Genomic DNA, 72,089 nt, shown 5'->3' with positions numbered 1-72,089 from the left:
CGATATGTGTGTGTGTACATATTATAAGAAAAATATATTTACAGGTCATACACTGCTCTGTTATTAATTTTTAGGAGGAAGACCTTTGCAAGCGGAGGATGAATTGGTGGACTTTTTTTTAAGATGTTGTTTTTGCTGAAGGGCATCCAGGACTGTCCTCTGGTTCCTATTTCCCATTTCATTTTATGTCTCATGTTATTTGTTTTATCTAAACTGTCCAATGATGTATTTATTATAAGGATATTTCAATCTCTTCAACTATATCATTCTATATTTATGAACTTCAATAGAAGATTTTAATTGCACTTTTGTAACTCTCATTCAGCCTATTGTGAACATTCCCACAAATACTCAGGCTGAGTTGATTTCCCCGTGCCTGGCCTAGAAAAAGCCAATTGCAATTTACCCCTCTCCCTGTGCATGAGCTCACACTGTTCTGAGGACCCTCTGAGATGGAAGTGGCTGCTGGAGACTCTGACTGAAACAAAAATGACTTCCAAGTTGTAATGACCTAAACAGGTTCCCCAGCTGAACAGAGGATATTGGCTTTTAAGGTTCTTCCTGCACTGCAATACCAAATACACTGTTGGACTGTGCCCTCTTCCTCCCTGCACCTCCAGGGCTTTGTTGTGCAGCTATTTCATACTCTACTCTTTGGAGCATACCCATTCTAGAGTCCTGCTTAACTATTTCTCTGGTTAATAAATGCCCAGCCAAATGGATGGAAGATTGAATTATTCCAGATATGAGCTGGTAACATGTGCTAATACGGTCTTTTTTGTTTGTTTGAAGCTTGACCATGATGGATTTTATATTCTTGCAGATGTAAACCAAGGGCCCTTTCCTTTTTGTAAAAAAAAAAAAAAAAAATTACATATGATGAGAAAGAGTTCAATCATCTTCAAATAAAATATGACAAAAACCAGACAATAACTCTAAGTTCAAATTTATATCAAAATGATGAGTATCTGTTCTTAATGAATAAGAACCAGGATTCTAGAAAAATGGAACACCCAGGATATCAAACATTAATTTCCAGAAATGTGATGTTGAAATAGCTGAAGAATAATATCACTATTGACTGAGCTATATTATGTCCTTAGTGAAAAGCCTGTCAGGGCTAATACAGTCAAATGCAAAATTGATACAAGGAATCATGACCCTACATCTCAAACGCCACGCTGGGCCTCTCCCAACCAGAGGAGTGTAATTAATTTCAGCTGGAGAATGTCTGCCAGTCTGTAATTAACAACACACGTATCCACCATGCTCTGATCCTCCACTGTGGTGAGGATGGACAGGTGATTAGTGAAGGCCAAGTGCAGATGCCTCTTGGTTGTTCTCGCACCTCACGCTCTGACCCTCTCAACCCATCCCACATTCTTTATCAAGTTTTAAATGGGTTTCTTAAATCAATGAAAGCATATCATACTTATGTTTGTGAAAAGGTATTTCTATTGTAGGTTCATGTCTGGAAGTTGTAAACCTCAGAATAAACTCCAATTGTGTTTATGGATACAAGGAGTATTTAAAATGCTCTTAAAATGCAAATTTCCATGCACTGTCAACTTTGTTTATTTAACTTGTGAGATATTTGAGAATTGGTATTTATAAATATAGAATGAAGATGCAGCATGTTTGTTTTTTCGTGATTGTGGCCTCTTGTCACTACTAGGAAGTCAACTCAATAAAATAATCAAGGAACGGGAAAAAAAATCAGAAAAGTGTGGCATACATAAAATAGCATAAAGTTGGTGTCTTTGGTTTTGCTACCTCTTAGTGTGCATTTGGGCACATACTTCTCTATACTGTTCTTACCCCCAGAAAAGGAGGCAATATGCTTAAATATGACTATAGAATAAATATGATTAATAGACATTTAACCAAAGAGATTTTACACCTAACAATTAAGCACACAAAATATATTCAATATCATGAGTCATCAGAAAAATGCAAATTGAAATCACGAGATACCACTAGTACATATCTTAGAACAATTGAAATAAATAAACAGTGATGATATCAGTTTCTACAGAGGATGCAGAGAAACTGAAATTCTCACTTATTGTTGATGGAAGTTTAAAATGGTACCCTCACTCTAAAATGTAGTTTGGCATTTATTTAAAGTCAAGATCTAAACATGCACTTACTATATGACCTTGTTACAGTTTAGATATGAGGTGTCCCCCAAAAGCTCATGTGTGAAACAATGCAAGAATTTTTAGAGCTGAAATGATTCTGAGAGAAGTAACCTAATCAGTAGATTAATCCACTAATATGGATTAATTGGGTGGTAACAATAGGCAGGTAGGGTGTGGTTGGTGAAAGAAGGTCATTGGGAGCACGATGTGGAGGTTCATACTTTGTCCCTGTTGAGAAGAGCTTTATCTCTGCTGATGCTGGTTCCCATGTCCTGAGCTGCTTTCCTAGGTCTTGCCCTTCCAGCAAGAAGTTCTTTTTCAACTCAGACCCAGAACTCTGCAGTTGACCAACCATGGACTAAATCTCTCAAACCATAAGCCAACATAAGTTTCCTCAACTACATTTTTTTTTTAAATCTGGTCTTTTGGTTTCAGTGATGAAAGAGCTGATTAAAACAAAGTAGTGTCAAGAAGTAGGATCGTTGATGTGACTAACCTGGCGATGTGGTTCAGAAGCCTCTGCAGCTGCTTTGTGGGGAGGGGATTTTTGAACAATTTAAAAACACAAGCTGGAGAAAATTCAGAATGTTATAAGTAGAGCTTAATGGGTGATTTTAGTGGAAACAAAGAAGTCCAGAAGGCCACAAGACCTTGGACAGTAAAGACTTGGCTCATGAAGATTCAGAGGACAACTAATGCAAATTAGAATAGAAGACACTCATATTATGCTTGGCAAAGAAATTACCTGCAATTTGCACATGTCTTGAGAAGTTTTTATGAGACTCAATTTAAGGTGCTGTAGCAAATAACCTGGTGAAGTTTATTTAAAGGCAGCACAGCATTCAGAGAGTGGTATGGATATTGCTGTTAGCTTTCAGCCAAGTTTACTCTGATAATGAGGAGCAGAAAGCAGAGTGGAAAGATTTGATAATCTTACCATTAGACCAGAGAAGTAGAAGTAACACTGAGGCTAAGAAAGGTGTAGCTGTTGAAGGTATTACAGCCACTAAAGAAATGCTAAGTACTTTACACAGGAACAATATAAAAGATGGCTCAGGTCACCTCAGGGATTGGCAAAATCATACTCATCTCAGGCCCAAGGATGTAAAAGTCAAAATGTCTTCTAGAAGAGACATTCAAAATGAAATGATTAGATTATGAGAGTTGTAATCTAATTGGTAGATTAATTCACTGATATGGATTAACTGCACAGTAAATATAGGTGGGCAAGTTGTGGCTACATGGAGCAGTGGTGGGGGCTGGTGGGAGGAGGGTAGGAAGTTGATTCACTATGCTCAGCCATGCAGGCACTCAAAGGTTCCTGCTGGCAGGATTCCAAGAGGCCTGACTACTGCTAAAACTGGCAGCAGACATTGGCATCAACCATGTTGTGCTGGATCTTCAGCATTGCAGGATGCTGAAGATAGTGGAATGGATCTTCCACTGAGATTTCAATGGGTGGCCAGACAAATTCAACAGGGTCAGAGTCCCTGTAGGCTATTCATGAGGAGTGATGCATGAAGAAGCTGAATTCACAATGGCAACCTCCAAGATAATAAATGCCAGTACATTGGGAAGTCTGCCAAGGAAAGCTGTGGGAATCATGCACAGACAAGCCAACAGAGAGGCCATGTGTGCTGCAACTATCATGGCCATAGGGGTGAAGCCCTTTGGAGACAACATGAGGACCTCATATACCTCAGATGCTGCATGTGGAACTACAGGACTTGTTTGCTCAGTCTTACTTTGGTCCCATCCATTCTTTCTATGTCCCTTTTCTCTGGGCTATTACATATTGAAAATATGTAGCTTCCTATTGATCTGTATAGGTGTTCACATTGAGAGTTTGCCTTGAATTACAGAGAAGACATGGGATTGCTGGGTAATGCTGGAACTGTTAAAATTATGGGGACTCTTGAGAAGGGACTAAATATATTTTACATTGCTATGGACACCAAGCACAGAGTATTATGGTTTAGAAATGAGATGTCCCCTCAACGCTCATGTGTCAGACAATGTAAGAATGTTCAGAGGTGAAACAATTACATTATGAGAGTTGTGACCTAAATAGTGGATTAATCCACTGATATGGACAAGTAAGGTGTGGTTGCAAGAAGTGGGTCACTGGGGGTATCCGTTTGGTGTTTATATTTTGTCCCTGGCGAGTAGAGGTTTCTTCTTCTTGGCTGTCATGTCCTGAGTAACTTTCCCTGCCCCTCCCTTCCACCATGATTGGTCTGCTTCACCTGGGACCCATAGGTATGGAGTCAAGCATGCACTGAACCTCTGAAGTGGGTTCAAAATAAACTTTTCTTTTTCTAATTGTTCTTGTCGAGGTTTTTTGGTCACAGTGATTAAAAAAAAAACTGACTAAAACAGACCTAATAATTTCAGTTCTGGTATTTATGAAGAGAAATAAAAATCTGTCAACACAAAAACGTACATGCCTCATTTTTTTGGTAATCATAAAAAACCAGAAACAACCCACATCTCTTTAAATGGGTGAATGGTTAACCTGTGGTATATCTGTACCATTTAATATTACTTAGGGATAAAAAGGAATAAGCCATCAATACATACAGCAACATGGATTCTCTCTGAAGACTGAAGATGGCCAATATCATAAAGATATATTTTATGTGAGTTTATATAATATTCTTGAAACTACAGTATTATCAATACAGAAAACAGACTAGGAGTTTTGTTTCAAACCATGAAGGAGCTTTGTGTTTGTTGATGGAATGGTATCTTGACTGTGGTCAGAGTTACATACATCTACATGTATAAGGGTATAGAAACTCATATGTACAAATAGCTGATACACAAGTGAATGCATATACAACTGCTGAAACTAGAATATACTTTGAACTGTAGCAATGTCAAATTCCTGATTTTGATATTACAAGATTATAAAACATGGCCATTTAGGAAAGTTGTGTTCCAAGTACATGGGACTTGCCTGTACTATTTGCAACTGCCTATATATATGCATATTTTTGAAAAGCTAAAAAAATAGATATTTAAGGCACATAGTCCAGAGCAGGAAAGTAACTCAATTATTATTATTTTTATAACTAAAAGACACAAGGTCAAGTTGTGAATCTATAACCCACTGATGTTGTTACACACACAAAATAATATACTTTCTTTTTTTAATGTGTGTAATGATGATAGCAATATTGTCCCTGACTAAGCTATTTTAATGATGAAATTAAATATGTTTTCAAATATATTTCTCTCTTAAACTGACATATATAGTCAACTGTAAAAATATTAGTGACTATTTGACCTGCCTCAATAAAATATACCAGTGGCTACTATCTCACTTTTTGAACCATTTTCTTGATGATCTATTCTCTCTCTCTCTCTCTCTCTCGCTTGCTCGCTCTCTCTCTCTCTCTCTCTCTCTCTCACACACACACACACACAACACACACAGGGGTGGGGTTGGGTTGGTGTATTTTCTGCAATAAAACTTTTTAAAATAAAATTGTGGATTAAATTTGTTTATTTTATCATTTTTAGAAAGCCTAATTTGTTATCCCAATTCTGGGATTAACAAATGACAATAAAAAATGCCTGAATATGAAATAATAAGTAAAGAACAAAGTAAATTTTATTCTTTCTATCACCCCACCCTGACCCCAACCCAGAGCTTGCTCCCATGATCATCAGAAGACTCATACATTTATACGCACAACACCCTATATACAATGAGATGTCAAATGTATTGTGAAGTGCTTCAATAGCCTACTATGTTTTCATTCATTCATTAAGATCTCATTTATATTTCACAAAATTTTCTTTCCTGTTGTCCTGTGAGTGTGACACAACCTTTGGTCACTTTGTTGATTCATTAATTGACACATTTAGTCACTTCAAAATAAGTTCCAATTATCAACTACATTGAAATAATATGAGTAAATGGTAAACACTACAGTTTTTATCAGTATAGAATATGCAGCTGTTTTACTACCACCACAGTCAAGAATTTGCAGCTTTTTTACTGCTTAGTGGAGAAGAACAAATGATAAATAGGCACCAAGAGAGAATGTGGGAAGAGCATCTGGCTGTTACCTCATTTCTGGGGCAGTTTCCTAGAAGAAGTAGCATATAGGTTGAAACCTAAATAGCTAGTACCAGACAGTAAGGAGCGGCAGAGAAAAAGAATCCAGAACTATCAGTCATTACAATGGCTGTTATTAATGAAATCTGAGTGCCTAATCCAAGCTATGTGTTGTTAAAAAAGAACAAAGGAATTTTTCAACAAGGTTCTTGCTTTACCAGCTGAACCTTTTCTATGACAAGTCAAGGAAGACCTTCAGGGACTGAAATATTAACACAGACAAAGAAATCCTAGAAAGAGGTGAAAGTAAGGCGAGAATCATGCAAATCGTCCTGATTTGATCAGTACACATTGTACACATAAATTGAATTATGACACCATATCTCATAAATACATGTTATTTAAAAATATAAATCATGGGGGGCAGAAGAAAGCATTTTTAGTGAATCCTAGACAGGGGCCTACAAAGATTGCAGCAAGGTCATTTACTGCTTCCTGTGCTTATTACCATATGTAGAACTTTGTTTGTTTTTTCTTGTTTTATTCTTTTATAGTGCTAAGGAGCAAAACCAGGACCTTACCCTTGCTGGGCAAGCACTCTACCTCTGGCTCCACCCTTAGTCCCCTATCCAGCTTATTTTAAAGGGTCTGGATTATAGGAAGAAATGTTTAATGTTTGTGTGCTTAAGTGCTTATTTTTCTTTTACTCCTCCCCTTTGTCCCTCCCCCCCCTCAAAATGGAGTAGTATGGGCACTATTATTTAGGAGTACCCACATTTCAAAAGAAAAAGATCATTTAGATGTTTATTGTGATAATATTCCTAATACCAGTTTTATTAAAGCCAGGAGAGCACTGAATCCTTCTGAAAGCAACAGTACCAACTCAACGTTTCTAGGGTGGCCCAGATACTTGTTGACATAGTTTTCATTTTGGAGAAACATTAAGGGAACGGCTGTATAAAGAAAAATGCTTAGTTTGAAAATGAGCGTGATTATCCATAAAATGGATAAAATACTGTGTTAAATTATTAGCTTGGGATCATTTTTTCAGTTGCAGATGTGCAGAAGAAAAGTTGGAGTTGTCAGCAAAAGACTACGTATGGCAAAAAAAAAAAGTAAGCAGCATTATTTTCTCATATTGAAGTATGAAATTTTAGGTAGTAGGAACTCATTTTATTGTTCTCCATTATTCTAACTATAATATTAATGCAGAGAGCAAATAACTTGGCAAAAACATATTTCTATAAAAATAATCACTCATACATTATCAACTGAAGTAGCTCTCTTAGGAATACCTTGCTTCAAAATCTTCATTATTTACTTTTAAAAAAATATTTGAAATACTTGTATTTTGAATTGAGATTTTTTTGTAAGTTGTCCATACCGATCAAAGACTTAGTTCTGCCTAAATCCATACATCTTTATATTTTGTACTCTCTGCTATAACATAAACCAATAAAAAGTACATAAATTCAGGATCTTTATTTTCTTCTTTTTTTTTCTTTTCTTTTTCTACAAGTGGAGACTGAAGATAGCCCACTGTCTTTCTATAGCAAGAAATTCTAAGCGATTTTTGACATACTTCATTACTAGTATGTTGAAATGCTGGATAAAGTATTTGAAAAGCATTTAAGATAAATAGGTAAATTTACAAAACGGTGGGATTCCTCAAGTTGGTAGATACCAAGACATAACCAAATACTAGTACTGAAGCATTTGACTCCATCTGTAACTATGGTTATGTGGGTGTGTGTATGTTTTACTGTGAGGAGAGAAGAAAACTAGGTATGGTTGGTCTTGGGATTCCAGTGGCTTGAGGTTTAAATTCAAATTAGCTTTAAAACATGGCTTGAGGCATGAGAAAAAGAGGAAAGCATTATCAAAGAAACCAGACAAATTATCCCAAGAATAATCTAGAACTTCAACAAATGAATATCTCTATTCCTATAATATAGATGTAATTGATTAAAATATCATCAACATTTGGTATAGTTGAAAAAAAATACTGGGAAGACCTTCTTTGACAGTGATAGAGAATATCTAAAAGAAGATCACAGATACTGAAGACTAGGTATAAAATTTTAGCACACATATAAAAGAATTCTAGAAGAACAGAGAAAGAAGGGGGAGTGGTAATATTGAAAGCAATTGCAGCAGAGTTAAAAATGGCTTCAAATTTTTCTTAACACTTTGCCCATCATGGGGTAGAGTCCATCTCTCCTTCTACTGAACTGAGATCAGCCTGTATTTATTTGACCAACAGAATATAATGAAACCAGTTTTAGACATAGTGTTTGATATGACTGGTGTCTACTCCTTTTTTGGCTTCAAGTCATGAACTACCATGTAAGAAGTGCTAGTACTGTGCTGAAGAGACCACATCTTACAGGGACTCCGGGAGAAGGAGGAGCCTGGCAAGGTCTAGTCTTATCATCTCTGCCAAGGCACTCAAAATCAATTATTCAAGAATCATGTCAAAATGAAAATATAAAGTGAGGTCATAAGGAGAGCAGAGAGAAAGGGTAAATTATGCACAAACAATTGTAAGATCAAAAGCAAATTCCTTAAACATGAGCAAATCAGTTATTAATAAATAATTAATATGTTTAACTGGATTCTACAACTTGTTCTATCATCATTCAGGGTTAAGTGAAAAATCAAGACAACGTTTGCTCTAAAACACTAGGAAAAATTTACCACTAACAGCATCTCTGAATACATTTCTAGAAGATGTATTTCAGTGTGAAGGAAAACGAACTCAGAAGGAAATAGGGATTCATGAAACAGTGAGAGAAAGAAAATAGATAAATCTAGCAATGAGAGAAATCTAAGCACAGAAAGTGACATAAATAAAAGTAAATATCTTTTTAAGTTCCAACCATTAACAGAGGTCACCATTAGCAGGTCAGTGTTTTTATGTATTATTTCTTTAGATTCTCAGCTAACAGAAATCAGACCTCATCTCATTTAAACATCTCAGCTACTGACCATGTATTGATGTCCCCATTTAACACTGAAGAAAATGGAGATTAAATACTTTATCAGAACTTGAACAGCTTGTGAGTCAAAGTGATGGAGTTTGAATTGCCAGTGATTGCAAAGATCACGGCCAGATTTTCTAAGATACAAAGTCCACTGTGTATTCTTTCAGACTCTTTTACTTTTGACTTTTTTTTTTATTAAAAAACTCACACACATCATCTCTTCATCTCTTCCCATTTCTTTTTCCCCCATCCTAATACCATTCTTCTTTTTAACAAACACCTTGACACCATACTAAACGCTGTTCATTATGAAGACAAAATTACCAGTCACTAAAACAAGTTTCCTATGATCAACAGTGATTGTAAAAATGCTAAATTATATAGCACCTTGAAGAAGAATGCTGTGTATAGAGCATAATCATCTCTATCTGAAGGAGACACATTAGCTCTTATATATTCAGCACAAGAGGTATTGTCACTCTCATTTTAAAACAGAAGAACATTAAGCTCAGACAAGCTATGTAACTAGTCCAAGATTACTGAACTATTTTTTTTACACAAGAAATCTGAAATAATGCCCTGTATTCCTGAAAGATAATATATATTATACCACTTGTGTTGACATTCATAGTTTTGGAGAATCTATTATATGTCTGACATTGGAATTTGGAACTGTAAATGATTTGTGATCAATCTTCTTGGAAATATTTGGCGTACTCAAGTGCAAGCAATTCTAAATGCCACTAGTCAGCGTTTGTGCATTGATCACCTACAATTTTCTGCTCCTTGAATTGTAACTTTGCACAGATGCTATAGCTGGACATATCTGGAACACAGAAAAGATGTGACTTGTGTAGAAATGAAAATCAAGAGGCGAGGGAGGTAAAGTGTTTAGAGCATTCAAGCTATATACATCCCTCAGCTCATTTGTTAAAAAATGTAACAATTGAACATTAGACTAACCAATAAAATTATCAGTGATATTTTTGAGGGGGAGAACATGGAGGAGAAGAAACCCTGAAGCTGGGGCTCAGAGAAAGGGGTTTAAATCTAACTAGACATCTGTATGCTACTTGATTCGATAGTCTGACTTAGCTTTAGCATCTTGGCCAATACTGTATAAAATGACACCTACATCTGATATTCGGGTGAATACTGGGAAGTGGAGGAAAATGAGACCACGAAGAAAATAGCATAGGATTTAGCACAAAGTTCTTTAAAATAGCACGTGATTGTTTATGAACTAAAATCTATCATCTTACTTGACAAAAGAAGCTAGTAAAAAAAAATAAACGTCGTCATTAAGACACTCTATTTTAAGAACTGGGCATTTACTACCATAACAGGAGAGAAAAATGTACTTATTAAATTTTGTCATAGTGTTTCCTCTATTAATTTTAATTAGGTCCTATTAAATATTCAAAGATTCCTTTTAATGGTAAGCCAGACTTACTACTGAGATGTAGTTTTAATTGTAGATGGAACTTCTACTTGTTATATTTTTTTGAGGAGTTTTGTTTCATTTAAGCGTTGTCCTAATGTGGAATACCAGGACACCACTCTGTGGCATCAACTGTATACAGAGCACAGGTATTCTCTAGGGGTATGGGGGCGCCTTGCCCTGGATATTCAAACTCTAGTAAGAGCAAAGGGTCCTCACGCATCTGGCACCAGGATTCGGTTGTCATCCCAAGTTAGAAATTGAACTTTGGCCATCAGAATAACTCCTCTGTCCAGAGAACTAAGGAATAGTTTTCTCCAGTGATAGTCTGTAAAGTGCTTTTGTACAAATTCTTCCAAATAATCTTTCAAAATAGGAAAATATCTCTTAAAAGTGAAGTGTGAAAATTTATGTGTGAAAACGATTCATGGAGACTGAGAGCCAAACTCTCGACCCATAGATAGAGACAGTGACAATAGCTGTACTTTAACACTGTGGCAAATAGTTGAGTTAAAAGCTGGTATGCTTATTTGGTTTCTTATTCACTTGTTTTTCTTTCATTTGTGCATTTTCACACTGGATTATGTTATCAGAAAAGGATTCCTGAAGGAAGGGACAAAGTAGGCTTTTGTGGGAAGAAAAAAGACGGGATTGGAGAGGATATGACTAATTCCTGAAAAGGAAGCAGTTGGAAAGAGCCCATCAGCTTAAAATTTCAGAAACTGTTAAGAGAAATTTAGAACTGGAGGAAAGAAGTTCCCATTGAGAAAATGCAAGCAAGGTCAGAGGCTGTGGTGACATATCACAGAGGGATCTCTGTGCTAAATTAAGAGGCTCGAGATTTATTTTTAAAATTAACAAGAGCCATTGAGGGAAGATTTATTAGTTTCCTACTGCTGTTGCAACAAATGACCACAAATTCAGTGGTGTAACATAACACAAATGTACTATATGTTATAGTTCCAGAGGTTTGCAGTCCAGCATTAGTCTCCTGGTCTAAGGTCCAATGTCAGTTTGGCTGGTTTCTTCAGGAGCCTCTGAGAGGAGAATCATCATCTTGACTTTTCAGCTTCTCACGACTGCCTATGTCCCTTAGCTCCTGGCCCCTTCCTAGTCTCACCCCTACATCTCATTTCTGTCATAACATCTACTATAAAACTCTGGCCCTCCTCTCTCTTGTAAGGTTCCTTGTGATTACACAGAGCAAGGATGGATAATTGAGGATAATCTCCCCCAGTTCCAGATCCTTAGCTTCACCACAACTGCAAAGCACCTTTCACCACGTAAGATAACATATTAAGTTTGGGGAATCAGTACATGGACATCTCTGAGAACCATTATTCAGTTTACCATTAGTTATAAGTAGAGCTAAAACAAGAAAGTGATAAATTTTTGAAGGAGCTCTCTCTCTGATGCTACAGATGTTAGTTTGCAGCAGCAGCAGCCTGCAGGAATCCAGGAGTGAAAAAGAGGGAGTTCCTGAGTTCCTGAAGAGGAATGTCTTCTTCCATGTTGTTAACGTATAACGTTAAACCCAAAGACCACGGATTCCCACTTCCTTCATAGGAACAAACACCCTTATGAAGAACAGCAAAAAAAAAAAAAAAAAATCCGAACATTGTTTTTGACAGAATCTAGAAATTGAGTAGACAGGAAGAGTAGGGATCAGTAAGGAAACGACTTCCATTTCCAAAATGCAATCACTTTACTAGAGATGGGGGATTTAGGAAAAGAAAGGAAGAGGGAAGGATTACAGAGTTCAATCCCCCCTTCTACAACTTTAGAGCACTACTGTACTAATTATCAATGACAGCCCCTGTCTGGGTACATGGGCTTGGTCAGCAATCTGCTGCTACACATAGAGGAAAATACCCGCGATTTCTCAAATGATACAGCTCCAAGACAGGGCACAGTAGGAGCTGCCAGCAACCACAGCCAGAGCAGAGGTCCTGAGCTCAGGTTTCTTCTGTGATAGATAGGAGGCACCACTAAAAACCCAGGTGGAATTATCGAAAGGGCATGTCTCAAAAGAAAAGAGTAGGGAGGCCAGATTTAGAAATACCATCAGTATTTGAAAGTCTAGAATGGCAGAGATTATACAGAAAGAGAGTTATGTGACTTCTAGAGGCAATCAAGTTTAAAGAAGAATGTCCTAAATCTCAGTATCATTACTAGCATGGGACTCTCTAGTTGCAGAAACCATCTAGGTATACATTTAGTGCATTTCTTGGTGCTTAGGACAAGGCTACTGGTTTACCATTTGGTGATTTGCATTTTTTGTAAGTATTTTCACATACAAAACATTAGATGTAAATTATTTTTGTAGCAATAATAAAAAATAAAGTAAATCTATACTATTTGCTGTTAGCACAAGGAAAGATTAGGATAAGTACATAACTATGGGTAAAAACAGCTAGAAAAATCCCTTGAGGCACACTTAAATCACAGTCTGTTAGAAATATCTGGGAAACTTACAATGAAGAAAGGAAGGTAATAGACAATTTAATTAAAATATTGTCCTTGACTTTTTAAAATTCAATTTATTTTTACATTGAATGAATTCCATAAAGTGATGCTTGAACCTAATTATTTGTACCTAGGTGAAATGTTTTGACAGACGAGAATGCATTTCCTTAAGTTCCATTTGTGGAATTTAGTTATCTATTCAATATATGTATTTCATTTAACTTCAGCTGATTTGAGACACCCAACTCTCCACTGGGAGGCACTTGGCTTTTCTCATAAATGTGTAATTTTCAGCTCGAAGAAACACTTGCACCTCAGGGAGTAATATATTCTCTTTTCCCAATAGTTCCTTATTTTATTTACCCTGTCAAGTAGCCAACAAGAACATTTTTTCAGACTCTATCACACATAAGTATAGTTCAAGCATTTGGTTTGCCCAACTTTTCCAGAAGAAAATTGGAAAATACTCTCTAAAGAAGTAACTAATAGTAGTTCTTATTGAGCCATAAGCCACCTGTTTGGAATTATCAATTAAATTAACTCCCAGAAAAAAAGTCCAATTATTTTTTAATATAATGCATTTTCAAAGTGTTTTCATTTTGTATTTGGCATCTCTGCAAAATGTTAGAAGAAATGAATCTGAATCTTGCATCATACATTTGTTAATTGTTCCATTTGGGAGTAACCTAACCATGAAAAAGTAGAAGTGCTTTCTCTCTTATTGGTCATTTAGTGAGCTGCATAAAATCAAATGTGGCAAGTTCTGATTATTTGGATTGTTATTTGTTGAAAATGGGCAGAAATGAAGCTATCGGAAACGTTCCTTTTAAATGAATATTGAATAGAAGCTAGTGGCATCTTTCCAATAAAGTAATTTCTTCCTTAGTTAGAATGGCCTTAGTTAGAGGGGAAATCCTATTTCAGTGCCATTCTTTCCTCCCCTGGTTTATGCCCAAAGCATATTGTATGTAGAGATATCACGTCACAGACCCAGTAATAGTTCTGCTGTAGACAATTTCCAACTGACTGCATTTCTATTACTGTGGATAACCTTCAACTCAGAAATGGCATTCACAATTTATAGAGAATATAGAAAAGAGAGGTCTTCCATATAAATCCAAAATTCTAGCTGTGTGAAGTATGGGTGCATTGCATAACTTTGAAAGTGAATGTGAAATCCTTTGCAGGTGATCCTCACAGGGGATTACTAGATAGTTGTTCACTGTGAAGGTTTTCCTGGAAGTGCAATTATTTTTTTTGTAAGTGTCATGTCTGGAAGACATTCCACTGGTATTTCCCCAAGGCACATAAAATCAGACTTATTGTGATTAGAAGAGGCTGACAATTAGAAAATACAGTATAGCACAAAGGACTGGTAAAACCTAAAGGTTAATTAGTTTGGGGTCAGGATCACCAGAATTTGGTTAGGAGAATGTGACTAAATCAGAAAGCATTAAATAGAAAAACCACACTTAAGTAGACAGCATCAAGTGTCCAGGAGCTAACCACAGTCAATCTGTCTTTTGTTGGCAGTGGTAATAATGTACTATGCAAACTTTTAAGTGTCAATTAATACAACTCTGCCTCCTATCTTCATCTTCGAGAAAGTGATTTGAATTGCCCAGTATACTAGATGCCTCTCAACCTCAATATGAAAGAGGACCACAATTAAGGAGCACATGGGTAGAAGGAAAGTATTTAAATACTGTGCACAAATACAGGTTCTCTGACCTCTTTCTTGATCTCCCATGCATGGGTAAGGCAGAACTTATTCAGATTTGTTTTTAGACAGAAGATAAAAAAAGAATATTCCTGTTAGGTCCTTTTAAATCCACATTTTTAAAAAAGTGAAGGTCTATATTAAATGTTAGGAATTACAATGTGTCCTATAACTACATCTGGCTCTAGGCTTCATTCATCCATCCATCCACACACTCATCTATCTATACTCCATTAATATATTCATCCAACCAACAAGTACCAGGCTCCATGTAAACACTCAAAATACAGGACTCAACAAGACAGGCCTGTCTCTGCCTCATGGACATGAGTATAAATCGGGGGGGGGGAAGGTATTAAATGAACACAGTTTAATTATCCTCAGGAAAATTGCTATTTAAGAAAATACAGGGAGTAGTAATAATGTATCACAGGCTGCTCTTTTCTTCATATAAGGAGGACAACTTGATTATCCCAAACTAACCTCTTCATTCAAAAGAAGCTGGAGATGCAAGATGATTTACAAGTCCAGAATGAAATTCATTTTTTCAGTATATTAACACATCAATGCGACCAGCTTCTGAGTAACAGATCATTACATTTGCAAAACTCCCCATGCCTTCTATGACTTCCAGGGAGGTCTTGAGAAGGATTTTGCCCTTGTGAAGACAAACAGAACTACAGTAACCTTTAATATCAAATCGGTATTCCGAGTACACTCAGTTGTTATTGTTCTCCTTTATTGCCTAAGTCCTGAAGGAACTAACAGATTCAGCCTTTATTTGGCAGAGAATGGCAAGCAATTATAAAGCTATCAAGACTCTAAACCCATAAATTTAATTAAGAATAAAGATGGGTGAGTATTGAAATACTAATGAGAAAACTTTGTTTTCCTTCTAATGAGGTTATGCAGTTATGACCCAAACATCCTCTTCTGGAACAAACTGACCAATCTTCCGCCTTGTTGTGTCTGGGATGGACGGCATTCCCCGATGCAGGACATTTAGTGCTAAAACCAGGAGTCATGGGCAAACTGGGGTGAGTTTGTTCCCTACACAGCTTCTATAGAGCTAAATAATATAAGACTTCCATTCCAAACCACTTTAATTTGCTTTAAACACTTTGCAAGCCACCCTTTTTTTTTTTTTTGGGGGGGGGGGTGTATGGTCCTAACTTTAAACCTAGTTTCTCATGCATGTCAGTCAATAGTCAAGTGCACTAACCATTTAGCTACACCGACAGCCCTTATCTTCATTTTATATTGAGACAGGATCTCACTAAGTTGCCCAGGCTGGCATTGAACTTCTGATTCTCCTGCCTCAGTCTCCTAAGTAGGTAGGATTACAGGTGTGTGCCACTGTGCACAGTATCTGTCGTCTATGAAAAAGAGCCATTTATAATCCACTAATAATCTATAAAGTCATGTTTTAAGCAAGGACGATTTTGCCCAAAGCAATGCTAAGAAGCAAACATGCATAAGCCCTACCCAGTCATTACAGCTATGCATTTCCATCTCCATGGCACCTGCTGTCTACCAGCATCTCTAGTGAGTGGTGACAGGCCCCAGCTGGCTACTCCATTTTATGCTTACACTGGCACCGCCATCAGGTACTGTTGGATTCCAGCTCCACTTCCTAGACTACTCTGTTCAAAGTTATTCAGCTCGAAAATATCAACACTAGTTAATCTCTTAGCCTCAGTTTCCTCATCTCTAGAGAGTACTTCCATAATATCTCCTGGGTTTGTGTTTGGTAGATAAAGATAACAGTGTAGCTAGCCACAGTGGTGCATACCTGTAATCCCATCAACTTGGAAGGCAGATGCAGGAGGCTTCCAAGTTCAAGGCCAGTCTCACCAACTTATTGTGAGGCCCTGTCTTAACACAGAAAAATAAAGAGGGATGGGGATATAAATCGGTGGTAAAACATCCCTGGGTCATTCCTCAGTACCATAAAAATAAATAAATAAATAAAGATTACAGTGCAACACAAAATTGTCAGCTATTTTCTTACATGTATTAGATAATTAAATGAAATGATGCTTGTAACTTTCACAAAGCCCTCTGAGGTATGAATTTATGTATATACATGTATATATGTGTGTGTATACACATACACATCATCTGCATATTACTTCACATATCATCCCATATACTTTAAATATTCCAAAGATTATTTAAAGTATTATCTAATAAAATTTAAATGCTCTATAAATGGTTGTTATACCATTTCAGGAAATAATGTCAAGAACAAAAACTATGCACATGCTTAGTACAGATGCAACCCTCCCCGCCCCTGAGTATTTTCCATCTGCAGTTGGTGGAATTCAAGGATGCACAAGCTACAGATGTGAACAGCCAACTGTGTGTGAGTTTTCATATATACACACATATTGTTTTTGTATATTCAGATATATGCACACACAGAGAAATGCTTACTTAGGTGAATAATTTTCTAATTTACTTATGATCACCTGTTTCTACAGAGTAATGGTTAGCTGTACTACAACTACCTTCCAGAAAGTACTGAGAAAGAAACAAAATAGTATTTATAGCCACAAAGACACAGTACATAAATTTGTTTCTGGCCACAATATGTAGTTCACCAAAATTAGCAGGGTTTTATCATTGCTGTTAATTTTAATTTTAGAATATTCTTATTTTATTTCTGCTTTCAGAATTTAAAATTTATGGCTTTCCCTGAGCCTATAATGATACTCTTGGAGTGGGGACCATATATTTTAGTACGAGAATAGGCTAATATTCTCAGTTTTGCTTAGTAAAAGTCATCAGTGACTAATTAAATCTAGAGATCATGTAGGACCATGGCAAAAAGAATAGGCAGGAAAGTATGAATTTTCAATATTTTAGTCTTCTCAACAGAATCAAGAGGCATGGTGCCTTCTCATGAGACACTATAGTGATGGTTACCCTCAAATAAGGGAAAATATCAGAATCTCTCTCAAGGGGATAAGAGTCATCTATTTCTATGACTCATCTATTCTATTGTCCATTGTAGGCAGAAAGAAATTTCCAGAAAAATAAAAAAACAATCTCAGAATCAAGACTCCTGGAATTTGCCCATCCCTGACAACTTACATGGAAGAGGAGACATGAAGTGTTCCACATTTTGCTAGCCCATATTTCCTTCTAATAGTGTGAATGACAAAACTGACATGTAACTGCATATTACTTCCTACAGCCAATTACCCAGAGAACTTAAAACATTCCAAATAAAAAACATTGCTAGATTTTACTGTTAGTAAGAACCCACCTCAATGGTAAGTACCATCTGATAGCCATCTGTTAAAGGTAATATTGAAAACTTGAGCATTTCCAGGGGAATGGTCAGAATCATAAAAAAAAAAAGAGGATTTGAGGGTTTAAATGAGGAAACAGTGCTGTTTAGATCTGAATGATACACGTGATGTTGGCCCTTGATAGATTTCACTTATGAAAAATTTGAAAATAGTTACTTTGTATTTACTTGTCCTTTAACTTGCTCAAAGACTACATTTATTTGAATATCATAAAAGGTACCTGCCACTATTTTCAAATGTGATCAAAAGTCCTCATCACCACATAAAAATAAATGAACATATTATGTCCATCTACAACTTGAGAAATATTTAAAAAGAAAAAGTGAAACAAAATCTTACGCAAGAGTTACCATCGTGTAAACACTTCAAGTGTCAAGTAAATTATTTCTAAATATGGTTTATGTTTACTTTTGTGAGTTATGTGCCTTGGAAGAGTAGATTTGGGATAAGTTAAAGGGTGTGCCTTGAAATCTGATAATTTATCATTGAATAATATTGGAAAACACTGAGTGAAATTGTCAGACCTTTGTTGAAGGACTAATCAGAGCAGTTCAGAGAGTACTGTTCATACCCAAGCAATGTATGGGGAGGCGGGATAGGGTAAAAAGTAATATTCAAATTAATAGATCTGAGATCCCAAAATAATATTTTGCTCCTCTTATTAACATTACTCAAAACTTCTAAAAATTAATTGCTTTGTAATGCTACTTTGTACAAAAAGTACAAATAAACTATGGAAGTAATCAACCCATTTGTATTTAAAGCAACATGAATGTCCAATATATGTACATAAGGTTTTTCTAGAATCATAATATATTGACAGCAAAAGAGTAGGATGTGTGACATCCTCTAAAGGTATTTACCTAGCCAGTAATACATAAGTAACTAACTATGCATGAGATGACCTGGTGGAAGTAGAATTAGGATAACTTTGGGTAACCCAATAATCTCATGGAAGCTGCCATAAATAATCCTTTCAGGGATTATTCCATGGGTCAGCTGACCTGGGCTAACCCAGAACCTGTTTGCCCACAGAGCCACTTCTCATCTTCCTGACTTGTGTTCTGGGTAACAGAGGACCTGTTCTCTGTAGCTCTCACATTCTGTCTGGGTCCAGGTAATAGGAGATGGGAAGGACAAATCGGAGACCCAAGACTTTTTTCTTTGCCTCAGGTAAATCTATATGCCATCAGGATTATTTAAGTGGTTCCATCCCCCTTCAAACTGTGGTTCTAGTCCTTGATATCTGAAAAATCTACCCTTTCCTTTGGTCCCTCCTGCCTAAGGTACTATAATTCTTTGTCTCCACTAATGTCTATGGTGTACCAGTCATTTCTCTCTTGACTTCAAGAGAATTCCACCATCCATATAACAAAGTCCAAGCATTTTTTTATTTCTTTGACATACATTTTTTTTATGATTTTCGGTTCCTTATTGGATACTGACTAGTGAAAGAGTCTTCCACACTACAGAGTCATATTTTAAAATATTAGTGCATTATTTTTTTTCTCATAGAATTCCAGAGACGAAAAGGATCTTAGGGATTGCTTAGCCAAACATCCAGGTAGGAAGAGCAGGAGAGGTAATTTGTTTGGGATCTGAAAATCACTTTCCAAAAGACCACCATAAACGTCCTGGGTCCATGTCTGAACAGTGTTCCATAGTTTGTTTTTTTTTTTTTTGTTGCTTTATCTGATATTACAGAAAGGCCCAGATAAGAATTGACTTTTAGCCAATTTGCTTTCTACTACTTCCTTTCAGATTTAGCAAATTCTTTTGAACAGATCCTGTATTTTTTTTTTCTTTCTTTTTTCTCCAAGCTAGTAAGGGATTTTTACCCACATTGTTTTGCTTTATCTTCCTATCAACTCTTTAAAGCTGGAAGTATTACTAAGAAATTGAGGTTTAGAGAGGTGAAGTGGCTTCCCTACACCTACACAGTAAATAAGCATCAAAAAAAAAAAAAAACCAGACATAAACCCCAAATTAAGCTCTTTCCACAGCACAATCCTGCTTCCGTGGATGATTAAGTACTTATCTGATCTTAAAGTTACAAGAAGAGTTTAGGGAGTAAAATGATGAGTTTAATTGTGTAATGTCAAATAAAAAAAAAAGCAAGTGAATGTGCCTTTTAGCAAGACTTTAATTAATCTGATGTCTGATCTAATCCTGATAGGGTAACTTTCACCAACTCTGTGGTTTTGTTTAAACAATGTCTCATAAAATATTACATTCCCCAGGTACAGGATGAATACCAGCACTTACAAACTTGCCTTTTGCCTTCCATGTAGAGTGTGCCTCTCACACATTATTCCACTGAAGCTTCTCAGTTGAAATTAATATGATAACCCTCATCGTCATCCTCTCCAAAATAATTCAGGGCACACACTTTGATGATGGAAGGGAGAAATAAAAATCTTTAACAGACTCACATATGGGAGGGAAAAACCAATTAAAGATTATCTCTGAACCAGGACTGCCAATGTGAGATGAGGTGCATAACTAATCAGCCCAAGATAGACAACAGGTGAAGTGATGAAAATGTGATTGTGAGAAATGTGACAACAGTCTGATGTGCATAATTCATTGTTCCCATGGAGCCCCTGCCCATCTGCTGTGGCACAATTGAATATCAGAAGATGGAAGGAGGCCATCATTCATTAACTTGCCAAACTCCTTCAGGGCCCGGCTTTGCCTTCATTTTGTTTTTGTTCTTGCACCAAAGACTTGGAAACCACGAATATTACTGTGGGTTTCTGAGCTTTCCCGACTAGGATCTAATCAGCTTCTCTTCCACAGGGAGCAGAGGTGTGGGTGCTTCGTACACAAAGCAAAGGGAGTCTAACATCTGCTAACGCGCCCAAGAGCTGCCTTCCCCTCTGCTACGATGGATTAAAACCATGAAAACACAGGCCTTCATCCTGATGTCCCTGGAAACAATCCTCTCAGGCTCTATTTTTCCTACAGCTCCCTGGATCAAGGAGGTATTCGCTGCTAAGCATTTCCAGCCAGCTTTGTTGTTGTTGTTCTTTTTAGTGACACATGACAGTAGAATGGATTTTGACCTATCATATATTATATGCATAGTATAACTTCCCATTCTTGTGGTTGTACATGATGTAGAGTTACCCTGATTGTGTATTCATATGTGAACACAGGAAAGTTACATCTGTTTCATTCCACTATCTTTCCCATTCCCATCCCTTCTTCCTTCCCATCATTCCCCTTTGTCTAACCCCCTTCCCCACCCCAGCCTACATCCACATATCATAGAGAATATTCAGCCTTCAGGTTTTTTGGGATTGTCCAACCAACTTTTTTTTTATATTTATTTTTTAGTTACAGGTGGACACAATATCTTTATTTTTTTTTTAATTTTTTTTATGTGGTGCTGAGGATCGAACCCAGTGCCTCACACATGCTAGGCGAGTGCTCTTCCTCTGAGCCACAATCCCAGCCCCCGACCAGCTTCTGTAGTCAGTGCTCACAAAAATTCCTGAACTTTAAGGCACAGGTATAATAAGTAATATAATTTCAATCTAGTTCTGTATATTCTGTGGGTTATTTGTAGATACTTATCAAATGATGCTTTGTTTGGAGATTTCATCATCATCTCCTTTTGTATGAATTATCCATTTGTATCTCAGGAGTTGTGTTGTGGCTGTCTTTCAGTCATGGACTTATCTGACAACGAGGCAGTATTCAGTATTTTGTGCCTTGGAATAGGTGTTAGAGATTAAGTAAAAACCCTAACCAGGACCTTTCTTTAATGAGCCCAGGTCCTGATTGTCCTTGATTATTGACATTAATGCAAAAGCAATAATGTGAATTATTTTCCCCTCTCAGATATCCTTCTCTCCAGATCCCTCAATTCTAAGTCCAATTCCTCAACTCTGCCTAGACTGTAATCTGCATGAGCATGGTGACCATCTGTGATTCCACTCATCAGTTCTATAGCCTGTTATAGTGGCACTCAACAAACATGTGGATTACTTTATCCTTGTATTAAATAAATTCTGCTTTATGACGGCAAATATTTCCCAGTTTCTATGAACATTTTTTTTTTAATCCATGCAAACCACTGGTATTAGATATTTCTGAGGACATGCTTAATTTTTAAAAAAGAGTTAAGGTTATGAAATATACACTGTTTGAGAGCAGAATCATGTTTTTGACCACATCAGTGATCCCTCCAGTCTTAAGTACATATTTTTGTGGTTTTCTGATGGGATTTTAGTTTGGTAAGTGGAAAGACATATGTTGTTTAAATACTAGTTATAAATAAAATCTCTTCTTAAGCAATATGTTTTCTGTTAAAAAATCATGTATAATATGAGAATATGGTGTATTTAGATCAGAATTATTCTGTGAAATTTATCAGTCTGTAAAGACTTGATTTAAACATTACTATTTTAATGCATTTTTAACAATCAAGAACTCATTGACTGATTAATCAGTGAACTCAGTTTTTTAGACATTTGAAAATCTACACACTTATTTTTTCCCTTTATTTTTTTCTGTGATCCTCTTACTTCATTTGTATTTTTAGTTACAACTTAAATTGATATTGCCCTTCAAGAAAAAATAAATTTCAATGAAGGAATGGAAGAGCATTTTGTGGAGAATGAATACCTTAAAACATAAAACCCAATTCTTTCCATTGTGATATCTTTCTTAAAACGGAAAGGATTAACCAGAGCACACCACCTTTCATTCCAATAGTATAGCAATCAAATGTTATGGTTTACCTACATTTTCAAATCACTTTAGGACTCTTAAGCTTTTAGGAACTGCAAGTAGGATGCAGAAATTTCATAGCTTTAAGGGTTATATTTAAATATGTCTACCAAGGTTCTTAAGAATGTAAGCTTATCTGGAGTTGGAAAGCTGCAAGATCTGCTTTGCTGCCAGAAATCCTAATAAACTGAGACCAGTGGCCTGGCCCATGGACAATAAACAAGATTAGCTAAAGTTACACATCCTACTCTTCATTGCTTTGTTGAAGAGTCACTCAATTGAGAGAACAATATTATAGGAATTATTTACACTGCTGTGAATCATCTGGTCCATAAACAAATGAGTAATGACCTGTTATCCAGGAGATTAAAAGCTAAGCAGATGTTTCACAAGAATAAAATTAGTTTGGGGGAGGAAACAGAAAAAAAAAAAAATCACATTTGACTTGGGCTTGTTTGTTGAGTGGGACAAAGAAGCACTTTCACATTTTTACTGAGGATCATTTATAAAGAAGTTTCCAAGGTTTGTTTGGGGGGGGGAATTTTTCTTTTGCATTACAATTCTTATTACACATATATACCACAATTTTTTCATATCTCTGTTTAAAAAAAAAAAAAAACAAAACTTTTTTTTTCAATCAGCTACTGAGAAAATGGGTCATCAAGAAACTCGACCCTAACTCCCACCTTTCATCTATGTGAAAGGCAACCAATGTTTCTTGGAGATGGAATTTATGTCCTGGAGGTTTTTATTGGGCTCCGCACAACTCACTGATCCATGGACCCACTGTAGCACACAACGATAATCCTGTAATGTTTTTAAATGCCAACAGTCAGTAAAGAGGAACTTTTTTCTTTTGGAGAAAGATAATAAATATGAAAGTTAAGGTAACAGAGGAAAAGAGATTCTGAAAATACAATAGATCAAGAATGCAGTTAGAGAAAACGATTCAGAAGTATTCTAAAAAATCATGTATAATTCAAAAATTCCTGGATTGTCTACAATAAGCAGTACACTAAATTAAACTCTGGTTCCATAAAGGAATCAGTCCCTGCCACCAAGGAACTTACTTTACTGTCTCCATGAAAGAACTTCACGTTTCTGTAAGAACATGTTCTGATTCTGCATCTTGGGGCCTCCTAAGATATACTTGAGCAACACTAAGTCCTAAAGATAGAGTATTCTTTTTCTCAATTTGCATGATCATGCACATTCATTAATAATTACAACTATGATACTTTAGTTAAGAAATCTAAGGTGCAGAGGGTTTAGTAAGATGGTTGAAACTACCACAAGATTAGCAAGGAAGGCCAGGATTAACCAAAGTAGGTTATTTTTTCCCACAAATCCAATATGGAAGGATTTGGGAGGTGACTAGGATATGAATCCAGTAGGGAACTTTTAAAATGATACATGGCTAAACTGTATCCCACAATATTCTCATGAATTTTTTTTTTAAAACATGCTTCATTTTAAAAAAGGAATAAGCATTTAAAACTATTAACTCTTTTACCCTTCATTAAAGATGTGTTAGCTAAGTACCGTCACATTCATGTACCAAATGTGCATTAGAAATTTTAGAATGTTCAACTTGGGCAAACTATTTGAAAATCATCTAACTATGCAAACTAGTACATTCATTTCAATGTCCCAATTAAGAATGTACTATTCTTCTCAATGTAATTTAATGATGTCTTTTTGGTAAAGCTTTAAAGCTGCATGAATATTAGAAAATTTGAGTGCATTTGCTAATACGCTGATTACATAATCAATGATACTGATCATGGAGTAGGACAAATTGCCATTGACTTTGAACTGCCTTCAAATTCCCCAAACATAAATTACCATACATTTTTAATTTGAACTAACTTTTGCTTCTAGAAAAAGCATCAGAGGCTATTATTTCGTCTCTATAGTTATTTGTAATTCACCGACAATTAGAGTTCTTAATACACCAGATGAAGTTTTGAGCTCAAAATTTTCCTGCACAAAATATAGTCTAGAGGAGATTTCCAGTCTGCCTATCACATACTATGTGCTTAGTTCATGTCTGAAATACCACCCCCATTCTTACTCTTTTTGTCCTAATAAGTTCTTTGTAAACCCCTGTTCAAGCATCACATTCTAAAACACTTCTTTCCTGCAAGTGCCATGGATTCACAGAATCCATGAGTAACATATTCTCACAGATGGAAAAAAGGGAAAAGGAAGATAAAGTGTTAATTACACTTACTAATACTAATATTATAACATAGGTGTGATACTATTAAAATAAAAACTACTCTAACACAGCAGCTAACATTGGTTGATATTTGCACCTCTAAAAACTAAAAAATTGGTAGATATTGCACTGCCAAAGTTCACCAAGAACACTATGGTCCAACAAATCGAATTTACTAGTCAAAAATACATGCCATGGCAGTATGTAAAAAAGTGGATGTGGAACCGATGTGAATCTGCAATATGTATACGGGGTAAAAATGGGAGTTCATAATCTGCTTGAATCAAATGTATGACATATGATATGTCAAGAGCTTTGTAATGTTTTGAACAATAATTAAAAAAAAATTTAAAAAAATCAAATAAAAAATACATGCATTGGGAAACTATGGAATATCTCATTAGAAGCCTGTTAGGACTTATTTTAGGGTTTGTGCTCCAGATGGTTTGGGGAAAGTCCAAGTAAATGGGGTTTTGCACTGAATTGGGTGGTATCAGAAAGCAAGGATAGTCCTATGATTGGGTATCTCAGTAAATCTTACCAGTATGAAAAGAAATCTGCAGGGTTTTTCCTAACTCAATCAAATCTTACCTATAAAGGAGGCTAAAGCTATAATTGCTATAAAAGCAGTAGTCATTCATACTACCTGGAAGAGGGTATTATTTGGTATTTTGTGGCTTAGACAGTGTTCATATTTTGTTGGTTTTTAGACTTCATTATGGAGTTGTCCTGTTTTTGTCTTGATTCATCCTGATCACAGAGTGGCCTTGTGTGATGTGACTATTCTATAAAATCGCCTGTGTTCAACAGAACAAGGCTGGGGGGTGACTGCCAGAACAGCTTGTGGCAACAAGGCCAGATGATCGTGCAGGATAGCTCCTGGATGTCAGCACCTGCTTTTTTCATTCTCAAAACATACATGATACTGTCTCATTAACCAGTAGCACATCAGGCTTATCCTGGTATCATTTCCATTCTACTGGTGAGATAATTAAAAGCCAGACAGGTTTTATAACTTGCTTACACAACAGGGATACTAATCAGACTGAGTATTTGAGCATTTGGTTTTCTGCTTCCCTGATTCCAGAGTCGAAACTAAACTTAACTCTCCATAAACATTTGTATGACAGAATCAATCATTTTATTTTCCCCTTGTGAGTCCCCTTGTTACCCTTAGAATTAAAAACATTAAAAGTTTCCTAACCTAAATCTTCTGATGGTATAAGTTTGAAATGTAGACTTTCACTGTACACAAAAATTTTAACAATATTTCACAGAAACATCAATGTGCTCTGTAGCACTGCTAGTCATGATTCAAAGCATATTGTATTTATGCCATAGGGCTAATATATAGAAACTATGTAAACATTTCTAGGCTGAGCCACCTAAACACATGCATAGAGAAAGCTGATATTTTCCCCCACCCAAAGAGATGAGCAGAGAAGCTTTATAAATAATCTCTACAGTAACTTCTGAGATTGCTCCAGGACCAAATTGACTCACAATCGCAATCCCAACAACTCCAGATGGCTAGACAACACAATGTAGGTTCTGATGATTCCCTTTCACACAGGTTAGCTTTATCTTTCTACCTGGAATTCAGGCACTCTAGAAAAAAAAAAACTGAATCATAACAACTCCAGTTTTCACAGTTTTAAAGTAAAAGACAGTTGATATTTTGACCCAGAAATTGACTGCTCTCAATCAAGGAAATGAAATGTTATTTTATCTTCACAGATGTGTCACATTCTGATACTACTGTGACTATCTAATAGGTAGAACATATCACAGAAAATTTAAATATCATTCAAGGTAAACTTACAGCTTTATAACATAACTACACATTCTTTGAAATGCCTTCCAATGATAGGTACTGTGAGTCACCTCCCTTTGAATCTGAACAGGCTTGTGATTGCTTTGGCCAAGAAAATTTGGCAGAAGTCACACAAACTGACTTCTGAGGCCAGGTCACTCAAGATCACATAGCTTCTTGGTTGTAAGACTTATTCTAGATGAATTAAGGCACTGCATGAGAAGCCCAGAGAGTTCAAAATTGAACCTATAGAGATGGGCCAGTTCTGAGTAGGCTTCAGACCTGTGAATCAAGCTGTTATGGGCTCTTCAGACCATTTGCTATCATGATGCCACTTAAAGATCTCTCACTGAACCATCTAGGACAGAAGAATCATCCAGTTGAGCCCTGATTGAATTTATAATCCCCCCAAATAATTGAGATTTTTGTGCAGGGTTTGAAAGAAACCCTAACACAAATCATTTACAAATTATAGGATTCATCAGAGGGTACATGTGGAAAAGTCTGACTACACACGTTGATACTGTGGGCATTCATGTAGATGAGAATTCCCCCAATGTAAAATGGTTTTAGATGGTAGCACAGCAAAATATAAAATAATTTTAACCCATTTTAACCCATTTTAACCCATTTTCTTCTCCTTTCTGAATACATGAAAAGACCCAGGTATCTAGATTCTGATCTTCAATATTTTCACAACACCCTTCTTAGAACCACTCACCTGTCATTTTACTTATAGCAACAGCTTCTAATTTTCCAGTTCCTACATTCCATTCTCAAAAGAGCATCCACTGTGTCCCATTAAAAGCACTATCTAATCACGAATCAGCTCTGATCAGAATCCTCCAACATCTTCCCATTTTATTCAAAACAAAACATTTTTCTGTTTGCTGTGTCTGCCTGTGGTTTGGCTGCTGATTATGAACTTGATAAAGCTCCTCTGGCACCACCTATCTTCTGTGATAACATAACTTCAACATAGTAGGTGTGATCTCTTCTCAGATCCATTGCACAGAACTCCTTCTCCCTAAATACCACAGCAACACATTCCCTCATCTCCTTGCTCAAATTCACATTTGCACTGAGTCCTTTCCTGACAACCTTTACAGTCCCCCCCACACCTCATCCTGAACTGGCTCCGAGACTTTTTCCTCTACTTTGTTTTCCTTCCTAGTAATTAGCTCTCTACAGATTAATAGGTAACATGAAATTTGTTGATTTGTTTCCCAGCCAGAAAAAAATAATTTTGAGTTTTTTTTATTTCAATGCTGAATCCAAACTGCCTTCATAAGTACCTGATACAACAAATACAAATATTTTTCAAATGAATGAATGAATAGCTATAAATTTAACCTGAAAATTAAGTGCATAGATTAAAGTTAAGTGTAAATTCTTCTAAAATGGTAATATAAACCCCATGTGTCATATGTAGAAGAAGAGTAAGTAGTAAACTCTGAAGGTCAGGTGAGAAAAATAACCTCCCAAGGACCATCTTAATACAAGCAGTTATCCTTGGGACCCTAAGACCAAGGGTGCCATGTATTTGGCATTTGGAGACACCTATGATCTCAAGAGTCTTTTTACTTTTATTTATATTGGAACTGGTCACTTAAGCTGACCCAAATGAGCAACTGCGGATGCTACCATCAAGCTGTTATCACCAGCATACTTCAGACCTAATAGAATTATTTAAAATTCATTATTTTTAAAAGAACTACTTATAAATGAGTCATCATTCATACAGGTGAAAAATCTATGAAGATGTATACCACAGACTCAAGTTTAGGAATTTCTTCCCAAGTGATATAGATTATTTAAAGGAAATATGCTACCGAACTGGCTATAGATTTTCAAAAAAAACCAAGATCATGTTCAATAGTAGTTGGCTTATGTGGGATACCCGGAACTTACGTTAATAGTATTTTGCAAGTTAACTATTTGGAAACCCTTACTTTGAAAGTTGATTAAAAATTGAATAAAAACTAAATGAAAAGATGATTTATCTAGGTGACATAGCAAATAAACCTAATCCCTCATACAATGTATTGTCTCTTTCTTCATATAATTCTAGTAGACTCCAAAATGCTATGCTTTCAAAGGTGAATACTAGTACAAAATTTTCAGTGAAACTATATCTTGTCAATAATTTTCACTAGAAGTTGACTTTTCATTTTTAAATTTCAAGATGATTATGTAATCACTTAAGTACCTAATGTATTTGTTCAGTTGTAATAATGAATTTCTGATCTTTATAAAATTCATACAGTCATCAAATACATTAACCTTTTGTATGTTCAATTTTGAGGCATTCTCAAAGCCCAAATCCTGTGGTTCAGGACTGGATTTGCACAGCCCAGTGACAGGACTCTGAGACAGGCTGATAGCTCCTCCACTCCGTCCGTACGAAGCTCCTGAAGCTTGCTCTGTTTTTCATTTCACATCATGTATCAGTAAAAATGCAGCAATGACAAGGTAATAGAAGAATGATTAGCTTTAATGTACTCCCTTTCATGTTTGCAGTTTGAGCAAATATGAACTAATTTATACTCTTCGCTATTTTTCTCTTCAGTGTGTATTGTAACAAATGTGAAAATTGCTGGTGTAAGTGCAATCGATCAATTGAGATAAATGCAAGTCAAGTTCAATGAGTCTTTAACAAATTTTCATAAGGCAACTCTTCTTGGTAAAAACTGCTAGTAATTTCTGTGTCAGCATCAAGACTGTAGGTTCCAGGAGGCAACATGGATTTTTTGATGAAGCATGTGAATCAAACAGCAATAGATCAAAATAGCCAACAATTGGGTAGCACAGAACAAAGGAGTCACAGAACTGGCATATATGCATTTTACATTATCAACAGCACAGCTAATCAATATTGTGAGAGGATCTGAATAACTGTATGATTAAACGATCAGTTCGGAATAACTCTTAAAGAAGTGTACCCACAAATTATTCACCATTTTTGTCTGAATTCTACTTCAGGACAGAATTTGAATATTTATCAAATTTGAGAATAAACTTGACATCAATAATAAATGTTTAGAATCAACTTTCAGGATATACACAAATATAAATTATCTCAAGGTTTCCACTAATATAAATTATTACCTCTCCTTCAAAAAATCCTATTTATGACTGAATATATTGATATAGAGTGTGATGTGAAACTGTTTATTTTTAGAATATGCATTAAGCAACATTTTGTGATGAGTTATGAGAATGATGAAGAATAAACTATCACTATAGTGAAGTTCAGTTTTGAAAAAGTAACATTTTTATATTTTTTACCTTATTATAAGTTGTGTTTGAATAGAAAAAAGAAAGAAAACACAATTACTTGTAACAACAACATATTTATTATTTAAAGATGTGTTATCTTTCAAAAATCACCAAGGAGTGACTTATGTTAGAACATAACATATACACTGAAGCATGTCTATGCTGGTATGAAACCATTGTATTGTGACCAATTTCACAATGCAAAATTTTAAAAAATGGCTATCTATATCATATTTGGGTTAAGGAAAAATATGGGGGATACTTGGATATAAATATCTGTTATAAAAATCATTACAGGATAATAATGTATTCCTGTCTTATAGCCTGGAGTTGTAGCTCAGTGGTACAGTGCTTGTTTAGCCTGTGAGAGGCACTGGGTTTGATCCTCAGCACCACATATAAAATAAACAAAAAAAATAAAGTTCTATCAACAAAATTAAAAAAAAATATTTTTAAGAAAAATGTATTATTTGCCTTACAAATTATTGTAAATAAGGGTCTTGGAAATAATCCAAACACACATACCTCTGGAAACATACTTAGAGATACTTAAATACTTAGAGATACCCAAACTAAAATAGTAGTTGCTTAAGCTTGCTTTATTTCTCATAGTTTGCTCAAATAGATAAAAATGAATATAGAGTTCATCTCCAAAATGTCAATACCTCAGAAGTTACCAATCATATCTTTACAACACAAAAAATTGGATACCCTTAAATTCAGTAATTTCCTTGGATTTAACAGAGACCTCGTTTGCAGGGCAAAATGCCACCCCCAAATCTGGAAAAGCAGGTGTACCCAGAAAGACACCACTGAGACTGTTTTCATGGGCAGAATCTACTGAAGCCATTAACTGGTAAGATGCCTACACAGTAATTCTGACAAATGTTGGAGACTGAGAGTGAACTAGCACGAGAGTGAGAAACTCCTACTGCTGCAGTTGCAGAGAAGCATTTTCATAGACTTTATCTCAAGGAGTCTCACTCTTGTCACACTATGATGATGTGAGACAGGTAACCTCTCGACTCTGGTAAGAGCACAAACATGTATCATGTGACACACCCAAAGTCTTCTCCATAATAAAGTTCAACTCTCCAAGGATAAGATACTTTCTCAGACCCTTATCTCAGCCAGTGAAGGATCATTTCTCTTGCTTCATCACTGTTTTGTCATCTTGTCTCACTAAGGTGACACACACACACACACACACAAAAAAAAAAAAAATCACATAGTCAACAAGAGTCAGGACTTCAGAGAAATAAATTGGGTATGTTGTAGTCAAGGAAGGGATTCCGCAGCAGGACAGGGAAGTCTTATCATCAAGCGTGTATGAAGTTCCCAGACTCAAGACATAGCCCCAATAAAATACTGAAATTTAATTGAAAGGTGATAGAATATTTCCCTTTCTTCACACCTGACCATCATAACACTAGGGCTCCAGCCTAAGCCCACAGGATTTCAGTTGTAAGAGCTAAAAGAGAGGGGGTAGGGTTATAGCTCAGCAGTGCCTTGTATGTGTGAGGCACTGGGTTCAATCCTAAGCACTACATAAAAATAAATAAAAAGATATTGTGTCTATACATAACTAAAAAAATTATTTTAAAACACAGATTCTCTCTCAGAAGTAGTTAGGGAGGACCAGATATAAGAGAGCAGGCAAAAGCAACATTAGAAGAACATGAAGTATCTAGCAACTGTGGCTGTAGAAAATGTTAAACACTGTCCAACCTACAGCCACATAAACATGAAAATTCACCCTAAAATGCTATTTACTTCAGTTCCTATTATCCAATACAACTAACGCATCTGTTGTTCAAAAAAAAAAAATTAGAAAGCCCACTGAAAAGTGTGACAAAGCAATTGTAAGAACCAACCTCAGTTATAACATAGAAGTTGTAATTATCATACAAAGAATTTTTAAAAACTGTTATTAAGGTTTTAAGAGTACTAATAGAAAAAGGAGCAAAAGTGTTGTCAGTAGAGAACTAGGAACTCTATGGAAGAAAATTTTAAATCTAAAAATAAATTTAAAAAGCTCTCTTAAACATTCTAACAGAAATGAAGAATATATGGACTCACCATAATACTTGGTAGAGCCAATGAAAGAATCAGTGAGTGAGAAAAATAGTGTTAAAAAAAAAAAACCTACAAAAATCCAAGAACTAGGGGACAATTTTAGAGGTCTAACATACATGTGATTATGACAACAGAAGGAGAGGAAGGAGATAATGTAACAGAAAAAAATAAATTATGATAGCTGAGATTTTTCCAAACTATATAATAGAAACTAAAACAGATCCAGGAAGCATAGAAAACACTAAGCAGGATAATTACATGTGTCAAAAAATAAACAAATATATGCTCAAGATTATATTGACCAAAAGATCTATCAAGAACGATTTTAGGGGAGAAAGATTTATCTGGGGCTTACAGTTTCAGAGGTCTCAGTCCATAGATAGGCAACTCCATTGCTCTGTGCCTGAGGTGAAGCAGAGCGACATGGCAGAGTGTGTGGCAGAGTAAAGCAAATGGGGACATGGAACCAGGAAGCAGAGAAAAAACTAAGCTCAGCTCACAAAATATATACCCCAAAGTCAAGCCCCCAGTGAACCACCACCTCCATTCTCACCCTACCTGCCTACAGTTCCCACCCAGTTCACCTCCACCAGAGGTTGAATGTACCAATAAGGTTAAAGTTCGCTAACCTTTTCCTGCATTGTCTCACACGTGAGCTTTTGGGGGACAACTCACATCTAAACCATAACAGACTTAGTGATGAAATTTTACATACAACACCAAAAGCACAAGAAAAATAATAAATTGGACTTAATTAAAATTCACATTTTCTGCTCTGTGAAAGACAATATATGACAATGCAAAGAAAAGTCACCAACTGAGAGAAAGTAACTAGGAAGCATAACTGATAAAGGTCTTCTATACAAAATAGACAACAAAAAACCCCACCAAATTAACAAAATAAGCAAAAGGTCTGAACAGATATCATATTTCAAAAATTTACTGACTCAAAGCAGGTAGGCATATGAAGAGATGTTCAACATCTCTTGCTTTTAGGGAATGCAAATTATAACAACAATCAGCTACTACTACATGCCTATTAGAATAAGCAATAAATTTTAAGTGACTATACCAGTTGATGGTGAGGATACAAAATAGGAAAGCATCATTAATATTAATAATACAAATGGTACAAATTCTGGAAGACTGCTTGACAGTTGCTTATAAATCTAAATATAGTCATTATATAATTTATCAATAAAGCTCCTAGGTATTTACCCAAGTGATTTCAAAATTTACACTCACGTATAAAAATAAATGCACAACTTTTTATCTTTTATTGATAATTGTCAACCCCAGAAAGCAACTAAGATGCTCTTTAGCTTATGAATGCATCAGCTATCTACTTGACACATAGACAGAATGAATATTATTCAGTGATAAAAAAGAACAAGCAATGAAGTCAGATAAGGACATGGGTGAATCTTAAATGCATATTATGTGAAAGAAGTTACTTCAAAAATGTTACATACTGTATGATCTCATTTATATGACATTGTAGCCATCATTTTGCTAGGTCACTTGTTGGGATGGGTTTGGTGTTAGGAAAACAGGTGAAGCAAAGACAAGAGGCAGTTTATTGTAAAGTGAAAGGGTACAGACGTGTATTCTAAGAGCAGAATGCAGGCTTTATTGTGATAAGAACTGTTATTTACAAAGTGCAAAGTATGTTCTATGGACTTTTATGCACAATTTATTATATAAATGTTACAGTTTAGTTATGAGGTATCCCCAAAGTTCACATGTGAGGCAATGTAAAAAATGTTCAGAGGTGAAATAATTAGATTATGAGAGCTGGAGTTTCAATGGTGAATTGATCGACTTGACTGGATTAACTGGTAAATGTTGGGAGGTAGGGTGTGGCTGGAGGAATTAGGTCACTGGAAGCATCTTTTTAGAATTTGTATTTGTCCCTAGTGAGCAGAGCGCTCCCTCTCGCGCGCTCTCTCTCTCTCTCTCTCTCTCTCTCTCTCTCTCTCTCCTCCCTCTCCCTCCCTCTCTCTCCCTCTCCCTCTCTCTCCCTCCCTCTCCCTCCCTCCCTCTCCCTTCCTCCCTCTCCCTCTCCTCCCTCTCTCTCTCCTCCCTCTCTCTCTCCTCCCTCTCCCTCCCTCCCTCTCTCTTTCTCTCTTTCTCTCTGCTTCCTGGTTGCTGTGTCCTGTTCTCCCTTCCTCCACCACACTCTTGCCCCATGATGCTCTGCCTCTCATCAAGTCCAGAGCTACAGAGTTGATAACCATGAACTTAACCTCCATGAGTCTCTGAAACCATGAGCCAAAACAAACTCTTCCTCCACTAAAGTAGTTCTTGTCAAGTTGTTAGATTACATCAACAAAAAGCTGAATAAAACAAATAAATATTTTTTCAGACATGTACATATATACCTACACAGATATATACATATTCATGTCTGAAAAATATGTGTATCTGTAAAAATAGACATGTATCTATACGCACACAATATGTATATGTGTGTGTATATATATATACACACACATATATATATACAAAAAAATACTGTTTTATACAAGAATTTTAGTGCCTAAAACAATGTTATAAACAGAAATTTTGCAAGTGTTTGAAATGGAGAAATATTATTTCTTAATATAAATCTCAAATAAATTTCATTCTTTGATGTGACAGTTTTTGGTTTGGTTCGCCAAATACTTTTGTTCTCCTTCTAATCAAATAGCAGAACTGCATTTCCTTGTCTCCTTCCTGAAGTTTATGTGGCCATATGACTTATAATTACCAATTAAACATAAATGGAGTTAATGTGAATAACTTCTAGGTAGAACATTAGAAGTTAACATGCAACTCCCCACATTTGAAGTTTCTGCTTTTGAAATCATGTGAACATAGCCAGACACTGAAGCTAGTGGGTCTCTGAGGGTGAGACAGAGCTAAGCCCATCAGCTACTGTGTACAGTTCATGTATTATGAACAAGAAATAACGCATGTCATTTTAATTAGCTGAGATATTGGTTTTATTTGTTATGGCAGCATAATCTAACCTATTCTGACTAACATATTTTTTTATTTTCTTTATTTCATAAAAAGAAGACCTATATGACTCATTTTCCACGGCAATACGTTAATGAATAAAATATAAAATATTTAATGCATGCCATTTGACATGGAATGGCATTTGATATGCTCTTTTCCTTCAAAAAAATCATTTCACCAGTTTGGAGGGCATGTTACAGTCATCTGTCAACATGTTGTCACTTTGATCATGTAAAAAGAAAGTTACTTTATAAAATCCTTTAATTTAAAATGTTTAACTAGTAATGTTACCCAGAATCCTATCTGCCATGCTCAGTTATGACACCAATCAAAAATTTAAAAATTATACTGATCAAAAATAGAGATTATGATAACCTGACAGCAGAAGGCACCTAACTTTTAAGACTGATAAAAGTTCAAAAAGTTGATAAGTATATTTGAAAAAGTCATCATTTCTGCAATAAGTCTGACAGCCCCAGAAGGGAATTCACATTTCCATTTGCATATTAAATATGCCAATATAAATTACATTTGAGTGAAATAAGACCACAGGAATTAGAAACTTATGTTCCCAGTTCCGTCACTGTCTGGCAGTTCCATGGGGGTGGGGTTCTGTTCTACAAACCACTCAAGCTTTGGCCAAAAAAAACTGTGAGCATAGTTGATGCATACTATTTTCCTGCTGAGGCATTGGAAAACCTATGCTTGGTTTTTCAGTTTCTATTCTCAGCTTCACAGTCAAAGAAGCCTCATGCTCCTGGCAGGACAGGTAAAAGATGGCAACATCTCTGTCAGTACTGCCCTATCTCTTGTGGTACCTTACACTCTACTTACTCTTTGGTGGATTGCCACTTTAGAAAACATTTCTTGACATGTAGTCATTTAAATACGCCATCTGTTTCTTACTGGACCCAGGACTTAGAATCAGACCAGGTCTAAGAATGGTATGTGGGAAAGAACGGCTCATATCCACTGATCTATGATAAATATGAAACTTCAGGAAGCAATCAACATCATACATTGAGCTATTAAGAACTCAGAGTTGTTGGTTAAGACTATTATCCTGGGTCAAGAGGTGGTTCTAGTCCCAGTTTTCTAAAGAATCTGCATACTGCTTTCCAGATTGATTGTACCAATCTGCAGTCCCACCACCAATGTACGAGTGTGCCTTTTCCCCCACATCCTTGCCAACACTTATTTTTGTTTGTATTCTTGATAACTGCCATGCTGACTGGCATGAGATGAAATCTTAGAGTAGTTTTGATTTGCACTTCCCTAATTACTAGAGATGTTAAACATTTTTTTCAAATATTTGTTGACTGAATGTATATCTTCTCAGAAGTATCTGTTGAGCTCCTTAGCCCATTTACTGAAAACAATTTGCTCCCAAAATGTGGGCACTCTGTTTACCTCATTGATTGTTGAAAAGTAGCTTTTTAGTTTGAGTCCATCTCCTTTATTAATTCTTGATTTTATTTCTTGCATTTTAGGAGTCTTATTAAGGAAGTCAGGGCCTAATCCAACATGATAAAGATTTGGGCCTACTTTTTCCTCTATTAGGTGCAGGGTCTCTGGACTACTTCCTAGGTCCTTGATCCACTTTGAGTTTTGTGCATGGTGAGAGATAGGAGTTCATTTTCATTTTGCTGCATATGGATTTCCAGTTCTCCTAGCACCATTTGTTGAAGAGGCTATCTTTTCTCCCACTCCTTGGTCTATACCAAAAGGACTTAAAATCAGCATACTATAGGGACATAGCCACATCAATGTTCATAGCAGCTCAATTCACAATAACTAAACTGTGAAACCCACCGAGATGCCCTTTAGTAGATGAATGGATAAAGAAAATGTGAAATACAAGGGGGAGAAATGAACTACAATAGAGGGGGTAGAGAGAGAAGAGGGGAGGGGAGGGAAGGGGAGGGGGGATAGTAGAGGATAGGAAAAGCAGCAGAATACAACAGAGTATGGCAATATGTAAATCAATGGAAGTGTAACTGATGTGATTCTGCAATCTGTATACGGGGTAAAAATGGGAGTTCATAACCCACTTGAATCAAAGTGTGAAATATGATATATCAAGAACTATGTAATGTTTTGAACAACCAACAATAAAAAAATAAATCTTAAAAAAAAGAAAATGTGATATATATATATATATATACACACACACACACACACACACACAATGAAATATTACTCAGCAATAAAAGAGAATAAATTATAGCATTTGCAGGTAAATGGATGGAGTTGGAGAATATCATGCTAAGAGAAGTAAGCCAATCCCCCAAAAAACCAAAGGCTGAATATTCTGATAAGTGGATGTTGATCCATAATGGGGAGGGGGGGAAGCATGGGGAAAATGGAGGAACCTTGATTGGGCAAAGGGCAGGGAGGGTAGGGAGAGAGCACAGGGTCAGGAAAGATGGTGGAATGAGATGGACACCATTACCCTAGGTACTCATATGGACTGCACATATGGTGTGATGCTACATCGTATATAACCACAGAAACGTAAAGTTGTGCTGCAATTGTGTACAATGCACCAAAGTGCATTCTGCTGTCATATAGACCTAATTAAAATAAATTAATTAACTTTTTTTAAAAAGACTATTATCCTAACGTACCCTGACAAATACACTTATCAGGCTAAATAAGGACTCACATATACCTGTTATTTCTAAGTAGTCCTCCCAGGAGAAAAGGTAAGGGGAAAAAAGCAAAGGAAGAAAAGCCAAAAGAGGGTACACTGTTAGTATTCCATGAGCCTGGCCTTTGAGGCAGAGTTCTGATATTGAATGATATCTCAAGACAGAGGCAACAGAGCTTGAGATTTATACGGAGTGCTCATTATCATTGTGAAGTCTTTCTCATGTTTCTGCATATGGGCAAAGCCTCCATTTGTAGATTTCAGAAGTGCTCAAAAATCAGGTACATGTAAAAGGACCCCTGGGAGGTTTGATAGCAATGTCTTCTAGAATACCTTTAAAAACGTGGCACTTTCTGATTAGCTGACATTAATTATAATCCATCTCATCCAATTAGAAAGCAGGAAGATTAGCAGTTATGTTTATAAAGGTCACCAAGAAAAATATATAGTCCTAACATAAAAAGATAAATTGGGTACGTAAGTTTTACAATCTTTCTGTTTTAAATTATATATGCTGGGAAGAACTCCTGGTCAATTTACTTCTTAAACTTCAGGTCATTTGCTCAGCATTCTGATAGAAAAACATTATCTGGTGCTGTGGATCCAAGAAATTATTTCATTAAAGAAATATTTATTATAGAACCACAAAAGGCCCACGGGAAATGCAACAAATATTAATTTTTTCAATAGCATGCATCCTAGTAGTAAAGATAGAAAAAAAATGAAGATTTACCATCAGGTGGTAAAAAGTGTCACAAAAAAATAGCAGAATAAAGAGACAGCCAGTGAGGAGAGAAGGAAACATTTAAGAAAACAAAGTCATAGTAGGTCTCCATGATCAAATGACTTAACCTCAGGGACTTTAGTAAGGTTAAGTCATGGGAAAAAGGTTTGAAAATATCTGGAACAAAGTATTCCGGGTAGAAGATACAGCAAGTGCAAATTCCCAGAGCCCTGGGCTGGGTCACTGTGCTTAACAAACAATGAAAGCCACTGTTCTGGTCACTGCCAAGAGTGAGAAACAAAATGTTGAAATATGTCATTGAAGAGGCAGCTAAGACCAGAGCAGATAGGTTTTTGCAGGCCAAGGTAAAGTGTGTGTCTTTATGTTGTTTTTACTTCTATTTTCAATACTGTTAAGTTATTAAAATATCATGCACACAGGAGTGCCATTAGATGACTTGTGATATGAATAAGGAACAAGGGCTAAACATGACTGAATCTTATAAACAGCTAGACAACTGTAGATACCATGTGAAATAAACGTTTTCACACATTGCACAATAAATAGCACAAACCACAACCTCTGATTTAAGACTTGCAATCGCCCCCATTTCTTGCCTAGATGCATTATCTAGATTGTAGTCACAGATAAGAGAAATGCCTACAAACCCTGGCAGTCTCCCGGAGGAGGTCAGGAGATGTTAGCAGAGTTCCAAGAGGCTCATGCAACTGCAAGTAGCAGAGCAGAATTCTGGAAAGGAGGACCTATGCAGAAACACAGTTTAGGAATCTGTAGAAGGGTCTCTATGTCTTTACTGAACACTTGACTACACATGCACAGAATAAAACTCCACAAGACTTGGCCAAAAATACCATGAAGTTATAAGATTAAAAATATTTCAAAGCTCATATCAGGTAACTTGTCATTCAAAAGGCTAATTAGTCAGAGGGAATAAGCCTCCGTGATCAGCCAAGACATTTGGTGGAGACTTCAGGGAGCCAGACCTTAGAAGTATGGATTGATTATTCCTGGAGTGAAATCTATTCTACATACATACTACAACCCTTTAAATCAGGCCTCAAAGTCATAAAATTTATCCAAAATAATTTAATTGCCAAAATTAATAGACAAAACAGCACTGTCTTCATAAGCTCCAGCTTCTAATCAAACGACTTCGTACATGCCAAGAAGCAGAAAAGGTGACCCACAACCAGTAGAGTGGGGTGGGGTGGAGGTCAGGGGAGAATTCAACCCAAAAGTGTCAGTAAGTGACATGACACACAAATAAATAACAGGAACTGAGCTTAATCTCCCATTGTGAACAGCCAGACAACTGTATGTAATATATGAAACAAATGTTTTCACACTTGTCGGATGGGTAGTATAAATTGCAATCCCTAAAAGAAAAGATGAGTTGAGAGCTACAATGGCAGAAATAATGACATCAAAGATGTTGAAAATTGTTACTATAGCTATGAACAGGTTTTTAATTTAAACATGAAGCTGGGAAAAATATCGATGGTATTAACAAGTTGAACTTCTATAAAATAAAACAGTAATAGCTGAAATTAAGATATCACGGGATGGTAATAAACAGTAGTTTAGGTACTGCAGAATAGAAATGTCAGTGAACTTAAAAACACAGCAATAGAATCAAACAAAAATAAAATCAAGAGAAGATCAAAGACTGGAAAAAAATAGGAGAGCCTCTAAAATTAGAGGCTGAAAACCTTCAAAATTGATTTAAAAACAAAAAGAAGAGATGAAACAGGAAAAAAGATTCAAAATTGGATTTCAAAAATGCCTTTAAAACCTTTTCTTATTTATTAGCCTTGGGTCATTTGTATTCTGTTTTAGATCTGCATAAATTAGTTTCTTGACTGGAAGTTAAAATGTTATCTAGTTTGCTCTTTGGGAAATAATAAAATGAGATGAAATTGAGATGGCATTTGGCCAGTCTTCCCTCACTTGAATTCTAGGGAGATGTATATACAAGGATGAAGCAAGGCAAAGTAAGACTTTATTACTGGCTGACATTTTGTCCCCAAAGCCTTATGAAAAATACTAGTGTTATAGTCTGGAACAACTGGAGAAGTCATTTTTTTAATCAACTTTGAAGGCCTATGTAAACCAGAATAAAGAAGGTCAAAAGATTGATTTTCGTCAATTCCTGCTCTAAAGAAGAGACACAACTATGAAATCTTTGCATGCAGAGAAATGGCCAAGAATACAAGTGGTTGCCAAGAAATGATCAAAAAACCATTGCACCATGGCATCACCAGAGACCCTAGCGACTGTCCTCTTGTTTAGCTGTCATTTCAAAAGGAAGAAACATTTTCTTAAGAGCGAAACCGCACCCTCACCAACCAACCAGAGATGTCTCCCTACTGGAACAAGCTTCCAATCTTTAAACACTGGAGAGATAACCTTGATAATTTTGACCAACCTATTAACAATCTCAAGTATCTCTCTATCTTATGTGATAGGGCAAGTCAAAAATGTCCAAAGTGGAAGAAGAAATTTAGAAAACGAGGAGCTGGAGTGTCTGCCAGGAAGCAGGGCAAGCGCTTTATTCGAGGTTTTCTAAAAGATCATTAATGGAAAGAAACACAGAAGTAAATTATATCAGTCACATAAATCCAAATTCCTCCTTAAGGAAAATACCTGTGTAATCCCAGGGGCTCAGGAACTTGAAGCAGGAGGATAGCAAGTTCAAGGCCAGCCTTAACAATTTAGCAAGGCCTTAAGTAACTTAGCGAGACGCTGTCTTGAAATAAGACATAAAAAGGCTGAAGATGTGGCTCAGTGGTTAAGCACCCCTGGGTTTAATCCCTGGTACCAAAAGAAAAAAAGGAAAAAGAAAAAAGCTCTCTAGTTTCTCTGAATAAAGCATGAAACTGAATGTGCAAATAGGCAATGTCCAGACCATACATGACAATAGATCTGACTCACAATCTCTGCAGTAACTGCTCTCAAAAGCCAAGCAGCAACCTCTTTACAATGCTTAGGACTTTATGTTCCAACTTCGTTATTTTTTCCTTCTCCTCTAAATGCAGGAACAAACAGAGAAATCCAATTACGCTCCTCAAGTCATACACTTCTCGTGAGTCTACTTCCAGCTTCTCCAGGCCAACTCTTTTCAATCAAAGAATACCTGAATTCTTCTCTCTTTCACTGTAAAATCTCTCCCACACTCCTGGCTGCCTTTGAGTTTCTGCCAAACTCAAGTAACGACAGCTGACTCTCCAGTTACACTAAGTTCTGACTAAATGGCTTGCATGTTTTTGTTTGGTGGTCTTCATTCATTTCTACAAGAGAGAGATCCAAATGAAATAGACTTGACGTTTATCTGCATGCACAACGGAAAGTGATAAGCTTCTATAAAAAGCACTCTATTTCCTAAAATAATGTATTTCTCACCTCATTGGTAAGAACTGCTACCTTAAGAATCTTTTAGGGTTCCACTTACTTTGAATCATACTATACAACCTATAACTCTTGAATGAAGATAGGCTTAAAATCAAATACTGTACAGTTATAAAAATAACTGTTCATATAAGTACTGGAAAACAATAAGAGGAGCAAACATTATTGCTTTGCTTGATGGTTCTCTTATTTGGCTTTTGTCTGTTTTGCTGTGTTTCAAAGAGTTTTACCACTGGAGATGAGGCAAACAGGAAGGACGCAGAGACTGATACAGGAGATGCTCCCACACCCTTTCAGTCTGACCACCCCGTGGCTTCTCACAAAGGTTCTATAAGAGGTTAAGGACAGGAAAAGAAAATCCTCATTTCTTTGAACTCCATACTTCTCATCTCCTACATCAACAGCTCCATGATCTTTTACCCTCTGCAACATACCTTTCAAATCCCCACCTTTTCTGTTGCACTGCAAATGGATTTGTAGACATGCAGCTGCATGCTAAGAGACATGGGGATCCGCATCTGATAGAGGGGCAGCTTCAGATCCTGAGAGGAGCAATTTCAAGACAAACTTTCCATGTGAACAGAGTGGGCCTCTGCTTAGTATAAAGCTATAAGCCGTACTAAATGCCTTATGCATATCATCTAATTTAATCCTCACAACAATTAAGCTAGAAAGTGATGCTCTCTTCATTAACATGTGCATGACAGTGAGAATAGGGAGGGTTTAGTGCCTTCTTATGTACAAGATGGGGAGAGAATGAAATAGCTGGATTTGAAACCATGTTTCATTGAACTCAAGCACTGTGCTTTTCATCCATACTTAACACTACATATACTGAAAATACTCTTGGAAAAAGATATACTCCAGAGACATAGGGGACACAGTAACACATCCTCTCTCTAACTCTGTTGAGTGAGCTCAGCTTATTATCCTTTAAAGGTCTTCCTGGGTAGCAGGGATACTGCTAAGGACAAAGCAACCTGGCCACTGAACTTCAGTTCTGGCGGAGCATGTTCTATTTTCTTCTGGCTCAATAGGAAATAAGTCAGTCTGATCTCTCATTAAAGTATACTTTAACAGGCATGGAAGGAAAAAAATATTACTACAAATATTTTGAAAAGTCAAAGTCCAGGTACTTAGCCCAGATTTCCTAGAAAACAGAGCCTGAGGCAAAGCAGTTTTAATCTTGGGGCAGCAGAAAAGAAGAAATCAGTCAGTCTAGGAAGACGTGAAAGCAATTACAAGGTGAATGGTAGTTGAATTGACCACAGCAGAACAATGTCAGATGCATATAGAATCCCTGCATCAGAACCGTCTATTGGGAGAAGGAATGAAGGAAGAATCTCTCCTCCATTTCTTTCCCAGCTACTGTAACTCACTGATCCAAGTTTCTCATTTCGGGAATTAATGATCCCAAACTTCCAGGCTACCACAAAATGACCCCTCCAGAATGTGGACCTGTGGGTAAAGGTAACTGAGAATAGGAAATGATACATAAACTGACTCTCACGTAGAGATTCTATGAAATCTGCATCCAGGTTTCCTGAAAATATTCTCTTCGAATCTCTACTTCCTAATGAACAATGTACATAAAAGTGATTAGTCTTTTTTTGTAAAACGATACATAAACAGGAGAATATTTTTTAACAAACTGTATCTCCAAGTAATCCATCCTGTGGACTTTAGTCACCTAAGACATACTCTCCATTCACTCAGCATATATTTATTATCAAATTCCATTCTGGGATCTAGAATTATAGCAGGGAACAACAAAACAACCATGTTATGGTATAGCTCAAAGTAGTAAGAGATAACCATAAATACCATTGCCCAATAATAAGCCTCAAGAAGAAAATAAGACAGTTCAATGTGTAGAAAGGACACAGTTAATTTCAACTGGTTTAATCTTCATCCTTAATAATAAGAGAAAGCTAAACTGAGCAGGGGGTAATGCATGGAAACTAGTATTTATTTATTTACTGACATTTATTTGGTAAATAAATAAAATTGAATCCAGGGATGCTCAACCAACCACTGAGCCACATCCTAGCCCCTTTATTTTATTCTTTTAGATATACATGACAGTGTAATGTATTTTGACATACATATATGGAGTACAACTTATTCTAATTAGGATCCCATTTTTGTGGTTAAACATGATGTGGATCCCAAAAAAGCCAAAGGCCAAATGTCCACTCTGATATGTGGACACTAACACAAAATAAGGGTGAGGGATAGAAGTTCATTGGATTTAACAAAGGGAAAAAAAGGAAGGGAAGGGAGATGGGAATAGGAAAGACAGTAGAGTGAATCAGACGTAACTTTCCTAAGTTCGCATATGAATACACAACCAGTGTAACTCCCCATCATGTTCAACCACAAGAATGAGACTAATAATTTTTGAGAAGGAGCAAATCACAAATGTGACAATTCCACAGTGGGAATGAGCCTGATTATAAAAAATGTAGAAAATGCTTTTTATGATTCCCCATTTTCCATTCTTTGTTAGTTGATATTTGGAATTCAAGTTCACATGGAAAATGATATCTTCAGTTGTATCACAAAGACTATTATTGGGGAGATAAAGGGGGCAGGTGGTAGAATGAAGAACATTCTTTTATTTCCTTTGTGATGCAAGTATATGAGAAATCTCAAAAACATATTCAGGCATCCTAAAAGATAAATTATGCCAAAGGAAACTAGTAAGGCATGAAATGTGGCTAATTTTTATCTGGGGGGGGGGTTAGTGTATAAAAATTGATAGCGTCATGAAAAAACATTTTTTTTTTGGTCATTTGTGATATGAACAGTTTTCTATTACAAAATTGTCCTTGGACCTAGAGGTAAAACTTTGCAAGTTTTATTTCATGCTTCAATATGTAAGCCAAGGCCAAACTGTTGCCTTTATTTTAACAAATTTAAAATTCTAAAGGTGAGTCCGACTTGATGGTGCACACCCATAATGCCAGTGGCTCCAGGGGCTGAGGCAGGAGGATTCCAAGTTCAAAGCCAGCCTCAGCAATTTAGCAAAGCCCTAGGCAACTTAAGAAGACTTGGTCTCAAAATAAAAAATTATGTAGAAAGTGTTGGGGATGTTGCTCAGTGGTTAAATACCCCTGGGTTCAATCCCAGATAACTACCCCCGCCCCGTCTGCAAAAATAAATAAATAAATAAAAATCAAAGAAAGAAAAATGAATGAAAGTCAAATGCATCCACAGATAGAGCATTCAAGTTATTTTATTTCCCTCTAGAGAATTTTGTGTATCATTTTGCAAGGTGGTTATCAATTCTCAAGAAGCACCTGGAAGGAAAGATGGAGGTGGATGAAAAGTGCCGTCATGACTCAATTCTCAATAATTTTACATAGATTGATGATACACAATACTGTTATGTTTATCAAACTGACACTTTGCAACTATGATAACACCAAGTGCTAGTGAGGGTGAGTTATCTTCGGCATTATCATTCTCTGGTGAAATAAGCATAATATTTTTAGAAGTCAATTACATCCAGAATCCTCAAAAATGAATGTTCTCTAATAATACTGCATTTATTAACCTTAATTTCTAAGGAAATTAGATTTGGAAAAATACTCCTTAGTGTGTTAGTGACTAACTATACTAAAATTGTCAATTATTAAAATTTAAAGGAAAAAACAGAAATGTTTAAAAAGAGACATAATTAAATAAATTATGGTATAGCACTAGGGTGGAAAATTAAAGGATTGGTATCTTTTGAAAGAAAAAATCAGTCTTGACCTGGGAATACACAAAATAATATTCAAGAGGAAACCTGGAAGCAAAATTGTTCATAAAATTTCATGGACCCCTTTCCACAAAATGGAACTGTCATGGTATGTGATTGTTGATCAAATTATTATATTTCCCATCTTCTCTTATATCTAGATGTGTCCATGAGACTTCTGTGAAAAGAATCAATGTATGTATGTGATTTTGAGTGAAAGTGCTTTGGGATATGAAGGCTACTATCATATTTGTTCTAGGATACAGCTTCTGTAATTATAGATCAATTTATCTTCAAATTAAAAGAAATTTGTAAGAGAACCATATTTCTACAAGGATGTCCCCAATTACAAGATATTTTTATATTTAGTCTGTTGTAATTGATATATCACAATATTTTGTTTGTTTTATTATTTATTATAGAAGACATATGCTTAATTTGAGAACAGTTGGTAAAAATATGAATGAATCAAATAGTAAAATATGGAAGGTCCAGTGTTTGGTGTTAGTCAATACCTGGCTTTGCTTAATAGGATCACATCTGCATCAGTACCCAAGAAGATAATCTTATCAAAAGTATTACATAATCAGGAGTCATGATCAAATCCTTAAAACAGAACTATCTTTACAAATTATACTAAAAATTCCAATGCCTAGGAGATACATCTCAAAACTAACTTAAAATACACTGTGGGAAAATCACTGCTCCTCTAGCCCAGAATTCCCCATTTTTCTGACCCTGCTCCTTTTCCATGGTTCCATTCAAATTATCATAGGAGAGGAAGAATTTTAGTCAAGTCTGACTCATGTTCTAAGGAAAGTGTGTTACTCAGCTATGACCAAAGTACCTGACAAGAGAAACTTAGGGGATGGAAAGTTTATTTTGTGCTCATGATTTCAGATATTCAGTCCATGGCCAGCAAACTCCATCACTCTGGGCCAAAGGTGGTAAGGCAGAACATCAGGATAAAAGTGTTTGGCAGAGGAAAGCTGCTGAACTCATAGCCACTGGGAATGAGAGAGAGAACAAGAACAGAGAAGATATAATCCCCAGGACACAGTTTAAATGACCTGCTTCCTCCAGCAATACCTTACCTGCCTATTGTTATTAATCTGTAGTCTATTCAAATGCTTACTCCATCAAATAGATTAATAATGAGGTTACAGCTCTTAAAATCAAATCATTTCACCTCTGAACATTGTTACATTCGATAACATGTTTCCAACCCATGAGCTTTAGGGGAGTCACCTCTTATCCACATCAAAGCAGGGAATGAACACGTCTACCACAGTGAGCCAGAGTATCTTCCTGGGGTGTTTGGCATTGTGATTAAGAGAGTCTAGCCATGTCTCTCTGCTCTCTTAAAGAGCGGAGATATGAAACTGGAAATGTAAAGTCACACATACCCCACCTGGAGAACTGAGAAACAGCAAATGCCTGTTCCCAGGGGAAAAAAAACAAAAATAAATAAAACCAATATGCAAAAAGACGATAGATAAACTGTACTGCTGGTCCAAGTCTCTAGTTTAAATTCATTCCTGAACAGATCAATTCAGGGTGAATTTGACTTCTTTACAATGTTGAGTATTTCAATCCATAAAGTTTTATCTATCCTTTAGATTTCCTTTAAAACTTAATAAAATTGTAGAATTTCTCCAAAATAAATGTATAAATACATTCCAGAAAATTGGTTTTAATCCTAAGATCCTAGCCAAACTGTTATATTCTTGTAATAAAATACTTTTCTTTTCTATGAGGACAAATAGGTATTTTTTGGTGCAAAAGAGTTTAAATAAAAACTCTTGTTTTCAACTTTGTGTTCTCACTGAATACTTGTGTGAGATTTAAGTTATCATAATTTAAATTATAATTAAAATTTAAGAGTAGTTAGTGTGAGGGACTTGACAGTAATTATAGTAATGAAACTATTTTCATTGAGCATATGACCTGTTTGTATACCTCTTGAGCTCATACTCTATGATTCACACTCTGCATTTCAATGTAATGAACTACATAATGATAAGGAAGTACTCTCAAACACACTAATTCCTCCTGTCCTTGGCTTAGTTAGAAGTGGATGTTAGGTCATTTTCAAAGGAGGGCTACTTTAGGGGGTTGCATTGTCAACAGAGTTCTTTATCCATAAGAAATAGCTCTTTTTTTTCCACACAAAGGAAATGTTTTCTACCATTGTGATCTTGAAATGATTCCTAAAAGGTCATGAAACCTGGTAAATTGTGTCTTTGTTAAGCTAGACAACTTTCAGAAACAGCACTTTCCAATTCATGTCCATTTCCATATAAATAATATCACAGAATCCTCAAGGGTTAGCAAGTTCTTTAGCTAAAAGCATAACCAACTTTTGCTTTGATTCTGTTTGAAACTTATCAGAGTACTTAAAACTGATTTATGCCATAGACTAACATAAAAAAAAATATTTGCTTTCCAAAAATGGATTCAAATGCAACTTGAAACATCTAATCGAAGTATTGCAAACATCAGATATAATTTTATTTTGTTCACTGCAGATAACACTAATATGTAGTACAAGGTTGAAAATTAATTTTTTATGGAATTTACTTTAAAATGTTACATTCTTATTTTTCCACAGCAAGACTACAAAAAGTCAATTGTGATATTTAGAAATATTTTCTGTCTTTATCATTGTTTTTTTTATCAAGGTCCACTGTAGTTTATTTGAAGTTTAGCTAATTATGTAGCATAAATAAAATTAAATATGTGGAGTCTTCCATAGAAAACAGTGGTACTTAGTTTGACAGAACCTAGAGACAATCTATACCTTCTCTCTCCATTTCCATCCCTGCAATTCTTATTAAACCTCCAACCAATTTCACAGTGTTACCCTGTACTGTTCATGCCAACTCTGTAATGAGACAGGGTTACAACATTTTGAGTTTGGGTTTTAAATGGAAAAATAGGAAAAGTTGGCTTGGAAAAATAATATTAATGTGAGATATCGCATATCAGAGATTCAGAGGGAAAAAAAAAACAGAGAGCTTCTTCAAATAGAAATATTTTCTGGAATTCAGCAGAGAGTAGAAGATTACAATATACCATTGAAATCATGGATGATCTGAATTTAGGAAAAACAGAAAGAAGATCCAAGGAGACAAGAGAGTAAAGCCAAAAATCTTTCTCTAGCCCTTGGCCTCAGCTCTGCTGAGCTCTCCTTTCAGCAATATTACACTTTTGTATTTTTACTCTTCTCCAAGGAAATATGTTATGTCTTAAAAGCTTTTCCTGGCAAGTAAAAGGTCTTCCGTTGATTGATGTACCTTGAAAAAAATCAACCTGTGATTCACTAAAATGTTGTTCAAGACATTTAGGACATCAGGCTGCCTACTATATGAAGCACTTAATAAAATAACTTAATTCAGTGGCCTCGCTTTGTGGAATATGATCTAACACACACCCAGTTCTTCCAAAATTCTGCTCTTGCAGCAAGCCGAGGAAAAGCAGGATGTTGCATGGAATTTGCCTGAAGGCCATCTGTCGCTTGTCATCCTGAAGATGACAGAGACAGTGAATCAGAGACCTGAGATTGACTTCTTCCATTTCTACCTTGCTAAGCTGATGCTTCTTCCATGAAATATGCACCTTCCTTGCAATAACATTATGAGCAATAAATGAGATCAAGGGTCATGAAAATAAAGCAACTGACAACTGACACATACAGGCCAATGCAGACATCAAGCACTGTCAGCCTTACTGTCAGCATTTGTGCTAGGGAGCACAAGATAGGTCACCCGGCTGTGCAGAAATAGGCATGGAGCACTGATGAAATTTTTTTAGAAGAACACAAAGAATGCCCTGCCACTAATATTCTGCCTTATTGACTACTGAAAATTTTCTTCAATGTTTTCCTCCTTTCTTTATAAACACAATAACCCCCCCCAAAAGACAGCTTGAATGCAGTCAATAAAAATGTGAGTCATTGTTTCAATCTGAAAGTATTCTTATGATGTTCTTTGAGGGCTTAAGATTGTTACTTGAAGATCTTCAAATGAAAGCAAACATATTACTGGTTGATGACATTACTTTTCCCATAACATCCTGTTAGAAATATAAAACGAGATGGAACTGACAACTTTATTTTAAAAGTACTTTAATTTAAATATGTTGATGTCTAAAATTTTATGATGCACGCCCTTGCCGCAGGAACATATGTTGGTTGTTTTATGAACTTGCTTTTGTGTTAAATATAAGTAGAAAATAAAAGAAGATACCTAAATACAATGCTACTATTAAAAAAACCTTATGATTGCAGAAATATCACAGCTTTTGACAGCTTCCTAACTTCAATAAAGACATACAATATGACCAATATGGAAACACTTGTTAAAGAAGGTAAAATCTATTAAGCAGTAGTACTCTGATTCTAACAATTCAGACTTAATGAAACATTTAGAATATGCTATTACTGATACTGTTCATTTAAATATGCTATTACTGATATTGTTTCATTAGGTATACAATTTCTTGCTCAGTGTTTTCATGCCTAAGTGACCTCTAAATTGGTCTGCTGCAAATCACTGTTAATAGACTCACGACAATCTACACCACTCAGCCGTATACAGAAAGAGGTTCAGATTTCTCAGGAGACAGATGGATCCTGAAAAACAAAGTATGTGTTTCCCCTCCGGCACTCCTCTTTTTCCCCTTTTCCTTTCACTTTTGCCTCTCCTGGTTCGTCCCCATCTTCCCTGGATTTCTGTCTTCTGAGCATTCCTGACCCCTTTCCCCACAGGCAACCCAAATGGGAGTAGGACCAAGCTCAACAGCCCTTTGCTCAGAATCGTAATTTATAGAAACAGCAAGAGTGCAATTTCTGTGACTGTTCTACCCACACAGCAATCATATCTATAAACCACACTCAACACTGCAGGTAGGGTTGCAGAGTAAAAGTGGGCATTGGTTACATAGGCAGCCCGAGGTCAAACCCTGGATCTTGGTACCTGAAGAGGCTGGAGTAAGTTACATCTCCCTGTAGTGTCTCTTACCCATTCAGGCTGCCATTATGATACCAAGTGGTTAACTCAGAAGCAGCCAGCATTTATTTCTCACAGTTACGGAATCTGGAAAATCCAAAATCAAGGTGCTGGCAGACTTGGTGTCTGGCAAGATCCTATTTCCTGGTTCAGAGAGAGTGCTTTCCCTCTGTACCCTCAAGTGGCAGGCGCTAGCTAGCTCTCTGTGATCTCTTTCTAAGGGTACAAATTGCAAGAATGAGGGAGGCTTTGTTATCTCATCATCTCTCAAGTATGCCTTCTCCTAAAACTACCATCCTGGAGTTAGGATCTCAGTGTGTATATGTGAAGAGGGCAAAGACACAATCATTCAGACCGGAGCAGAACATTTTTACTTTTTAAGGGTTAAATTCTTAATTTAAATCAGTAAACACGTTGTGTGGGTCTGTTCTGAGTAGATGTTGCTCAGTGGGCTGATAATACAGCAATGAACAAAACAGACCAAGACCACCGGCCCATTGGAGGCTGTCGTCTGTTTAGTAGAGGCGAATCATGAACAAATTAATACAGAAAAATTCAAGGTAATGATAAATGCAAGAGAGATAATGCCTATGAACTGCTTTGCAGCATGGTTAGAATGGAACATCCTTAAAAAGTATTCATTCCCTTGGAGTATATCTTGATAGCTCACACAGGAGGCAGGCAGCAGCCAGCATTCATGAAATGAACATGGGCCTTCCTAGTCTTAATACTGGGCTGTAAGCACAGAGCCAAGGACTGTCTTGAAGCAAAGAAGAACCTCCAAGTGCCCGGACACAGGAGGACGTGTGCTTTCCTAATCTATTCTGTGCAGGCATGTGCCCTGCAGCCCCTGAAAAGTGGAAATAAAGGCCATTTTGTTCTGCCCATAAAATAGTGTGTTCGGTGCCAGAGAAAAAGAAAGTTGTTATTTCACACTGACAAGGTCCCTAATAAAAAATAATATATAAGGATCTATTGATTTCTTTGCAGTCAGTTTTTTGGTTTGTTTGTTTTCCTTGAAGTTTTATGTCTGCTATGCCCAAGTAAGGAGGGGATTTATTTTGGATGCCAACAAGCTGCATCAAGGAGTCATTTCAGAAGTTCCTTTGAAAATAAGTGCACGGTGACGCCATGACCTGTGCGTTCACCTAATTGCAAACTAGCAGCAGGAAAGGGAAGCAAAGCCCAGTGAGGCCTGGGAAAGTCTGTCCTATAAATAGGCGAGTAAAAGAGCAGCTTAGAGATGTGAGAGGGAACAGCAGGGAATAGGGAAAACAGGAAAACGCCCAATTAGAAGTCAGAGGCTTGCATTCTATAGACCACTTGGCATTTATGCATATGTAATTAAGCAACAAAGCAACAGAGACTTGGTATTTGGGAGGTTGCCCTGCCTGTCCTTTTGCAGGCTACCTCCAGCAACTTCAGAGAAATGATACCATTAAACGGGGAGCCTGCATCTCTTCCCTGATGTGCACGTATCCTTAATTTGTCATCGGGGCCATCATTCCTAAGAATAACAGCATTTGGGCTATTTCATGCTGGAGTGGCAATACTCCCGAGTTTCACCATGAGGGAAGTCCAATTCATTTCTCAATTTATGCCTCTTAAAGCTCTCTGCTTACCGGAATCAATCTAATGGGCCATTTATGACACCATAATACCCATCCGATTGGGCTGCACCTGCCAGATTTATCAAATCATTTGCAGGGTTTTTGTGTTGTATAATTTTTGTCCCCCTGAGTCCAGCATGGCATGCCACTCCTGACTGAAGATTGCTTTGGGGATAAAGAGCATATACATTACTTTACAAATAATATACAGGTATGTCTGTGAATGTGTTTAAGTACTCATCATATACTGCCTTGGGAAAGAAACAGGAAATAGTTGTGGTAATTTGCTACAGGCTGAAGATATTTGTATACCACGATTATAAATTTAACACGAGCTGCAGGAGTCAAAGCTTATATGTGCTGAAGGCTAAAAGGGGCCTTGGGGCATTGTTGCTCAAGAGTTATAGGATTTCAAATAACCGTGGCTGCCCCCAATTTTGTTTTACAAAGTCTGTAGGCATAGCTCTTCCTCTTTGCCACTATCGTATCTGTGGAATTGTCCCCAAAATGTTAGGAATCCTTGATGTAATGAATACTATCCCTCTAATACTGAAAGAAATGAGACTATTACAGGGTTTGTCCGTAGTAAGAGTAGGTAGGAAAGGTGGGGGGTACATGAGAAACTGATCAACACGTGATGGACATGTTTGAGGGAAAGAAAGCAATGATATCTGAAATTCAGTCAGTCTAGGAAAGCCTGGGACGAGAGCCAGAGCCGGTCAGGGAAGCACCGTTGTCGGCACAGTTCATAATACAGTGATCAGCATTTGGTGGCCCCCTGTTGGATAGTTTGTAAAAGAAAACCAAGAAGAGAAGAGAGAAGGGGAAGAAAATCAAGTAGATTGGTTATTATGGCCTTGGTTTACAGATTTTTCAAATGCTGGAGCCAGCAAGCTCACTCCCAGGTATGGTCCAGTTTGTTTTGCCCACCGTCACACTCTTCTTTTACTGGACACAAAAAAGGAAGAGACTCAGATTTTTTTGTGCGTTTCCTTGCTTTGGCTTCTAAGATTTGGTGGCATGCTAGAGACAGCACAGCCGGTTCTTATCAGACAAGGGTCCCAATTCCATTTCTGGTAATTTTTAGTCAATATCTTGATCTGTTTTGTGTTTCTACAACAAAACACTGGAAGCTAGGTAAGTTTAAAAAAAAAAAGGTTTATTATAACTCACAGTTCAATCCATGATTGTTTCAGTAATGGTACCTGTCATAGTCATAACATGCTATCGTCGTAACATGACAGATGGCATCACATGGTGGAGGATTTTTTTTTTGTGTGTGTGTGTGTGTGTATGTGTGTAAAAGACAAGAAGGAGGTCACAGGACAAGGAAGAAAACAAGACACTGGCAAGGGGTAAGACTAACTCTTTTTATAACACCCCACTCTTGCAAATACTAAGAAGGTAGCAATATATTCAAGAGACTACCATTAATCTCTTCAGGAGGATGACCAATCCCTCCCATTAGCTACCACCTCTTAAAGGTCCAAGCATCTTTAAATATTATTATACTAGGGATCAAACTTTCAGCATGTAACCTTTGTGGGATAAATGTATCCAAATCATATCAGGTAACTCCAGGTAGGTTATTTTCTGAGTCTCAGTCTCCTTCTACAAAATTGGGATAATGAGTGTCTCTATCTTAGAATTATTGTGGTGATTAGATGTGAGCCCTGGATAGTATGAATTCAGTTTTAAAGAAGGGAGGTGACAGGCTGGGGTTGTGGCTCAGTGGTAGAGCTCTTGTCTCATATGCATGAGCCACTGGGTTCAATCCTCAGCACCACATAAATGAATAAAGGCATTGTGCCCATCTACAACTAAAAAAAAAAAAAAGAATTAAAAAAGGTAGGTGAGGTGGGCGAGTTCTCTTGCACACTCCCCTGGGTCCCTCCCTTGGTACCACTCCCCTTTCCTTCCCCCAAAGCTCTGAACCTCCTGCATCCTGCACAAATGGTCAGGAGGATGGTAACTGCTCCCGACCTTTCTTTTATGTAAACACTCTTCTGAATCCCAGGTGTGCCTCAATTTCCACAGGGCACAGATCTCCAGGTTTGTCAGTTTCTATATCCATTGGAGTTAAAAAGCAAAATAAACTCAGTATTTTTTTTTTTGTCTTATATTCCCTAAGAGCATTGAAATGGAACAGATGTTCTTCCCTTAATGAACTGGGCCAATGCATTCCTGAGGGAAGGACTGTTGCTGTGAACCAGGATCCTGGCAAGGGGCAGAGAATAATCCTGTGATAGCCCCAAAAAGACAGATGGACATATTTTTCAAATTCTCTTGTGTCCCTGCAGAAACCTCTCAGTATCTTTTCCTACTAGATAGTATATTTCGTTGATGAAAGTTTATCATGATTGTCCTTCATTAATAGCATTTATCTATAACACATATATTCTCTTATTTTTTACTTCTTGAATACAAAAATATAACTAGAGTAATAGAGCTCATTTTTAAGTATCCTGGTGATATGAAGGAAATAGTTGAAAGAGACACGTTTGGGGGATGAAGCCACAAGCGCGTGTGTCAAAGCATGCTTCAGAATTATTTGCCATAATTGTTTATAACGTAGATTCAGTGGCTCCATTACCCACATGCTGATTCAGAATTAAAAAATTTGCAGCAAAGACAAGTGCATGTCAACAAACTTCCAAATGACTCCTATGTAGATTTTTAGAATTCTGCTTGTAGATAAATGTGAATGACTCACAAAGCATTTGGATAATGCGTAATTTCCCTGCTTTTAAAAAATCACTTTTCTTTTACATGAAAGAAAGTTATTAAAATGTTAGCTGACATAAAAAATGGTTGTTCTTTTCCTTTTTATAACAAATCCTCATTTTATATGGCCAAGTTCTAACTCAGGAATAGAAATTAATTTTGTAGAGTCCAACGAATGCTAGTGAAATATGAAGAGTGACAAGCTTTGAGCACTTATTGTATACCCAGTGTTCTCAAGACATCTGCCATCTAGAAAGCTCAGTTATTCATCACAGAAAAGCTATGAGAAAAGTTCTATTATTCTCATTTTGCAGAACCGAGAGGGCCCCAGAGACATTAAGCCAGTCAGATGTCAGTCCCACAACTGGTAGAGGATCAAATGCAACTCTGACCACCTTAAAGCCAATACTACAGTCCCTGAGCAAGTGAAGTTTCATTTCTCATATCAAATCCCTGCATAGTGTCCTTTAAATCCTTTAAATGTACTTCCTCGGTCATTCATTCAATTTATGTTTATCAAACTGAGTTGATTTCATTAGTTACAAACTTTTATGACTTGTGTTTCTGTTTATTACTGACAATATGCTTTTCCTACAGTGCTTTGGTAGTAAAATCTACATGTTACTATCTGTCCGGCCTTTTATTAGAATGTACTTATTGCACAATCAGGTTCCTATACAGTTGTTTGTTTCTTGGTCCACCTGTAGATTAATTATAATGCCCTTGTTTATGTTCTTATGGGTGCTATACTAAAATCATTTTTAAGTCAGTTATTAAAATGTTAGATGACATAAAAATGGTTCTTTTCCTTTTTATATCAAATCTCTTAGTTTTATATGCCTGAGTTCTAACTCAGGAACAGAAATTAATTTTGTAGCATGAAGTTGAGAGAAATTTATGGATGCTGACACAGGTAAACAAAAGGTGATTAGTTTTCTAGTACACATTGACATTATTCTAGGAAGTCAGTGAATTCATTTCAAAACAAAAAACACTGCCACACCACAACTCCTGGATTAAACTGACTCCTGCATTCAGAAAACAACTAGATGTTAGCATTCCAAATGGGACCTATTTGAGTTCAGGCCCTTTAAACTGTAGTTGAACCTTTGAGTCTTCATTTCTAAAACTAAGGTCAAATATCATGTGCTGGTGAAGTTGGAGGGGCCTCAAATGATCTAATACCAAATTCCCCTGTCCACTCGGCTCTCATGAATAAGGTCCCCTAGCCAAACAATGCTTTCTTTTATCAAAGGACCAGGTACAATTCCTGAAAGGCAAGTTCAAGTTCTTTTTCAGCCCATGGAATTATTCAAGCAAGCCAACCACATCTTCCCTGTAGGAGCTAGAGACTGCCTCATCCTCTTGCTATAAAGCCTGCCTCCCTCAACCCAATTGTTCATACTGTTCCTGTGTGTGCTTCCCATGTGGTCCTACGTGGCATTCAGTGTCCTCCTGCCCAGGCTGCGAGTACAAATAACTAAATTCATAAGCTCATCTGTCCTGTGTGGTGTGTCCATGATAGACTTCTCTATAATCCTAGGGAGGGAATCCTTCCCTTAGCAATGGAGTGAATAGAAGGTAATTACAACACCATGCCACTCTATTCCCCTTTTCATGTCAAGAATATGCCACTTCTGTGAATCTAGCTGAGTTTGTCATGATATAGGAAGTTAATGGGAATATCCATAGTTTGAGAGAAGACTAAATCAGTCTTCTCTCAAAGAAGTCAGTAGGTTCTATAAGGCAGTTGCTAGCCATTATTTACATGGTGAAGAACACCATCATCATTCAAGTCAACAGTGAAAGAACACTTTGCATTTGGCATGCAGAGTTTGGAGACGAGTCACACACCATTCTGGGAATTCTGATGATACAATTCCCAGGGAATAATTTCTTCAGATCTAACTCCAGGACAGCTTCCTCCTAGAAATGTAATGCTAAATTTCAGGTTAGTTGAGAATTACAGAAAATAGACAACTGGCATAGTTGTGAGAATAAGATGTACTTCACAATCCCTTAAGAAATTACTGGAAAACAATACTAAAAAGAAAGGTCACCTACAATCTTACTATTTAAAATTATTTGTGTTAATAAAAGGTAGTTCTATCTTTTCACTTCAAAAACCCAGATCCAATAATTTGATGCACAAACTTCTAGGTTTTTCTTTAATCTTCATAAACGTTCATATGTATACCTGTACGCACATGTACATTATTTAAACAAAACCAATATCATTTAATGAATACAGCTTCGTAACTTGTTTTTATTTTTTTAATTCAAAATATATCATGTTTATATTTTAATGTACATACATAGAATTCTTATTTTTACCATTATTCCATTATTTTGGTTAACTACAATTTAGCCACCTCCCTACTGTAGTAAGATAAGCCACTTAATCTTCATATTTTGCTGTTAGGATGTGCACAGACATAGAAGTCAGATCAGCATTTAGTTCTAGATCTATCACTTACTTATATATCATATCTTAGGAAACTTATTTAATTTTTCTAATATTCATGTTTATTTCAGATATGAAGTAGGAAATTTTTCATTGTTGTTTTAAGAATAAAATGAGATTAGTACATTCTATGTAACTATCTAATAGGGGTTGTAATCTGGAAACCTGAAGAATCGTTTTCAATACCATAAGTATTTTATTTAAGTAGCTGAGAGCTTCCTTAATTCTAGCCTAGTATATATCCATGCTATGATTTTGCCATATCTATAAGCTGTCTTTACTCCTATTTACATAATAATGTACTTAAGTCATTTAAATTTTAAAAGTAGGTTTTCCTACAGTAAAAATTTATGGTTCTATAAGAAATTACAAGTTTAAGTCTAATCACAGTTTAATACACAAACTTCACTGAAAATATTAAATACTTTGTGTTTAATCTAGTCATAGGAAGAAATACTAGAATTGGAAAAAATAAATATAACGAAGTGCTGACCAGTTCAAGTGGTTAAAAAGGACTAAAATGGTTTCAAAGCAGACTGCATCTTTAGGTAGAAGCTACTACTTTTATGAAGGAGAGTATTCAAAGAGGGAGCTGAGCAAGTCCAAGAGCTGTGGCTCCCAAGGATGAGATTCTGGTTTTGGATACATGTCTCTGGACTGCTGAAAGCTTCATTGGCCTGACTTGGGGCAGCTTATCCATCATAAGCCACCAGTTGAAGTTAGTATACTGGAGCTGGTCCAAGAGAAGCTGACTGCCAGCATGCCCAAGAAACCTGTTGAAGAGTGAGTGCCACTGAGCATCCCAAACACAGAGGAAGCAAAGTACACTGCAGCCAGGAAGACAAGACCTTTTCTCTGCCATGCCTTCCCACTTCTGTCCAGTGTCCTCTATTGACAAAGCACAACACTGCACCACCTGGCAAGGGAGAACTGTTTACTTGGTGTAGCTGAGATAATAAAGCAAAGCAGAGTGAATTTGGAGCTGAATATAAGATAATAACTTACACAGGCATTTTTCACTTACAACCCAATAGGGCACACACCCCCACTGGGAAACACTGACATAGACCACTGAGTTTTATTTATTTTGTTGTTGCTTTTTAAAATTTTGATTATTGTCTAATAATTGTACATATTAATATACAGTGTGATATTTCAGTACACACATACAAGCCTGCATTGCATTTCCAATCCGCCTCTCTGTATAACTTCTTTCTGTTGGAGCCTCCAGCCCCTTTGTTCTAGATCTTCATAGAATATATAATTGGTTATAGTGAACTAGAGTCACTTAGAGCTCTGCAAAACCCCAGGAAGTGTGTCGTCTCACATCTATCACCGTATTTCATCCTTTCATCCTCAAGCAAGTGTTTAGCATTGGTCTGAACACCACTCCATTTTTAGGAAAGCAAGGCAGAAGGTATTTTATTATCATTGTTAGTTTAGCTACCAACCGTAACATAACTTGTCTCTTGTAAAGTCCAGTGGGCTTCTTGTAAGGCATTTTACATTCTGAAGCGGAGAATGATAGCATGAATGCTTCTTGGTTCTTTCAAGGAGTCAACACTTTAAAAACACTTGGCAACTTACTACATGTCATCTTATTTCAGATAAGAGAATGATCACCTTGCAATCAGTTTACATGTCCATAACACATTTGAAAAGGACATGAGTAAGATCTCCTTTGCATGGGAATAATCCTATGCGGGACTTTTGAGATTCCAATTTTAACCACTTAGTTTCTAAAGTCTCACCATGATCAACTAGAACCAACTACTATTCTCTTTTGCTGGAACTCAGTTTCTTCTGTTAAAAAGTAAGGAGTATTTCCTTTTGTTTATCCCAAACTTCATCATAATTTTCTAACTTTGGAGCATCAATGATCAGAGTTTGCCAATATGATTTGGAACAAAGAATTTCATTGGCAATCGTTCTGCTCACTTTTTCAAACCATATAATCCCATCATTTACAGTTAAAAAATTATCTGACTGGGATACACCCGACTTTTAAGATCCAACCTATTTTTGTATCCTAGACTCATCCCCTACATTTCACTTCTTAAATTAATAAAAATATTCCATGATTTAATTTCTATTGGTTTATTTGCAAACTCTCACAGTAAAATGCTCCACATCATCACTTCTCTTGAAAGGCTATTTGAACCTCCTCATCCATCCCTCAGCCCATATTATTTAAGGAGCATTACAAGAACTTTTCAACTGGGCTTTTTTTTTTTTTAATCCTTCTTGATATTGGGGATTGAACCCAAGGATGCTTAACTACTGGGCACATACCCATCCCTTTTTATTTTGAGACAGTGTGTTACTACTAAGTTGTTTATAGCCTTGCTAAGTTGCTAAGACTTGTTTTGAACCTGTGATCCTCCTGTCTCAGCCTCCAGAGATGCTAGAATCACAAGTGTGGTCCACTGTGCCCATCTTGGGCCATGTCTTCGTCTGTTATTCTATCACAATGCTTTCAAGATTCTCACAGTACTAAGCATTCAGTTGTGTGCGGATGGGAATTATTTAATTAAATATCTTCCCATGAGCATGGAAACAGCAGCAATAAAATACTAATATTTCCATCTATACAATTTGATATCAAAATGAACCAAATCACAGCCCTCCCCTAATTCTTACAACTTGGTTATTCCTATATTTTGCACTTCATAAAGCTTTAAGCTTTGTGAAACATTCTTTGTGATGATATATGTCCTGAAACTGTCAATGTTTGATCAGATGTTATCCAATCTGGATGTCAAATAATTTATTTTCAGATGGACTATAGCATCCTTGGCTAAAGTCTCTGCATTTCTGGATCGACGTGTTAATAGCACTCTAATATCCAAGTGTCATTTCTGGTCTGGAAATGCTTCACTTCAGTCACAAATGAGTACTGTCAAAGGCGATTAACTGTGTCACCTTAATAGATGAGGCCTCTCTCCCTGCCTGCCTTCACAGGGCTGCTCACCTAGAAGAAACGTTGCTTTACAAAGAAATGAAAAGGTAAAGGGGGCAATCTGGTAGAGAAATGAATGAAGCAGACCATTAGTCTACTCAGTGTTCAAGGCATGGGTTTTGAGATGAGGATCAGCAATTTGGCATTTATGATATTTAACGACCTAAAAATTGAATTAGAACCAAATGCTTTTTCCTCAGTGACTCGGCAATTTCTCAAGAGACAAAATGGAAAAACAAAACCCAAAGCCACTTGCAAATCTCCCAGTGCTGAATACTAACCAGAACGGTTCTTCTATACAGTATTTCTATTAATCTATTAAGATACATGTGATATCATTAAGTAGAACATGTTTTTTCCTCGTCATAAAATTTATTAGAGAGTAATAGAAGTATGATAAGACAGAGGATCAGGACAATTTAATACCAAAACATTCACAATAAAGGTATCAGATGATTTTTATGGGGAACTTTCAATCTGGGATACACTTTCAGAGCTCTCATGCCTTAAGGCAAAGGAACCAGGCATGTTTACCCTCAGATTGGCCAATCAGTCAACATGGAGTGTTCCAAGGGAATGGAGACAGATGCTGGTAAAGATGACTCTTTTTGTCTGAGTACAAATGCCCAGGAAAATCTCAACTATCAGTTGACAACACCCCAGGTAGTTGGGAGAATGTACGCTTCATAACTGAAGCGTAATCTGAACATACATCACAGCAACTATTAGACTTTCTTGTACTGTTCTTCATTCATGTTTTTTCTGATGACCTTTAGTGTTGTACAGATACCTTAAAAAAATCAGAGTCCATTTGCAATTCCAATATTTCTGCTCTTGGACAAATCACCTAAAATCTGTAGTCATCAATATTTCTATGTTGTAATATGGAAATATTAATATCTTCCCGAATTTATTTCTCAAAATATTGATGAAGAGAAAGTAAAATACATGGAACAAAGATTTAAAAATTGTAAGATGATCTAAAAAATGACTCATATAAATTCCTACTCTTGCTCAAGTCTGAATTCATGCCTGTACCTAATGTTCATGCTACATAGCATTGAAAGTTGCTATTTCCATGAAATTAGATGAATGATATTTTCCTTGAAAAGGAAGAATGTAATATCAGATGAGAAGTCATGTTTTCACCTGCTGATGAGTGTCAGCATCTATTTTACTTCTAATATGTCAGACACAAAACAAGTGGAAGATATATAATAAAGGACATAACCCATTAAAATATTTTTGCTGGCAATCAACCAACAGATAACAGCTTCTATCTTACGTTTGGGAAACCCCTAAAACCACCCTCTAGGAAATTACCAGCCAAGGTACTCTGAGACATAGAACAAGTAAGAAAAATAGAACTCTTTTTCCTTGACTTAGAGGTAAAATAAAACAAATGACTTCTTCCTATTGTCTCCAGATAAGAGAAAGAAAGAAAGTGTATAGAGGAAGAGAGGGAAAGAAGATGAGGAAGGAAGGAGAGGGTTATCAAGTTACACAAAGATGTTAGAGATGACTCAGAACTCAGATCACCCACAAAACTTGGGTAGAATGCCAGCAAAGCAGATGGAATGGCTTCTAAAATATATTCAGATAGCTCAGCCATTTATTTAATCTGTTTTAATGATATAAATACGTTTTTTTTTAAAGTCTTAGGCTCTTAGATTTTTATTGGTTTAAGAAATCAAGTTATATCATTTTAAAATCTGCTTCCAGGAGGAACTATTTAATAAATACTCTCAAGAAAGACTGGATTTAAACTTTCAGTGTGGAATGAATGTGTTGGTGCTGTTACAGTAATCTCTGAGTAGTCTGCTTTAAGAGTGGCTGTACCTCGGGCATGGTGGTGCACACCTGTAATACCAGTGGCCCTGGAGGACTGCCAATCCAAAGCAGCCTCAGTAACAGCAAGGCGCTAAGCAACTCAGTGAGACCCTGTCTCTACATAAAATACCAAATAGGGCTGGGGATATGACTCAGTGGTTGAGTGCCCTTGAGTTCAATCTCCGGTACCCCCCCCAAAAAAACAAAAGACTCTGCTGTTGCAATGAAGTAAGCTTTTATTGACATATCAGCTAGCCATCTTTTGACGGTTAGGGGGAACTAGCCTGAGAAATATAGTGATTTCTACAGCATAGCAGGGCAGGATGATGGAAAAACATAGTGTAATTACAACACCAAACTTTTTACTATGAGATGTGATTTTTTTTCTTTTATTTTTAATTTGTTATGTTGTGGTCCATTATTCCACCTGAGTACATATACAAAGGTAAAGGAATGAATTTAGGATTAATTTGTAATGGATATTTAAGCAGAAATTGCATTGAACATAATACATCAAAAACAAAAACAAACTTGTGCTAGAGATTTGTTGTTCTTGGTGTTCGTGCTAATCACAATCTCTCCCCATAGATAAAATAACAACTGCCATGTTTCCCTGTATGATTTTGAGACAGATAAAGTATGGCAAATGCTAAAATGAATGACTGTGTCCCCCTTAAATTTACATGTTCAAGACCTAATCACTAATGTGAAAGCATTAGAAGACCAGACCTTTGGCGTATGATTAGATCATGAGGGTAGAACCTACATGAATGGGGTGACTGTTCTTACATGGAGCTTCCTGATCAGTGCACTGTGCACAGATGCAACAAGAAGACATCACCACTGAGCCAGAAAACTAACCCTCGCCAGATAGTAAACCTACCAGCAGTACCTGATCTCAGAATTCCTGACCTTAGTAGCCTTGAGAAGTAAATATATGTTGTGTATAAGATACCCAGTTTATAATATTTTCTTAGCCTATTTCCATGGTTATAAGACTTTAAATGTATGTGGGAGGAAAATCCCTGAAAATTACCAAAGATGTGACAATCTATTCTATTTAAAATATAATATTCTGGGCTGGGGCTCTGCGGTAGCACACTTGCCGCCTGGCATGTGTGAGGCACTGGGTTCTATTCTCAGCACCACGTATAAATAAATAAAATAAAGGTCTATCAACAATAATTTTTTTTTTTTTTTTACAAAAACGTAATATTCTAAGAGTTTATACTGAAAATTGAACATAGGGTGCCAACACAATGACATCCACGTGTGAAAAAAAGAGTGTTTAATGACATGGTGATTTTACATAATAAATGAACTAAAGCTTTTGTGCCATATTGACAGCCGTGGGCCCTTCATACATTGTAATATGATTAGTTCTTATAATTTTGATTGGAAAAATTGAACACAACAGGCAAGTAAACAAAGTATTTCCAGAACAATGCAGTCATTACAAATCACCTTCAGGTCATCAGGGAATTAAAAACCTTTCATTTATAAAATCACATTTTCCTGGTAACTTTGATAGGTTGTGTTTTGATTTTTCATTAGGAAAAATGACAGCGAATGATTAGCTCTTGCCATGGTGTAAATGGAATGGATTTGTCTCAAGAGAATGTTGGTCAGGTTTTAAAGATAAATTACCAAGCCCATCCAACGAATCACCTTTGTCAGAAATGATAAAATGTAACAATGAGTAATCAATATCAGGATTCCATTAACTTCATTCAAATTATTGACCATGTGACTTAAAAGTTGACCCCAACTTTGGGGAAATAATAAGCTGACACAATACATACTTTTTCTATGTATATTTTTTCTTTTTCCAACGACTTAGAATGTCAGTGGTGAGAACTTCAGAGTAAACCTTAATTACTTACCAAGCCATATTTGATCTTAGTATAGCCAAGGCTTAGGAAGGATAAAAACCACCATTTATTGATACCTATTGTGTAGAAAGGACTTGACACCCATGATTGAATTTAATCCTTGCAACAGCCTGTGATATTGGAGCCATTATCCTAGTCTTACAGATGAAGACAATCAGGTTAAATAACTAATTCAAGATCACACAGCCAGGAGCCCAGAAAAAGACACAAGCCCATATCTAAATGACTTCAAAATCCATGGTCCTCTCCATTACGCTATGCAGGCTTTAAAGTCAGGAGTCCTGGATTTTCAAGCATAGTGAAAATGCAGATGCTTGAATCAGACAGATGTAGGTTTACATGCACTCTGTGCCACTTGGTGCTGACTTTTACACTTCTCACCATGTTTGTGAGATTGAAATACAATTATAGAGAGTTTGAACCTTGTTAGCTGATATTTAAGATATAAAAGCTAGAACTATCCCCGAGGGACCCAAATGTTTGATTCTTTCTTATTTTAGTAACAAATTATCTAGAACATGTTAGCAAACCCCATGGCCAAATCAGATTACTTATGAGAAACATTTTATCCAGACATTGATTTTACTAGATATCATTTTAGATCGGATGTCAAAATGAATGACTTATTTTCCTCACATTTGTGATTTTTTACTTCCGTCTTTTCGGGAACTCAGTTTGGGTTAATAAGCAAGATTTAACCTACCATGCTACTTTTGCATTTCATTCAGGTCTTATGCTTGGTGGAGACTCAGGGTCCCCAAGAACTGACATGCAAAGAACAGAGATTCAAAACTTACTCTCTTCACCTGCCTTGATCAACAACAGCAACAACATCAACCATCATATTAGACAGCATGTACTGTGACCTCAGGATGGGTCACACACTGTGCTCAGCATTTTGCTACATTAGCTTCTTAAGAATAGGGACAAAATTTATACCACTTATAATTTGTAGTACTTTTTACTCTGAAAATAGTGAGCTTATGTAGCCAAAGCGGAGATTAAACAAAGCCCATTCTTCCTCAGTGGCTAAACTCAACTGCTACATAATTTGGGAGAAATTATAAGCAGCATCATTTAGATTTGGATCTTGCTAAGATTGATCTTTCCTATTGTGATCTTATCCTATTTGGTGCTCACAAATACCCTGTCAAGTAGGGATGACTATCCACATCTGGCAGAGGAGGAGTCTGAGATTCTCAGATCTAAACATCCTTCACATAATATATCTGTCACCTACCTGGCAATGGAAAGACACTCACAAGTGAAAACTCTACCTTACATACAAATCTCTTTCTTCCTTCCACCTCCCTCTCGAAAAAGAAAATGCACACACTCTACAAGGAACATTGTTTTGCACACACTTTTATAAAGCTATACATTGTAATTATGAAAGGGAGATTGTCATCAACTTGAATCATACTAAAAATGCTCATCTTTTTTTAAACGGAAAAAAGAGGAATAAATACTCATTAACACTGAAGGCCTTAGAACTTAAATTCTACTTTGAGATAGAAAATTGGTATGAAAAAAAAGTCTGCATTAGTTGTCCCCATCTACTCTTCCCGCCCTGCTTCATTAAAAATAATTTATACAAGTAATCATCTTCAAAGCCAAAAGTGATTTTAGAGGAAACTTCAATCACTTACCCTTTAGATTTTAAAAAGCATCAAGCCTTACCAAACATGTGGCTAAGTGTTAATGCTCCTCTTTGACGGTACATACACTGCTTTTTGACCTCCTGGAAGGTCTGCAGAGGACTGAGGGGCCAGGATGGAGGCCTGAAAAGTGATTTTGCTTTTCATATTGACCTGAAGGCATTTTGTGTGTGTATACAGATGTTTGCACACATGTATGTTTATGCATGTATGTACATGTAGAGAGGTGTATAGATAGAATGATGTTGGATCACAGCAAAACTCAAAAACTAGCTTCCTTCATGCAATCCTTCCTTCTGAGTTGATGTATAGTAACATCTTGAAAGCAGTTACTTGTTCAGTTTAAAACAACTGAATATTTCTTTAGAACTTTACAAATGTATTGACCATTCCTCTGTTAACAGCAACATTAGTGTTTTTTACCTAATTAAGAACAATGTGCCAGTATTGTGTCCAGGAAAACTTGAGGACAATTATGACCATTGCTAACCACAAGAGAAAAAGCTGTATCAACTAGAATAACCTAATCTTCATAATATTTAGCACATACCTTTTTGCATGGGCCAGCAACCACCCTGAAGGCTTTATATCCACCAATTATAAGATTGAGAGGTCAGTAATATTATTATTAATAACTTTGTTATGATGATATTTATACATGAAATCTAAAAAGTCAATCTGGTGGTAACGACCATTCTACTCTCTGCTTCCCAACTGGAGGGCATGTCTAGTGGTGGAGAGATGCCAACAGACGGGGGTAGATATAAGCACTGGATATGAGGAACAGCCTGAGCATGGGTGGACAATGTGTCTCCACTAAAGGAAAGAATAATCTCTTTAATATGAAAGGAAAACCAATGGTTTATTGATTTATTTATTGCCTCCTCCTTTTTTCTCTCTTTGTACATAGTGAAGTTGTTTTGGTAGAAGTTGCTTGGAATTTTTTTTTTGGGGGGGGCAGGGGTGCTGGTGACTAAACTCAGAAGCATGCTATTAGTGAGAAGTATCCTCAGCCCTTTTCATTTTTATTTAGTTTATTCGTTTATTTTTTGAGACAGGGTCTAAGTTGCAGACCTCACTCAGTTCCTGAGGCTGACCTTGAACTTGTCATGCTTCTTGCTTCCCAAGTTGCTGGGATAAGAGCTATGTGCCACAATGCCTGGCTGAAACTTGTAGAACGTTAAGACTTAGGTGGAACTTGAGTATTTTAATCCTGCCTTATGCCTCTCACAAATATCAGTAAGTCAATAAATAATTACATACTTCTGGTCGATGAGTGTATGAAATGGAGGTGTTCAGCCATGACCTTAGAATCAAACAGATCCAGACCAAATTCTAACGCTGACACATTTTGCCTGTGGACTTAGATAGATACCATACTAAGTATCTTTTTCTGCCATAGTTCTCTTACCTGTGAAATTAAGGTAATAGTATGGCATACCTCAGGAGGATGATAGAATTAAACGCAACGATGTATGTGAAGTGCTTAGCATTTTACAATAAATATTAGTTGTCTATTTTAGTAATTAAGTTGTTTAAAATAAATTGCTCCTAGTAAGTTACAGTTCAGAAAAAAAAAGTATTTCTTCACCTAATATGATCTTGAATGCCCCTGGATGAAAATATCTAGAAATCTCAATGAAGGACAGTCACACTTACAGGGGACCATGGAACTTAAGTGCCAGAGTGAGTTTAAGCATGATGTGGTCACAGCTGTGCTTTATTTACCTTATTTACTTAGTGAATTCTGTGGGATGCACTTCTGTTTTGTCAGCTGCCCTCATGACCAAGTGGCTATTAGTCCTCAGCCGACCCTCTTTGCATGTGCCCATCCCATGTAGAAAGTGGCTACAGAAACCCTAAATTTCATGTTTGTGTCCCACAGTGTCCAAAAGGAGATCACCATCTAAGATGCCAAGATTGACTTTCCTTGTGATTAAACCACAGCCCAACTAAAACTAACCAATATGCCCAGGGTAAACCATGGAAGTAGCCATTGGCTTAGGCCAAGATTAACTGAACAAAAATAGTTTAACAGGTGGAGTATGATTAACCCACTTGCTCCCATGAGGGGCCTTGCCTTAGAAATGGAGATAAGTTTGTAAGAACTTTGAATTCTCTGTTTAGAGACAAGATCGAGAGGGAGAGACACAGAAGACTTTGTGAATTCAGGCATATGAATGAAGCATTGTGAGAAAAATATTCCTCAAGTAGATTTTCACATTTCTATGTTAACTAATATTTTCCAGACATACTCATTGAGTTCTCATCTTTATAGACACAGTATCCACTTTCAGCTTGATATCAAGCATTCCAGCCATACTAAACCCTGTACTCCAGCACAATCATTAATGAGCAGCAAGATTTTCAGTAAGTCACATCTGTTCCCTGGGCAAAGTTGACCCGTTTAAAAAAAAAGAGGAGGCTTGGGGCTGGGGCTAGGACTCATCAGTAGCGCACCTGCCTAGCTTGTGTGAGGCACTGGGTGTGTTTCTCAGCACCACATATAAATAAATTAAAAAATAAAAAGGTCTATCAACAACTAAAAAATAAAAATTGAAGTTAAAAAAAAAGGAGTCTGAGGGAGATGAACTCAAAATTCCCATTAGTTCCATGGGTCTCCAAGAACACAATGCATTTCCTTTATAAATGGGGAAGGTATCTGTTAAGCAATCTCCCAACTTCTGTTCTGAAAATTACACAAAATAACCCAAGCTCCTTTTATCTTTCATCACTAGGACTATTTTCTATCCCTTTAATCTTTTTGTTGATATTCTATGGACCTTCTTCAGTTTCTCCACATTCCATTCTTTATATGAAGTTTCTACCAAAAAAAGTCAGAGATATCAATAATGTCTCCTAAGTAAGAAGTGATCCATTTCTCCATTCAAAAAAAGGTCATTGTGAATTTTGCCTTTGTGTTTAGGAATATTATTTTTATTTAAAATTCCCATCTTAGATGATTTTGCACAGAGTTTAAAATACACTGTTTTATTTTCAATTTAAGGTCCTTTTTACTTGTTGTAAACTTTAAATTCAATAAAATATACAATGCTCATTATCCACTCACTAAATTAACATGCATCTACCTGTGTAACCCAAATTTTTAACAAAAACCCAGAAACTTAACATCATTCCAGAATCTCCCCATTTCCTTCCAAGTCTATCATTATTCCTGTGATCCAAAAGAACAATTATTCTAATTTTTCCCAACATAGATTAAATTTGCCAGTTGTAAAATTTCATCTAAATAAAATTAAGCAATATGTGCTTGTTTATATGGAAAGGCTAACTTTATCCTTGAGTTTCAATTGAATGTTTGTGCCCTGAAACTTATGCATTGACTACTCAGTTCTACAGTTTTATATGCTTATTATTTAGCCAATAAAATACTGTACTTCTGAAAGTTTATAATAAGTCTTAAAGTCAGTCAGTTGACCTTCCGGCTTCCCTGTTGTTTTCAGGTATGTTTTGGCTCTGAGTCCCTTTTTGGCTTTCCATATAAACTCTAGAATGTGCTTGTTGATAACAAAGAACAAATTCTGGTTAGGATTGCTTTGAATGTATACATACATTTTCAAAGAATCAACATTTTATCAGTGTTTATCCTGAGATTTAACCTTTCATTATTTAATAACTAAACATAAACTAAAGGCTTGTCGTTTATCTCCTGGCTTTATTGCATAAAGAAGAAAGCCATGATTTAAAATAGAAGCACTAGCTTTTGGAAGAGAGGAGAAAAAGTAAATCAAGAAGGATTTAGGAATTTTCAACTAAGAAATAAGGATGTGAAATTTTAAAAAAATAATTATCTCAATAAACTAAACAGTAATTTTCAATATTTAGCTATTAGATTTACACCAAAATAAAATAAGAATGCTAAAGAGGATCACTAGGACACATTTTTGAAATTGATCAAGCATGCTCAAAGGAAACTGTGGTGATACATGGCATCTGAAAGCCATGAAATAGGGAGTTAGCAAGGGCTTGTCCTATTTAACTCACTTTATCTATTAAACTCACTCAACAGAGGTGTCTTAATTGAAACTAAAGCAACAGGTACAATACTTTCTCAGAGATCACACAGCTATTACAGTTTAATATAGTAAGAACATTTCTGATTTATACTGAATCTCTCTTTTCAGAATAGCTAAGTTATTGGGGTTACCAACAAGTGCGGATGTTCAATGAGAGAGTGGCGAGTTTCAAAACAAGAGGTGACGAATGAATATTAATATTATTTCATTTAATTCTCATAACAACCTTATGGGTTGGTTTCTATAACTAGCCCTAGCTTAAAAATTACAAAATGGAATCATCAGGAAGTTCAATTATCTTAGACAACAAACCCACACACCAGATAAGTGAATCTCTGATTCACACTCAGACTAATTTCAGAACCTAAGCATCCAAACCACGATGCATATGAAGTCAGTCTTGGCAAAGTGCACAGAATGAGGGACAAACTGATGTGAAACAAGGTTTGCAGTGTAGACAGAACCAAGTTTGTTATGGCATGGTAGGGTTTCTTAAGAGCAGCCGCACCCCCACCCCCAGAGCAATGGTAATTTATTTAACAGGTTTATGCAGATGTGGATAAGGAGAGGCAGGATGATGTGAAAAAGACTTGAGATGGTCCAGGGGGCTGCAAAAAAAAAAAAAAAAAAACAATAAGGAACCTATGGCATTAATCTAGGAAAAAATTGAGACAACAGCTATGCTAGAAACAAGGATAAAGAGATCAATTTGAGGGCTTTTTAGCAAGGGGCCCAAGAAAGAAACGTATGCATGCGATGAAGTCTAAGGAGCCCCCAGCACAATAATAGAGTATCTACTGAGACACTACACTGGATGCACAGGAGGAAGGGACTCATTGAACTAAATCCAGAAAGTCAGATAGGTTAGTATACAGGTTGTTGGGCTGAGTGCTGCTGGGTTGGTGTGGTAAGGTGGATAGAGCTTTCAGTCTGAATCTCGGGTTTGCAGTTCACTTCCCAGATAACTTGGGCAAGGTATCGGCCCTTATTGAAACACTGTTTCTCATGTAGAAACTTAGACACTAAGTGACTAGTAACTCAGGATAGTTTGAGACGAAATAACATCATGTGTGTGAAGGAACTACACAGTTCTGTACCTGTGGGAAAGAAGAAATACTTTCTGTATAGTTACCAATGTAGCATGTTGTAGTGGTCTTTTCCCCACAATCTATCCCCAATACTGCAAATACTCAAATTACTGAAGCCGAGACATAATTTTGACCTTTGAAGCAAAATAAGAAAATATTCTCACCAACTACTAGTTAGTCCAGAAAAAAAAAATCTGTTGTATATTTATTATAATCACAATGAGGTAAACAGTTCACACGACTGTTTCCTTTTAAACTTTCAGTCTCAATATTTATATAACTGGCATTTATTAAAATATTTTGTTGGCAATGTTTAAAGTATAAAATAAAAATTTGGTATGATCTAAAGAAATTGTTCATTTCATCCCTGTATAACAGGATTTGGTAATGAAAAAAGATGAAATCTATAACTAGGGGGTTTTTTTTGGTCAAAAATATTCTTAATATCATAGCATTAAATTACAGAGTTACCATTATTAGTCATATTTATTCATGAGAGGTAATTTGATATCTTACAAAATAAGCCAATACATAGTGTAACCTCTTGCAGTCTAATTTTTCATGGATGAGCTCTTGCATACTTAATATCCTTGGAGGTTATATTTTAACATAGTCTAATTACCACTTTCCCTTTATTTCTATTCAGTTTGACACAGCCACTTTGCCTAAAATAATTTAATATTCTTATGAATGAAAGTGTTAAAACTAGCCTGTAACATCAATTGCCTTTGTTTATGCCAGCAACTCCAGTGAATTAACATACCAGAATGTGAGCACTGAAAGGCCCTCAGAGGGAAGGGGAAAAAATACATGTCACAAATTTTAGATGGTTTCTGAAGAATTTTAAACATTTCTATGTGGAATACCACACATCGGTACTACACATCTCAGCCTTTAGTAGTCTAATTGTTATGAATAAGGAAGAACGTTTTCCTCCTATTGCATCCTTGCCCATCCTGCCTGGGCAATATGCTGCCTTACTGGTCCCCAGTGCTGTGGGTAAGATCAG

This window comes from Urocitellus parryii, chromosome 15 (genome assembly GCF_045843805.1).
Source record: "Urocitellus parryii isolate mUroPar1 chromosome 15, mUroPar1.hap1, whole genome shotgun sequence".
Taxonomy (NCBI): Eukaryota; Metazoa; Chordata; class Mammalia; order Rodentia; family Sciuridae; genus Urocitellus; species Urocitellus parryii.
Note: the sequence above shows the minus strand (reverse complement) of the source record.